This window comes from Puma concolor, chromosome A2 (genome assembly GCF_028749965.1).
Source record: "Puma concolor isolate L17-30 chromosome A2, mPumCon1.1.hap2, whole genome shotgun sequence".
In the NCBI taxonomy this organism is placed as follows: Eukaryota; Metazoa; Chordata; class Mammalia; order Carnivora; family Felidae; genus Puma; species Puma concolor.
In genome coordinates, this window is record NC_141668.1 from 161,379,682 (window position 1) to 161,451,770 (window position 72,089).

Here is a 72,089-nt window from a genome sequence, read left to right on the forward strand (position 1 = left end):
CTAATCGTTGTTGCTTTTTGGTCTTTTTTTCTTTTTTTTTTTTTTTTTTTTTCTTTTTCTTTTTGTCCTTTCTCCCTTCAGAGAGTCCCCCTTAAAATTTTTTGCAGGGATGGTTAAGTGGGCATGAACTCTTTCAATTTTTGTGTGTCTGGGAAATCTTTTATCTCTCCTTCTATTTTGAATGACAGCCTTGCTGGATAAAGAATACTTGGCTGCATATTTTTCCTATTCAGCACATTCAATATATCCTGCCACTCCTTTCTGGCCTGCCAACTTTCTGTGGATAGGTCTGCTGTGAACCCAATCTGTCTTCCCTTGTAGGTTAAGGACTTTTTTCCCTTGCTGCTTTCATGATTCTTTCCTTGCCTGAGTATTTTGTGAATTTGACTATGATATGCCTTGTTGATTCTCGGTTTTTGTTGAATCTAATGGGAGGTGTTTCCTGAATTTTTATGTCTGTGTCTTTCTCCAGGTTAGGAAAGTTTTCTACTATGATTTGCTTACATAAACCTTCCATCCCTTTTTATCTCTCTTCATCTTCTAAGACCCCCTATGATTGGGATGTAATTCCTTTTTAATGAGTCACTGAATTCTCTAATTCTTATATTGTGCTCTTTTGCCTTAGTTTCCCTCTTTTTTTTCTGCTTTCATTATGCTCATTAAGTTTGTCCTCTATATCATTGATTCACTGCTCTGTTTCATCCATCCTTGTACCGTGGCATCCATTCAAGAATGTAGCTCAGTTATATCATTGTTTTTCATCCTGACTGGCTTTTACTTCTTTCATCTCTGCAGAAAGCGATTCTAATCATTTTAAACACCAGCTATTCTTATTATCGTGATTCTAAATTATATTTCAGACATCTTACTTGTATCTGTGTTGATTAAGTCCCTGACTGTCATTTATTCCTTTTCTTTCTTTTGGGGTCAACTCCTTCATTTCATCATTTTGAAGGAAGAAAAGGAATTAACAAAGTAAAAAAATAAAAATTGAAAACAACACACAAAAATGAAATAAAGGAGGCTAGATCCTAGGTGTGTTTTGGTCTGGTTGTTAAAGGGAGCTTGATAGATTAGAGAAAAAAGGGAAGGATAAGAGAAGACAAAAAAGGAAAAAGAAAAAAGAAAAGGTTTGAAAAATTGAAAAAAATGAATATAATAACATACAATAAATTAAATAATGGGAGTAAAATAGAATTTGAAAATTTTACAAAAAATTAAAAAATATAATTGAAAAAATTGAGGAAAAATCTTTTTAATAAAAATAGAAAATAAAAATAAATTTTTTCCCTATCTGTATGCAAGAATAAGAAAAGAGAAGAAAAGGGAAAAAATTGAATAGATGGACCAGCAAACAGAATGAAATACATTTGAAATTATATCCGTTTTTTTTTTTCCTAGAAGTCAAACTATGAAGCAATTTACAGACTGTAAACTAAGCAGGCAGAGAGACTTCTGGTGTTCCTCAACAGCACAGTTGGCCCAGTTTGGCCAGGCTTAGTGTAACGACTTCATTGTCCACTAGATAGAACAGCTTAGCTTACTGAGGTAGATTGTTGTGATACATGTAGGCGTGTAAGCGCATGTGCGGGAGGGGTAAAAATGGCATCACCCCTCTACCCAGTGTCTAGTATCAAAACTCTGTGCTCTCCCTGACAGGCAATCAAGCACCTCTCCTTTGTCTCTGGCTTTCCTCCACTCCTTGCTTCTATACTGTCCATGACCAACCTGTCAGCTTGCCAGGCGGCACCTCCCTCCTGGGATTTATCTCAGATGGGGTTGTTTCCCAACACAGCACTTCTGAGGGACTGCAGGTTTGACCCGCTCAGACCCTCTGGAGAGAGTCTCATGGAGCAATGGCTGGGTGCCGGCCTGCACCTAGAAACATTCATGAGACCATGCTGATGCACATATCCAGAGACTGCGTCTGGCTGCAAGCCTGCACCAGAAAAAGTTTGTGTGATCACGTAGCAGCAGCGTTTCAGGGATTATGGAAAATCGCAACACACATCTGGTGCCAAGCTTCACCTTTAACGTCCTTGTTTCAACACCAATGAAAGAGGTCGTTCTGCAGGGTCTGCTGGGATCTTCACCTGTGGGGAGGCTGCACAGCCTCTACTGAATATCCTACCAGCAAGGGAACCACCACTCCCCTTGTGACCCAAGAACCCCTCAGACCTTGCTCTCTACTCCTGGGGATTCGCCCTTCCCACCAGAACACCACCAGGTATTGAGCTGTGGAGTTTCAGAACTCCGCACTCCCTGTTTATAGAGTCTTAATGGAATTTAAACCCCCTCCTTTCTCCCTTTTTTGTCCATTCCCTTGGGGCTATTTCCACTCTTCCTTTCTATCTCCAGCTGCTTTGGAGGGGGTGTTGTGCTTTTCCCATGTCTCCCATGTGCTCTCCCTTGTCTCCATCCTCTCTTCACAAGCAAAAACAGCTCCCTGCCCTCCGCGGCTTCTCTCTCCCCCAGTTCACCACTCCGCACCACATAACTGCCCAGTTCTGTGTTCAAGTGGTGGAGATTGTTGTGTTAATCCTCAAATCAGTTTTCTAGGTGTGCAAGATGGTTTCATGTTGATCTGGCTGCATTTCAGGGACGAGAGATGACAAAAAAAAAAAACAAAAAAAAAAACTACCATGCTGTTCCCCCATCTTGGCCCCTCCCCCAAGCTGATCTGTTTTTCAACAACAACAACAACAAAAACAGAAATATAACCCAATGGAATACAAGGGAGTGCAGAAGTAAATTCAAATATATACAACTGAATGGTTTTTACACGTGTGTCAGGAAATTTCAATGACATATGCACAGCCTGTCCAAGAAATGGTAGTGGGAAACATGGATATCCACGTGCAAAAAGATGAAGTCGACCCTTCCAGCCACCATCTACCAGCATGACTCCAAGTGGGTCACAGACTGAAGCATAAGAAATATAACTGCAAGCACTTACAAGAAAATACAGAAGTACATTGATATGACCCTGGATTTGACTATAATTTCCCAGATGTAACACCAAAAACACAGGCGATTAGAGAAAAAAGCATTTTGGCGAAATTAAAAATATTTGTACATTAGAGGGCACTATTTCCCAAGTGAAAAGACAACCAACAAAATGCAGAAAAGACTGGCAAATCGTATAGCTGGTAATGGATTAATATCCAAAATATATAAAGAATTTCAAAAATTCCACCAACCAAAAAAACACAAACAACTCAATTTTAAAAAGGCAATTTTAAAATTTAAATTCCAGTTACTTAACATACAGTATAATATTCATTTCAGGTGTACAATCGACTGACTCAATGCCTCCATAATAAAAACTTTTTAAAAAGATTAAAAAGAAAAAACAGTAAGTGTGGGCAATGATTTGGAGAAAAGAGAACCCTCTGATATTGTTGGTGGAAATAGAAACTGGAGTTGCCACTGCGGAAAAGAGTATAGAGGCTCCTTCAAGGCATAAATAAAGCCTCTCTGCAATCCAGTAATTGCACTACGGGGTCATTACCCCAAAAATATTTTTAAGAAATTCAAAGGGATACTTGCGCCTCTATGCTTACAGCAGCATCATTTACAATACCCAAATTGTGGAAGCAGCTCATGTGTCCACCAACAGATGAATGAATAAAGAAGATGTGGTACGTACACACACACACACACACACACACACACACACAATGGAATATTTTTCAGCCAATAAAAAAAAAACTGAAATCTTGCTTTTCAACCTTAGCATAAGCTAGAGGGTCTTATGCTAAATGGAATTAGTCATTCGGAGAAAAACAAATACCATATGCTTTCGTTCATATGTGCAATTTAAGAAACAGTACAAATGAGCAAGGGGAAGAAAGGACAGAGAAAACGAGAAACAGACTCTTAACTATAGAGAACAAACTGATGGTTACCAGAGGGTGTTGTGGGGGGGGGGGGGATGGGTGAAATAGGTGATGGGGATTAAGGACTGTCCTTGTCATGATGAGCACCAGGTGTTGTACAGAAGTGCCGAATCACTACATTGTACACCTGAAACTAATATTACACTGTATGTTAACTGTACTGGAATTAAAATCTTTAAGTAAATTTTAAAAAAAATTGTGAAAAGAAAAAGAAAGCAATAGACTCAAATAGACACTTCTCCAAAGAAGATATAGGTATGGATATTTAGAGGCAAACATGACTAATCATTAGGGAAATGCAAATCAAACCCATAATGTGATACCACAACACACATACTAGAATGGCTATTTTTTTAAAACTAAACAGAAACTAATTGTTGGTGAGGATAAGGGGAAATTGGAGCCCTGTGGTGCTTGCCGATGAGAATGAAAAGTGGCACAGCTAGTGTAGAAAAGATCATGCCAGTTCCTTAAAATGTAAACATAGAATGATCATTTGGAGTGTCACTCCTGCTTATGTACCTACTTATATGTCCCAAAAGAATTTATTTTTATTTATTTTTAATTTTTTAATGTTTTTTTTTAGAGAGACAGACATGAGCAGGGGAGAGAGAGCAAGACCCAGAATCTGAAACAGGCTCCAGGCTCTGAGCTGTCAGCACAGAACCCGACCCAAGGCTCAAACCCACAAACCAGGAGATCATGGCCTGAGCTGAAGGCTCAACCAACTGAGACACCCAGGGTCCTCTGTCCCAATAGAATTTAGAGCAGTGACTAGAACAGATTTTTGTACACCAATTTTCAAAACACCTTTATTCACAGTATCCAAAATGTGGAGACAACCCAAATGTCCATCAAAAAACTCATGGATGAACAAAGTGTGGTGAACACATACAGTAGAACATCATTCAGCCTTTAACATGAATGGGATTCTGACACAAGCTATAACTTGGGTGAACCTCACAAATATTATGCTACCTGAAAGAAGCCGGCACAAACAGACCAATATTATACAATTACATGTATATGAGATACCTAGGGTAATCTCTTTAGGTAAACCTAAAGAGAAGGTAGGATGGTAGGACACAGGGGCAATATGAATTTAGTATTTCAAGGAGACAGAAGTTCAGTTTGAGACAATGAGGACGTTCTGGAGATTGATAGAGGTGGTGGTTGCTAAACTGTGAGAAAGAACTTAATGACACAGAAGTATATTTCAAAATGTTTAACGTTTAATGTTTAATATTTATATGTATTTTCCCCCTGAAAAAACAAGGATGAAAAAAAGAGTGACATATTTGACAAGAACTTCATGGGGGTCTGGGTGGCTCAGTCAGTTAAGCATCCAACTCTAGATTTTGGCTCAGGTCATAATGTAACAATTTGTGACTTCGAGACCCACACTGGGCTCTGTGCTGGCAGAGTGGAGCCTGCTTGGGATTTTCTGTCTATCCCTCTCTCTGCACCTCCCAAGCTTCCTCTCTCTCTCTCTCTCTCAAAGTAAATAAATGAACTTTAAAAAAAAAAAAAGAATTTCAGTTCCATAAAGGCTTAATGTGATATAGAGAAAGGAATCCAAAGTACAAGGAGACAAGTGCATGGTGATGGGTTTATCTTGTGTGATTCAATACCTCAACCACAAAGTACACTCAAACTAAGGAATCAGAGGACATAAAATTCATAAGGTCATTGAGAAATAGCTTGGGGAGGGCTATAATGTCTTCCTTGACAAGCTCTACAGAGCTTCTCCCTCATGTGATAGACTTACCATGGACATGCTGAAACTGAAATGCCTTTGTCCTGAGTTCAGCCCCTCCTGAATTGCCAGAAGCCATGTCAGCAGTCCAAAATGATTCTAGGTTTGTTATTCATAGTGTGTAAGAATTAACCACTCTCATCAACATTGGGGGAACCACATGGATTTTTGCAAAAGGAAAATTCATCATGGTGTCTCCAAGAAACAAAAATGATGAGCAGTTTACTAAGGGCCCATCGATTTGTGTAAGTAGAAAAATAAAGAAAACAAAAAGAAAACAAAAAAATAAAAAAACCACCTCCAATGATCATGAGGAAAAGATTGACCAGAGTCACCACAATAAAGGGTCATAATCTCTACCTGACTATCGGTCCTGAGACTGTCCACCGGCCCAGATCCTCAATTGGTGTAACCATTTACACCTGGTGGAAGGCTGTAAAATGGCAACAATTGCTTTACATTTTCCTCCAAACCCAACCCAAAGGCTCTGAGGTGATAGCACAGGCTAGCTTATAATCGTTCATGAGGACTGTGGTCTAAACTAAAATTGGCGCCTTGCTATTGGGCAAAATGAGAGTAATGATACCGTGGAAACTGGCAAATGCTACAAGTAAGCTCTCTTCTTAATCTTTTGTTCTTATTTTCCACCTTTCTTCTTGCTTTCCGTTTCTTTTTGTCTTTGCTTCTGAGAGATAGGTCCATGAACATTTATCTGCATACTAGTGTTTGAAGGGACCTGTGGACATTTAGCTGGAAAACTGTGAATCAGGTAATAGGAGATTACCATTATGGCTGTCAATCCCAGTGGGGGCTTCTGGGGTCAGGTGATAAGGAGACATTCGTCTTAGTCTGTCTCACACAACACAGGTTAGGTCCTTGAGTGTATCCTGCTCACACTGCCTAATTTCTGGGATGCAGCATTAGAAAAGATGGCGGTGGCAATAGGCAGAGTAGCCATATTGTGTGTGAGATCTGTGAAGAGCCTATTAAGGTAGGAGGTGCTGAGGGAAATCACAGGACAGCATTGCTGCTTACCAAAACATTAAAGGAAAAATGATAATGCATCCCTGGGAAAATCACCAAGAATGACACCATCAAGGCTGGAAACATCAGGAGTTACAATTTCTATTACCTTCACACTTCATTTATGTTTTGGACTGTGTGAGGGGAAACTGGAGACTGCATAGTGAAGGTGGATTATTGTAAACTAATCACAGAAGGTTCCAGGGGCCTCTGCTCTTGCAGATGTGATCTCCTTCCAAGGTGGATTGACATGAAGCCCTGGAAACTCATCTATCAATTCTGATATGTTCAATGGTTTTCCTCCAAAAGGAGATAATCTAATATATCTGTATATATATAAATATATACTATAAAGATATTGCTTTAAACCCATAGCAAAAGCATTTCACATTAACTTCAGTAGCTCCTCCTATCACATTAAAAGTACTCAATTTGCTATATTAGGTATATGTTCTTAAATATCGCAATCTTAAATATCGCAAACTAGGATGGCTCAGTTGGTTGACCACCCAACTTTGCCTCAGGTCATGATCTTGTAATTCATGGGTTTGAGTCTGCATTGTGCTCTGTGCTGACAGCTCAGAGCCTGGAGACTGCTTCTGATTCTGTGCCTTACTCTCTCTCTCTGCCCCTACTCCCCCATCCATCAAAAAATGAATAAACATTTAAAAAATTAAGAATCCATGGGATGAAGTTTAATGAGAGGCCTAAACAGTTTTAGAGAAATACAGAAGAGGGGTGTCTGGGTGACTGAACCAATAGGCGCCCCACTCTTGATTTTGGTCCAAGTCATGATCTCAAAATTTCTGACATTGAGCCCCACTTCAGGCTCTGTGCTGATAGTATGGACATAGCTTGTGATATTCCCTCAATCTCTCTGACCCTCACCACTTGCTCTTACTCTCTCTCAAATAAATACCTTACAAACTACGGAAGAAATATTTGTGCATAAAGTACGAAAAATTTCTAGCAACCGAATACTGTAGAAAGATAAACTGCAGACTGTCAGCCTCTGAACTGATACAAATATCATGATCTAGGTCTTCTAGGGTTTTAAGCCCTGTTACTCAAGTCTTTATCTTGAAACAAAGAATCCTACATACAGACAGTGTCTCTCGGCTAAAGAGTTTTCCCAGGGCTTGCTTGATGTCTCTGTTCCTCAGACCATAGATGAAGGGGTTCAACATGGGTGTCACCACTGTGTACATGACTGAGGCTATGGCACTTGCCCTGGAGTTTTGTGCAGCAGCAGAACTCAGATACACCCCAAGGCATGTGCCATAGAACAAAGAGACCACTAAGAGGTGAGACCCACACGTGGAAAATGCTTTATACTTGCCCCTCACTGATGAAATTCTCAAAATGGAAGTGACAATTCTAGAGTAAGAGAACAGGATACCAGTGAGTGGAACAACACCCAGAAGTCCACTTACCAAATACACTGCCAGGTCATTGAGGAACGTATCAGAGTAAGCAAGTTGGATCACCTGCTTAAGTTCACAGAAAAAGTGAAGGATTTCCAGATTTGTGCAAAAAGAGAGTCGTAAAATCAGTAAGTCAAGTAATAGAGAGTAAAAAACACCCAATAACCAGCATACCAGGAGCAGGATGCCACAGAACTTGGGGTTCATGATGACCATGTAGTGCAGTGGCTGACAGATGGCCACAAACCGGTCATAGGCCATCACTGTCAAGAGTATGTTATCTAATACTCCAAAAAGCATGAAAAAGTACATCTGGCTGAGACAGCCTTCATAGGTGATCACTTTGCTCTGCGTCTGGATGTTCAGCAGCATCTTTGGGACGGTGGTGGAGGTGAAACAGATGTCTGAAAAGGACAGGTTGGAGAGGAAGAAGTACATGGGCGTGTGGAGGCGGGAGTCTGTGATAATGGCCAGGATCATGAGCAGGTTCCCAGTGACGGTGACCAGGTACATGGACAGGAACACCCAAAAGAGAAGTGACTGCAGCCCCCCCTCATCTGAGAGTCCCAGGAGAATAAATTGTGTGACACAGGTTTGATTTCTTTCTTCCATGTAACTGATGAAAACAGCTGGAACAGAGACAAGAACATTGTAAAGACACCAGCAGTGATCACAGTATTGAAAGAAATGCTTCGTTTCAACACACTTCACTCATTAATTCTTACACATTCCCTACCAATCTAGAATATGTACCAGAAAATTTCAGGGACTCTCAAATGCTCCATGTTTTCCGTGAGTCTGAAACTGTTCACAATTCTTGTTCTGAATCAAAATAATTTCAAAGCAATGTTCTCCATAAATTTCCTGAGATATTTTTTTTCGCCCAACAAAATTTAACAAAAATATCTTGTAACAAGTAATGTTGAAAGCATTACAAAAAGTAGTGATGGGTGTTTGCCCTTAACAACACTGAGTCTTAGACGTTTACGTGTGTGAAGAGGGAGGAATAGAATATTAATAAATGAATAAATGATGTTTTAAGTGGTGGTTACAACTAATAAGTAAAATAATTCAGGAAAAATTAGTCTAAGTAGAAGGGAAACTTGCCAATGTGTCAAGTCAAACAGGGGCTTCTGACCTAGAAAACTAAGGGATATATGAACCTTCCCAATTACTTTGAGAAAACCAGTTAAGCCAGAGAAACCGCATATGCAAAGGCCTTCAGTCAAGAGCTCACCGGAAACCATCAGGCAACATCAAAGAAAAAGTTGTGAGCAGAGCAGGTAACACAATGGGAGAGAGAAGAGACAAACAAACGAGAGAAGAGCTCAAAGCCTCCCGCATCTTTAGAAACATTCTAAGGCAGTGGACACAACAGTTCAGTGTCGTTTTTATATTTATATGTTATATATAATGTCTGTCTACAACACGATACATTTTATGTAATGTATACTAATGGAACATAATTCATTCCTCCATAATTCTCTGTCTTTCTCTCTACCTTTACTCTAGGTCTCCAGTTGGTGTAATTTCTATAGTTTTTACCTCATCAGACAGCTTCAGCTTGCTACAAATGCTTAATATGTGTGTACTTCACTAATAAATTCTCTTTGTTCTACACACACACACACACACACACACACACACACACACGTGGGTAGGGAAAGCAACAGAGAGAGAGTTCTCCATTATTGTGGTACCGTGTACTCTTACAGCTGAAGCACAACTTTTTAGAAATCAGGGGATGGGCTATGCCATTAGTCAAAGAGTTTCTTTCTCTGATGAGAATTGCATTTTGTTGTAGGCATTCCAGTAGAGTAGTCACGGCTACGAATCACGAGAACCACCCAGAATTAGAAGAATTACCATTAATCTTTCTCAACTGCTTCCAAAAAATTCAAATGGGAAACACTTCCTACTTTAATCGTTCAGGCCACCATTGCACTGTACCAAAGCCAAGAAGAGGCACTGCAAGAAAAGAAAAGTACAAAATGATATTCCCAAAGAATATTTATGTGAAAATCTTCGACTAAATAGTACTAATTCAAGCATAGCAGCCTTTGATCATGATGTAGAAAAAGATTATGCATCCTGACCAAGTGGGATTTATTCCTGGAAGGCAAGGATGGTTTAACTAATAAATCTCCCTTGGTGTAATACGACAGGTTGACAAAAAGAAGAATAAAAGCATATGATTATCTCAACATATGGTAAATAAAACGTGACAAAATGGTGCATACCTTGATAGTAACAACTGTCCAGAAACTATGAACAGAAGGATAGTTCCACAACACGAAATAGGTTATATATGAAAACCCACCTCTAAAATCCTTCTCAACAGTGAAACACTGAGAGCAACCGCTAAGATAAGGCAAGATAAGCATGTCTGTTTCATACCTTTTATGCAACATGGCATTGCATGTTCCAGACAGAGCAACTAAGCAAAAAAAAGAAAGAAAAGTAAAAGGAAACAAAAGGCATCAAAATTAGAATGGAAGATGTAATATGATTTCTCTTCCCAAAGAAGGTGATCTTATTTTTTATTTTTTTTTAATTTTTTTTCAACGTTATTTATTTATTTTTGGGACAGAGAGAGACAGAGCATGAACGGGGGAGGGGCAGAGAGAGAGGGAGACACAGAATCGGAAACAGGCTCCAGGCTCCGAGCCATCAGCCCAGAGCCTGACGCGGGGCTCGAACTCATGGACCGCGAGATCGTGACCTGGCTGAAGTCGGATGCTTAACCGACTGTGCCACCCAGGCGCCCCTTATTTTTTAAAAAAATATAGCATTAAAAACAAGAAAAACCGTTGGAGTAATAAACGAATTCAGCACTTTTGCAGAGTGTAAATCAAAGCAAACATAAAACTCAGGTGGCTGATGGAATCCTAGAATGGAGTGGATCATGTGGAAGATAAACAATCTAACTCTATTACAATTGTATGAGACAATCTCAGTGAAACAGGAGGGCAAAAAGAAGTGCAGAAAAACAAGATCTGGGGAAAAAGAAAAGACCGTAAAACCAGACATAAAAGAAATTGCACAGAAGCACTGCTCTACACTTGATAAAATGCATCCCGTGGGGTATTGTTAACGACGCTGATATTTCTGCACATGTTAACTGAAGTTGAGCATGTAAGAAAATGGAGAGTAAATGGTGGGAATGAGGTATCACATGTGATGTGGTATTTTACATGTAAGCAAGGTGGCATAGCTCTTATAATCCTTTGGTGATTAGAGTTGGTGCCATCAGTATGAACTTGCTTTAGCTTGTATAAAAATACAGAGGGTTACATATAGACTCATGTATGGATGCCTACATATACACAGAGTAGTAAGCACTCCTGTGTCCTTGCCAGGTCAACCGAGGAGATATAGAGACCCTGGTAGCAATAAGCCACCAGGCACCAAGATCTTGAATCTCATCCCATGATCCAATAAAATAAAACAGGGCTCCTCGCAGAAATGACTGCTTGTAGGGCTCAGAGGAAAATACAGTAAGCTCAAGTTGAAGCATCTTTTCCTGTAAGACTGCTACCCCCAATAGTCAAGAATGATAGGGACATGTCAGCTAACTGAAGAAGCTCCCCAATGCAAAGTAAGACCAATTAGAGCACCAAAATAAAGTAGTATTGGGTTATAACCCAGGGCATATAATGTAAATACTTGAAAAATAAATATGGAAAACACAACATCAAGTGCAGAAGAAAACCAATGATTTACAGAAATATTCCACTCTTAAGGAGGTGTGAGATAACTCACCCTACTTTAAGATGGGGCTGCATAGAAAGTCGCTACAGGAGGACAGGATGGAAAGAAAGGAGAAAGAGAAATCTTACAAAGCCTGTCACAGCCGGCATCAATAGCAACCCCAATGAGAAATAGTCATGTTGACAGTGCGCACCCTTGATGTCACGAGATGAACATGGCAGTTTCCCTCTCTGGTCTTCCGGTCCAACTTCCACAGTCCCAGTATAGTCAGGAAAAAGAGAATAATAAGGTGTGTCCAAAAGGAGATTATTTTACAGAACACCTGACCAGTAGTCCTCAGAACTATCAATCGCTTCAATCATAAAGCAAGCCTGAGATGCAGTCACTATGTGTGGAGGCTCAGGAGATATGAGAATTAAAACTAACATGTGGAAGAGATAGGCTGTGATCAAAACAGCAGACACTGGGGAGGGAGCTTATGATAACTCCCTGATCTATCACAGCAAATTGTTTCTGTAAATGTACAACTGTTCAAATATTGAAGGGGATGAAAAATGAGAGATATTAATGAAATGCAAAGCTTTGGAAGCACTGAGCTCTGAGTGTGAAGAGCTCCAGGCTCCATTATTTGCTGTGTATAAGCAGTATCACTGCTGTCGCTTTCCATCAATAAAATAAAATAATGATACCACAGAAATAGTTTGGGAAACATTTCAATAACTTGATGACTGTAGATATCTGGCATTGTTTCTAGTAAACATTTAAGAATGAATAAAAAAAAATCCATCTGAGGTTTTGTATCCACGATTGCCACCCCCTCAGAGACCCGTCTTGCCTCCCCTCTCACACTCGTGGTGCCATTTGTATCCCTAAATATGCTTCTCACACCCTGAATGCAGCAATAATTTTTTCCTCACAATACTGGGTCATTTTTACATGGAGAGTACCTGTTCATAGCTAATCCCCTGACATAAGGCCTGTACATACTCTTTACTAATTTCAGAGTTAAATTTCAACCCTCCAGCCAAAACATACATTTCTTTGGTCATCTGACTGATGCCTACCCAGCCAGGCTTCTATGGGTTCATTTTGCAGATTGTAGACCCTGCTCCTGATTGTTGGTGAGACAGTAAGGAGTATTTCTAATAACAGCAGCACAACTTCCGCTTTACTTCATCTCTAATTTTCCCCCTCTGCTGTTTCTCCCTGGACTTCTCACCTCCCTTATCCCTTGGAAGGACCCCAACACTAACGTCAAGGCTAAGTACCTATAAGCTTGTCTGTGAAGTGTTCACTGACTCCCATGAAAGAGTCCTCTTTTTGAAAACAATTAAGAATAAAATAAACAGTCAACTTTGGGGGATCTGCTTCCCCAGATTTCAATGCAATTTCACATTATAACATTAATTTATTTTTACATCTCTCATTCTGTTTCTACAGTGAGTATCTTGAGAAAAGAAATACTGTCGTAGTCATTTATTTAGTCCCAGAATACATGGTACTGTCTACCATACATAAGTTTCTGAAAAAATGTTTTTTGAATGACTGCTATTAACCACTGTTTCAATAACAATAAACAGTCACTCCCAACAATGGAAGAAGCAGCAATGAAAACAGGGGAAAGACTGTTGAGAGATGAAGGCCCATTGATAAAGCACTAACCTTGGAGGAGACGGATCAGGGAGAAATGGTTTAGTGTATCCAGAGTTGCCCTCCAGAATCAAAGCCTCATGGGCATGGCTTGGCATTACTAAACTCTCCTTAATTTATTGTCCCTGTTGAGGCCCCCAAAATAACTACTGATACAAGGGGACCCTCCCATCATAACTCATTTCCCCAGGACTTCTGAAGAGGCCGTGGCTCACCCAGATGTTACCACAGAACAGCGGGAGATCAATGACCCAGTCTCTCCCATGGATGAGTGATGTGGTTGGAAGTTATATCCTTAGGAAGGGAAAAGATATGGCCCCACTCATGAAGGTTCTGGAGGACACAGCTATGTGTTCATATCACCTGAGGTTACAAGAGTCGACTTCATGGGTGCAGCAAAGGCATTTTAATTTCTGTAGCTGTAGGGAATGAATTCCCATGAGTCTCATTAATGAGATATTCTTTTGTCTCTCTTCCCTTTACAAGACTTGGGTCTCTAGCGCTAGGAGAGAAAAGAAGAATGCAAACTTATCCCGTTGTTGGTATGGGGACACAGACTTGGCATTCCCAGATTGTCTCTTATCCCATTTTAACTCTCTTATCCCAGAAGGAGGTGCCCTGTCTTTAGAGGCTCTCATTAATAAGCCATAGCCACTGTAGTAACTATCCAATTTTGGTTTTGAACAATTCTGTGTATCCTAAATCTCTTCTTTCTCCCATCTGTACCCCTTCTGTTAGCTCACAATCATGGAACCCCCAGGCCCCGCAGTGCTTCTCTTTTCTTCCTGTTTCTCATTCTCCTTCAATGTGGGCAATATCTTTTTAACATCACTTGACCATTTGCTTTTGGGCATCCTCTAAACCGCTCATTAGCAGCTGTGGGGCAGTAGGCACTAAGCAAAGTGGTAGGAGGAAGACAAGTGTAAGAAGGGTCCCTTCCATTGATGAGCTCACAGTCTCAACAGGACAAGAAACATAAAAATAAATGCAAATTTGCCATTTGCAGTGACGTGGATGGAGGTCGAATGTATTATGCGAACAGAGATAAGAATCCGAGAAAGACAACTACCACATGATTTCGCTCATATTGGAATTGAATTAACAAAACAAATGAACGTGTGTGAAGGGGGAAAGAGGAGAAAGGGAAAGAGACCACAAGAGACAACAATAGTCAGATGGAGGAAGGTGGGAGGGAGATGGGCTAGCTGAGTGTTGAGTTAAGGAGAGCACTTTTGATGAGCACCTGGTGCTGTATGGAAGTGATGAATTACTGAATTCTCCTCCTGAAACCAGTATTGCACTCTATGTTAACCACCTAAAATATAAATTTGAAAATAAAATAAAACATACATGAATGAACTACCCTGAAGGGGCACTGACACATGAGAAAAAGAATACAACCCTAGTCAACTATTCCAGAAGAGTTGAGTAAAGGCCTCACAAACAAGCTTCTCTTTGTCCCAACTCTTGATGAGGGAGAAGGGGATAAGGCACTCCAAGAGGAAGTATCTGGGCAGCCAATGTGGGAAATACTTCATACTTGCTGGCCAATAATCAGGGGGCAAGTATGACAATTCAAACATGACCCTGAGCAGTTAGCCTGCAGAGAGCAGAGATGCTTGTATTTTTGCTACAGGTTTGACACATACTTATGAAAATAGTGGAGTTTCAGTACAGACTTCATGATGAGATGCCGAGGATCAAGTTCTCCCTGTGGAAAACTCACCATGCAATCATGTTAGACACAGACTCTTGATATAACAATAGTCAAAGAAAACTGTAGATGGAAAAATAGGGAAGGAATGGACACTTTTAAAAGGCGAAAAGACATAATAAAATATTATGTAAGAATGCAATTGGATGGACCTAGAGGGCAGAGTGCCGAGTGAAATGAGCCAGCCAGAGAAAGACAAATACCATTTGATGTCACTCATATGTGGACTATAAGAATTAAAAGAAAGGACCAAACGAGAAAAGACAGACATAAACACAGACTCTTTAACACAGAAAACAAACAGGTGGTTGCAAGAGGGAATGTGGGTGGGGATGGGTGAGATAGATAAAGGGTGTTAAGAATACACTGATGTCGGGGCGCCTGGGTGGCGCAGTCGGTTGAGCGTCCGACTTCAGCCAGGTCACGATCTCGCGGTCCGTGAGTTTGAGCCCCACGTCGGGCTCTGGGCTGATGGCTCGGAGCCTGGAGCCTGTTTCCGATTCTGTGTCTCCCTCTCTCTCTGCCCCTCCCCCGTTCATGCTCTGTCTCTCTCTGTCCCAAAAAATAAATAAATAAATAAATAAATAAATAAATAAATAAACGTTAAGAATACACTGATGTCCATGAGCACTGAACAGTGTATAGAATTGTTAAGCATTACATTGTACATGTCAAATTAATACAACACTTGTAAATTATACCTCAATATAAATAATGCCCAGGGAAGGGAGAAAATATGATTTTCAGATTTACCACATAATAATTTCAAACTGATCTGTTTTCAACAACAGCGACAAAAACAGAAATATAACTCAATGGAAAACGAGGGGCCCCTGAAATAAACTCAAATATGATGATTGAATGATTTTTGCCAAGAGTGCCAGGACAGTTCAGTAGTAAATAGACAGCCTTTTCAAGTCATGGTGATGGAAAACCTGGGTATCCCCATGCAAAAAGATGAAGCTAACCCTTCTGTCCACCATCTACCAACATGACTCAAAATGGATCACAGGCTGAAGCATAAGAAATATACCTATAGGCACTTAAAAGAAAATACAGAGGTACATCTTTATGACACTAGATTGGACAAAGATTTCCTGCTTAGAACACCAAACACACAGGCAATTAGAGAAGCAATTATTTGGGCAGAATTAAAATTTTTGTGCATGAAAGGGCACACAGTAAAAAGGCAACCAACAAAACGGAAAAAAGATTGACAAAGCACATACCTGGTAACAGATTAATATCCAAAATATGTAAAAATTTTCAAAAATTCCACAGCAAAAAAACCCAAACAATTCAATTTTAAAAAGCCAATCCTTTTGGGGTGCCTGAGGGGCTCAGTCAGTTAAGTGTCTGACTTCGGCTCAGGTCATGATCTCATGGTTTGTGAGTTCGAGCCCCGCGTCAGGCTCTGTGCTGTCATCTTGGAGCCTGGAGCCCACTTCAGATTCTGGGTCTTCCTCTCTGTCCCTTCCCCGCTCATTCTCTCTCTCTCTCTCTCTCTCTCTCTCTCTCTCTCTCTCTCTTCCTCTCAAAAAGAAATAAACATTAAAAAAAATTTAACGAAATCCTTTTATTTAAATCCCAGTTACTCAATATGCATTATAATATTAGTTTCTGGTGTACTATACAGGGATTCAATGCTTCCATAATAAAAAAAAGCGTTAAAAATTTTTTAAAAATAGAAACAACCAGTGTGAGTAATGGTTTGGGGAAAAAAGGGAACCCTCTGGTATTGTTGGTGGGAATCAAAACTGGAGCCGCTACTCTGGAAAAGAGTATAGAGGTTCCTTCAAGGCATCAATAAAGCCTCCCCACAATCCAGTAATTGCACTACTGGGTCATTACCCAAAACATGCCAAAAAAAAATTCAAAGGGACACTTGCACCTCTATATTTATAGTAGTATCATTTGCGATAACCAAAGGGTGGCAGCAGCCCAAGTGTCAACCAATATGTGAATGAATAAAGAAGATACGGTACATGTAGACACACGATGGAATATTTTTCAGCCAGTGAAAACAAAAATGACATCTTGCCTTTGGCATCAGATCCACGGAGCTAGAGAGTATTACTAAACGAAATCAGCAATTCAGAGAAAGACAAATACCATAGGAGTTCATGCACATGTGGAATTCAAGAAACAATACAAATGAGCAAAGGGAAAAAAGGCAAACCAAGAAACAGACTCTTAACTATATAGAGAACCAACTGTTAGTTACCAGAGGGTGATGCGTGGGGGGTGGGTGAAATAGGTGATGGGGATTAAGGAGTGTCCTTGTCATGATGAGCACCAGGTGTTGTACAGAAATGCTGAATCACTATATTGTACACCTGAAACTAGTATTACACTGTATGTTAACTGTACTGGAATTAAAATTTTTAAATAAATTTAAAAACAAAAGTAATGGTGAAAGAAAAAGAACATGGACTATGGACTCAAATAGACACTTCTCCAAAGAAGATCGAGGCATGGCTACTTAGACGCACAACATGACTAATCATTAGGGAATGCAAATCAAACCTACAATGTGATTATAGTATAGTATAATGGGTACTAGAATGTCTATTGTTAAAACCCAAAACAAAAAATAACTGTTGGTGAGGATAAGGAGAAACTGCAACCTGGTGGCACTCGCTGATGCCAATGAAACGTGGCACAGCTACCGTAGAAAAGATTGTGCCAGTTCCTCAAAGTGTAAACATAGAATGATCACCTTTGTTCACAGTCACCAAAATGTGGAGACAGCCTGAATGTCCATCAACAAACTCACGGATGAACAAAGTGTGGTGAACACATAGAGTGGAACACCATTCAGCCTTTACAATGGGTGGAATTCTGGCACAGGCTACAACTTGGATGAACCTCACAAACATTAGGCTAACTGAAAGAAAGCCGGCACAAAAGGACCAATATTATACAATTACACATATATGAGATACCTAGAGTGAACAGTTTTAGAGACAGAGGGTAGGGTGGTGGGAGACAGGGGCTGGGCAGAGGGGCAATACAAACTTAGTATTTCAAGTAGACAGAGGTTCATTTTGAGAATATGAGAGAGTTCTGGAGGTGGATAGAGGTTGCTCAACTGTGGGAAGGTACTTAAGGCCCCATAAGTATATTTCAAAGTGTTTAAAATAAAATTTTTATGTATATTTCACCCTGACCAAAAAAAAAAAAAAAAAAAAAGATGAAAAAAAGAGAGACATACTTTAAAAGAATTTCAGGGGTGCCTTGGTGGCTCAGTCTGTTAGGCATTCAACTCTTGATTTTGGCTCAGGTCATGATCTAACAATTTGTGAGTTTGAACCCCCTATCAGGATCTGCACTAGCAGAGTTCAGCATTTCCACGCAAAAATATAATGGGCAGCTTACTAAGGGCACATCCGATCTGTGTAACTAAAAATATAAGCTAACCAAAACCAAGAAATAAAAATAAAAAACACCATCTCCAATGATCATGAAGAAAAGATTGACCTGAGTCACCACAATGAAGGGTCATGATCTCTACCGGACTATCAGTCCTGAGTATGTTCACTGCCCAGATCTTCGATTGTGGAACCATTTACACCTGGTGGAAGGCTGTAAAATGGCAACAAATGCTTTACATTTCCTCCAAACCCAACCTAAAGGCTCTGAGATGATGGCACTGGCTAGCTTATAATGGTTCATGAGGACTGTGGTCTGAACTAAAATTGACACCTTGATATTGGGCAAGATGAGAGCAATTATCCCATAGAAACTGGCAAATGTTAAGAAGAGTAAGCTCTCTTCTTAATCCTTTCTTCTCATTTTCTTCCTTTCTTCCTGCTTTTCCTGTTTCTTTTCGTCTTTGCTTCTGAGAGACAGTTCTATGAACATTAATCTGCATACTAGTGTTTGGAGGGACCTGTGGACGTTTAGCTGGAAAACTGTGAATCAGGTAAGAGGAAATTACCGTTATGGCTGACAATCCCAGTGGTGGCTTCCGGGGTCAGGTGGTAAGGAGACATTCGTCTTAGTCTGTCTCACACAACACAGGTTAGGTCATTGAGTGTACCCTGCTCACACTGCCTAATTTCTGGGATGCAGCATTAGAAAAGATGGCGGTGGCAATAGGCAGAGTAGCCATATTGTGTGTGAGATCTGTGAAGAGCCTATTACAGTAGGAGGTGTTGAGGGAAATCACAGGACAGCGTTGCTGCCTACCAAAACATTAAAGGAAAAATAATAATGCATCCCTGGGAAACCACCAAGAATGACACCTTCAAGGCCGGAAACATCAGGAGTTGCAATTCTATTACCTTCACACTTCATTTATGTTTTGGACTGTGTGAGGGAAAACTAATGATTGCGTCCTGAAGGTGGATTAGTGTAAACTAATCACAGAGGGTTCCAGGTGCCTCTGCTCTTGTAGATGTGATTGCCTTCCAAGGTAGATTGACATAAAACCCTGGAAACTTGTATACAACCTCTGATATGTTCAAAGATTTTCTTCCAAAAGCAGAGACTCTAACAAATACCTGCTTTCAACCCAAAGAAGAAGCATTTCACATTTGCTCCACTGCTTTTCCTATCACATCATAAGTATTCAATTTGCTGTATTATGTCTATGTTCTTAAATATCCATGCAATGGGGGCACGTGGTAGCGCAGTTGGTTGAGCGTCTGACTTTGGCTCAGCTCATGATCTCACAATTCATGGTTTAAAACCCTGCGTCTTGCTCTGTGCTGACGGCTCAGAGCCTGGAGCCTGCTTCTGATTCTGTGCTTCCTCTCTCTCTGCCCCTCCCCCACAACGCTGTCTCTGTCTCTGTCTCTCTCTCTCTCTCTCTCTCTCACTCTCACACAAACACACACACACATCCACACACAGACTATGAATAAACAATAAAAAATATTTTTAAACCCATGCAATGGAATTTAATGGGAGGTGTAAAAACTTTTTAAAATGCAGAAGACAGGTGCCTGGGTGGCTCAGGCAGTTGAGCGTCCAACACTTGATTTCGCTTTACCTCAAGATCTCATGCTTTCTGAGATTGAGCCCCACTTCAGGTTCTGCGCTGACAATATGGACACAGTATAGGATATATCTTCAATCTGTATCTGCTCCTCCCACACGCTCTTGCTCCCTCTCTCTCAAAATAAATAAATAAACTTTTAAAAATTTCAGAAGAAATGTTGCTTATAGTGTATGAAAAACTTTTAGCAACTGAATACTGTAGAAAGATAAACTGCAGATTGTCAGTCTCTGAATTGAGTTAAATAACATGATCTAGGTCTTCTAGGGTTTTAAGCCCTGTTATTCATAACTTTATCTTAAAACAAAGAATCCTATATGCAGAGAACGCCCCTCTGCTAAAGAGTTTTCCCAGGGCTTGCTTGATGTCTCTGTTCCTCAGACCATAGATGAAGGGGTTCAGCATGGGCGTCACCACCGTGTACATGACTGAGGCTATGGCACTTGCCCTGGAGTTTTGTGCAGCAGCAGAACTCAGATACACCCCAAGGCCTGTAGCATAGAACAAAGAGACCACTGAGAGGTGAGACCCACACGTGGAAAATGCTTTATACTTGCCCCTCACTGATGAAATTCTCAAAATGGAAGTGACAATTCTAGAGTAAGAGAACAGGATACCAGTGAGTGGAACAACACCCAGAAGTCCACTTACCAAATACACTGCCAGGTCATTGAGGAACCTATCAGAGCAAGCAAGTTGGATCACCTGCTTAAGTTCACAGAAAAAGTGAAGGATTTCAAGCTTTGTGCAAAAAGAGAGTCGCAAAATCAGTAAGTCATGTAATAGAGAGTCAAGAACACTCAGTATCCAGCATACCAGGAGCAGGATGCCACAGAACTTGGGGTTCATGATGACCATGTAGTGCAATGGGTGACAGATGGCCACGAACCGGTCATAGGCCATCACTGTCAAGAGGAAGTGGTCTAATCCTCCAAAAAGCATGAAAAAGTACATCTGACTGAGGCACCCTTCGTAGGAGATCGCTCTGCTCTGCGTCTGGATGTTCAGCAGCATCTTTGGGACGGTGGTGGAGGTGAAACAGATGTCTGAAAAGGACAGGTTGGAGAGGAAGAAGTACATGGGCGTGTGGAGGCGGGAGTCCGTGATAATGGCCAGAACCATGAGCAGGTTCCCAGTGAAGGTGACCAGGTACATGGACAGGAACGGCCAAAAGAGCAGAGACTGCTGTTCCCCCTGGTCTGAGAGTCCCAGGAGGATAAATTCTGTAACATGAGTTTGATTTCTTCCTTCCATGTAACTGATGAAAACAGCTGGAACAGAGATAAGAGCATTGTAAAGGCACCAGCTGTGATCATAGAATTAAGAGCAATGCTGTGTTTTCAACATGATGCACTCATTGATTCTTACACATTCTCTACCAACCTAGAATACGTACCAGAAAATTTCAGGGACTCTCAAATGCTCCATGTTTTCTGTGAGGCTGAAACTGTTAGCAGTTCTTGATCCAAATAAAAAAACATAATTCAAAACAATGTTCTCCTCCATAAATTTCCTGAGACTTTTTTATTCACCCAACAAAATTTAACAAAATACCTTGTGACAAGTTTGGTTGAAAGCATTGCAAAAAGTAGTGATGTGTGTTTGAACTTAACAAGACTTAGTATTAGGTGTGTGTGTGTGTGTGTGTGTGTGTGTGTGTGTGTGTGTCAGAGGGAGGAATATAATATAAATAAATGAATCAATGATGTTTCAAATGGTGGTTACAACTAATAAGGAAAATAATTCAGGACAAAGGAGTTCTAAGTAGAAGGGAAACCTGTCATTGTATCATGTCTAATAAGGGGCTTATGAGCTGGAAAACTAAGGGATATGTGACCCATGTGTATAACTTTGAGAAAACCAGTTAAGGCAGACAAATCGCATATGCAAAGACCTTGAGTCAAGAGCTCACCCCAAATCATCAGGCAACATCAAAGAGAACATTGTGAGCAGAGCAGGTAACACAAGAGGAGTAGGAGTTGTATGTAAATAAGTGAAGAACTCAAAAACTCCTGTATCTGTGGAAACATTCTAAGGCACTGGACACTACAGTTATATATGTTATATATGATGTCTGTCTACAACAGGATACATTTTATGTAATGTAAACAAATGGAACATAATTCATTTCTCCATAATTCTCTGTCTTTCTCTCTTCCCTTACTCTAGGTCTCCAGTTGGTCTAAATTCTGCATTTTCTATTGCATAAGACAGCTTCAGGTTGCTGTAAATACTTAATGGGTGTGTACTTCGTTGATAAGTTCTCTTTGATCTATACACACACATACACACACATGTGGGTAGGGAAAGAGACAGAGAGGGTTCTCCATTATTGTACTACTGTGTATTCTTGTAGCTGAAGCACACTTTTTAGAAAGCAGAGGACAGGCTACACCATAAGTCAAAGAGATTCTTTCTCCTAGCAGAATTACAGTTTGTGATTGTAGGCTTTCCACTGTGAAAGTAGGCTTTCCAGTGGAGTAGTCATGGTTAAGGTACACAAGAACCACACAGAATTAGAAGAATTAACATCAATCTTTGTCAGTGTCTTCCAAAAAAAAAATCAAATGGGAAACACTTCTTACTTTATTCCATCAGGCCAGCAGTGCACTGATACCAAAGCCATGAAAAGACATTGCAAGAAAAGAAAAGTACACAACAATATTCCCAAGGAATACACATGTGAACATATTCCAGCAATGCAGCCTTTTGATCATGGTGTAGAAAAGGATTATGCATCATGAGCAAATGGCATTTATTCCAGTAAGGCAATAAAACTCCCTCAGTGTAATATTAACCATATTAACAGAATATTAACCATATTAACAGAATAAAGGGTAACATAAGTATGTCCACAGATGGTAAATAAAATGTGGCAAAATGGAGCATTCCTTAGACTGACAACATTCAAGTAACTAAGAATAGAAGGAAACTTCCACAACACAAAATAGGTCATGTATGTAAACCCACCTCTAAAATGATTCTGAAAAGTGAAACACTGAGAGTGACCCCTAAGATAAGGCAGGATAAGCATGTTTGTTTTCATACCTTTATATACAACATGGTATAATGCAGGTTCCAGACAGAGCAACTCGCCAAAAAAAGGAAAGAAAAAGAAAGAAAGAAAAGGATCAAAATTAGAATGGAAGGAGTAATATGATTTCTCTTTAAAAGAAATTGATCTTATTTTTTAAAAAAATTGGGGGACTCAGAGGGGAAGATGGCAGCATAGGAGGGCGCTGGACTCACCTCATCCTGCCGATCACTTAGATTCCACCCACACCTGCCTAAATAACCCGGAAAACTGCCAGAAGACTAGCAGAACAGACTCTCCAGAGCCAAGTGTAGACAAGAGGGTAGGAAGGGCAGAGAGGCGGTGCATGCTACATGGACTGGCGGGAGGGAGCCAGGGTGGTGGAGGGGCAGCCCACGGGGCAAGGCAGAGCCCCTGAGTCTGACCTGCAGAAGCAGAGGGGCCAGACTCCATGAGTTCTGGCAGCCAGCGGGACTTAACATCTGGAATGTTAAAGTCAACAGCTCTGCTCTCTGAGAGCAGGGAGGGCGAGAGGACACTGGGAGGGAGAGTTGTGGAGCCCCAGAAGACAGAGCTCAGCTCAGCAGGGAACAAAGGCACTGGCCAGTGCCATCTCCCTCTCCCATTCCCCAGCCGAAATTCCAAAGAGAACCTGTTCCCATCACCGAACTTGCTTCCCCAACAAATGCCCAACACTGTGCTTCTGTGGATCCATCCCTCCAATGGGTCGGCCTCCCTCCTGGTGCTGCAGGACGCCTCCCACAGGGGACTACTGACAGCAAAGCGAGCTAAGTCTGCCCCTCCCGTCTCTGTGCACCTTGCAGATCCACCCAGGCTAATACATCAGATCCCATAGAAGCAGCACCACAAGCCTGGCAGTGTGCAAGTAGCCCAGACAGGGGCCACACCATTCCACAGTGAGTCCTGCCCCTGGGAGGGGGGAAGATAAGGTACACACCAGTCTGACCGTGACCCCAGTGGTGGGCTGGGGGAAGACATCGGGTCTGACTGTAGCCCCACCCACCAACACAAGTTACTCCGGACAGCACAGAGGAAGAGCCCTGCAGTTCCATGCCACCCCAGGGACTACCCAAAATGACGAAATGGGAAAATTCTCCTCAAAAGAAACTCCAGGAAGTAGCGACAGCTAACGAATTGATCAAAAACAATTAACCAATATAATGGAACAAGAATTTAGAATAATAGTCGTAAAATCAATCGTTGGGCTTGAAAAAAGTACAGAGGACAGCAGAGAATCTATTGCTACAGAGATCAAGGGACTAAGAAATAGTCATGAAGAGCTAAAAAATGCTATAAATGAGGTGCAAAATAACATGGAGGTGGCCATAGCACGGATTGAAGAGGCAAAGGAAAGAATAGGTGAATTAGGAGATAAAATTATGGAAAAAGAGGAAGCTGAGAAAAAGAGAGAAAAAAAATCCAGGAATATGAGGGGAGAATTAGAGAACTAAGTGATGTAATCAAACCAACAATATCTGTATCATAGGAATTCCAGAAGAGGAAGAGAGAGAGAGAAACGGGCTAAAGGTGTACTTGAACAAATCATAGCTGAGAACTTCCCTGCTCTGGAGAAGGAAAAAGGCATTGAAATCCAAGAGGCACAGAGAACTCCCTTCAGACGTAACTTGAATTGATCTTCCACAAGACATATCATAGTGAAACTGGCAAAATACAAGGATAAAGAGAAAATTCTGAAAGCAGCTAGGGATAAACAGGCTCTAACTTACGAAGGCATAAGAGTAGTTGCAGACCTATCTACTAAAACTTGACAGGCCAGAAAGGAATGGCAGGAAATCTTCAATGTGATGAACAGAAAAAATATGCAGCCAAGAATCCTTTATCCAGCAAGTCTGTCATTCAGAATAGAAGGAGAGATAAAGGTTTTCCCAAACAAACAAAAACTGAAGGAATTCATCACCACTAAACCAGCCCTACAAGAGATCCTAAGGGGGATTCTGTGAGTGAAATGTTGCAAGGACGACAAAGTACCAGAGACATCACTGCAAGCATGAAACCTACAGACATTACAAGGACTCTAAACCCATATCTTTCAATAATAACACTAAATTTAAATGGGCTCAATGCTCCAACCAAAAGACATAAGGTATCAGAATGGATAAAAAAACAAGACCCATCTATTTGCTGTCTACAAGAGACTCGTTTTAGGCCTGAGGACACCTTCAGATTGAAAGTGAGGGGATGGAGAACTATCTATCATGCTACTGGAAGTCAAAAGAAAGCTGGAGTAGCCATACTTATATCAGACAAACTAGACTTTAAATTAAAGGCTGTAACAAGAGATGAAGAAGGACATTATATAATAGTGACAGGGTCTATCCATCAGGAAGAGCTAACAATTATAAATGTCTATGTGCTGAATTCAGAAGCCTCCTAATATATAAAACAATTAATCACAAACATAAGCAACCTTATTGATAAGAATGTGGTGATTGCAAGGGACTTTAATACCCCACTTACAACAATGGATAGATCATCTAGACACACGGTCAATAAAGAAACAAGTGCCCTGAATGACACATTGGATCAGATGGACTTGACAGATATATTTAGAACTCTGCATCCCAAAGCAACAGAATATACTTTCTTCTCGAGTGCACATGGAACATTCTCCAAGATAGATCACATACTGGGTCACAAAACAGCCCTTCATAAGTATACAAGAATTGAAATTATACCATGCACACTTTAGGACCACAATGCTATGAAACTTGAAGGAGGTTAAAGAACACCCTACTAAAGAATAAATGGGTCAACCAGGCAATTAGAGAAGAAATTTAAAAATATATGGAAACAAATGAAAATGAAAATACAATTATCCAGGGGCGCCTGGGTGGCTCAGTCGGTTAAGTGTCTGACTTCGGCTCAGGTCATGATCTCGCGGTTTGTGAGTTCAAGCCCTGCGTCAGGCTCTGTGCTGATGGCTCAGAGCCTGGAGCCTGTTTCAGATTTTGTGTCTCCCTCTCTCTCTGACCCTCCCCCGTTCATGCTCTGTCTCTCTCTGTCTCAAAAATAAATAAACGTTAAAAAAATTTTTTTAATAAAAAAAAAAGAAAATATAGTAATCCAAATGCTTTGGAATGCAGCAAAGGCAGTTCTGAGAGGAAAATACATTGCAATCCAGGCCTATCTCAAGACACAAAAAAAATCCCAAATACAAAATGTAACAGCACACCTACAGGACATAGAAGCAGAACAGCAAAGACACCCCAAACCCAGCAGAAGAAGAGAAATAATAAAGATCAGAGCAGAAATAAATGATACATAATCAAAAAAAAACCATACAGCAGATCAATGAAACCAAGAGTTGGTTTTTGAAAAAATAAACAAAATTGATAAACCTCTAGCCAGGCTTCTCAAAAAAAAAAAAAAGGTGGGGAGATGAACCAAATAGATAAAATCATGAATGAAAATGGAATTATTACAACCAATCCCTCAGAAATACAAGCAATTATCAAGGATTACTATGAAAAATTATATGCCAACAAACTGGACAACCTGGAAGAAATGGACAAATTCCTAAGCACCCACACACTTCCAAAACTCAAACAGGAAGAAATAGAAAACTTGAACAGACCCATAACCAGAGAAGAAATTTAATCAGTTATCAAAAATCTCCCAACAAATAAGAGTCCAGGACCAGATGGTTCCCCTGGGGAATTCTACCAGACATTTAAAGGAGAGATAATATCTGTCCTTCTCAAGCTGTTCCAAAAAATAGAAAGGAAAGGAAACTTCCAGACTCATTCTATGAAGCCAGCATTACTTTGATTCCTAAACCAGAGAGAGACCCAGCAAAAAAAGAGAACTACAGGCCAATATCCCTGATGGATATGGATGCAAAAATTCTCAATAAGATACTAACAAATCAAATTCAACAGCATATAAAAAAAAATGATTCACCATGATCAAGTGGGATTCATTCCTGGGATGCAGGGCTGGTTCAACATTCGCAAATCAACCAACGTGATACATCACATTAATAAAAGAAAAGAACCATATGATCCTGTCGATCAATGCAGAAAAGGCATTTGACAAAATTCAGCATCCTTTCTTAATAAAAACCCTAGATAAAGTCAGGATATGAGGAACATACTTAAACATCATAAAAGCCACTTATGAAAAATCCACAGCTAATATCATCCTCAATGGGAAAAAGCTGAGAGCTTTCCCCCTGAGATCAGGAACACGACAAGGATGTCCAACTCACCGCTGTTGTTTAACATAGTGCTGGAAGTGCTAGCATCAGCAATCAGACAACAAAGGAAATCAAAGGCATCAAAATTGGCAAAGATGAAGTCAAGCTTTCACTTTTTGCAAATGATATGATATTATACATGGAAAACCCAATAGACTCCACCAAAAGCCTGCTAGAACTGATACATGAATTTGGCAAAGTCGCAGGATACAAAATCAATGTATAGAAATCAGTTGCATTCTTATACACTAATAATGAAGCAACATAAAGACAAATAAAGAAACTGATACCATTCACAATTGCACCGAGAAGCATAAAATACCTAGGAATAAACCTAACCAAAGATGTAAAACATCTGTAAGCTGAAAACTATAGAAATCTTATGAAGGAAATTGAAGAAGATATAAAGAAATGGAAAAACATTCCATGCTCATGGATTGGAAGAATAAATATTGTTAAAATGTCAATACTACCCAAAGCTATCTACATATTCAATAAAATCCCAATCAAAATTGCACTAACATTCTTCTCAAAGCTAGAACAAGCAATCCTAAAATTTGTATGGAACCACAAAAGACCCCGTATAGCCTAAGTAATATTGAAGAAGAAGACCAAAGTGGGAGGCATCACAATCCCAGACTTTAGCCTCTACTACACAGCTTTAAGCATCAGACAATATGGTATTGGCACAAAAACAGACACATAGACCAGTGGAATAGAATAGAGACTCCAGAATTGGACCCACAGAAGTATGGCCAACTAATCTTTGATAACACAGGAAAGAATATCCAATGGACAAAAGGCAGTCTCTTTAACAAATGGTGCTGGGAGAACTAGACAGCAACATGCAGAAGAAACTAGACCACTTTGTTACACTATTCACAAAAATAAACTCAAAATGGATGAAGAACCTGAATGTGAGACAGGAAACCATCAAAACCCTAGAGGAGAAAGCAGGAAAACACCTCTCTGACCTCAGCCACAGCAATTTATTACTTGACACATCTCCAAAGTCAAGGGAATTAAAAGCAAAATTTAACTATTGGAACCTCAAGAAGATAAAAATCTTCTGCACTGCAAAGGAAACAATCAACAAAACTAAAAGGCAACCAATGGAATTGGAAAAGATATTTGCAAATGACATTTCAGACAAAGGGCTAGTATCCAAAATCTATAAAGAACTCACCAAACTCCACACCCAAAAAACAAATAAGCCAGTGAATAAAGGGGAAGAAAACATGAATAGACACTTCTCTAAAGAAGACATCCAGATGGCCAACAGGCACATGAAAAGATGCTCAACGTCACTCCTCATCAGGGAAATGCAAATCAAAACCACACTCAGATACCACCTCACGCCAGTCAGGGTGGCTAAAATGAACAAATCAGGAGACTATAGATGCTGGCAAGGATGTGGAAAAATGGGAATCCTCTTGCACTGTTGGTGGGAATGCAAACTGGTGCAGCCGCTCTGGAAAACAGTGTGGAGGTTCCTCAAAATTTAAAAATAGATCTACCTTATGACCCAGCAATAGCACTGCTAGGAATTCACCCAAGAGATACAGGAGTGCTGATGCATAGGGGCACTTGTACCCCAATGTTTATAGCAGCACTCTCAACAATAGCCAAATTGTGTAAAGACCCTAAATGTCCATCAGCTGATGAATGGATAAAGAAATTGTGGTTTATATACACAACGGAATACTACTTGGCAATGAGAAAGAATGAAATCTGGCCCTTTGTAGCAACGTGGATGGAACTGGAGAGTGTGATGGTAAGTGAAATAAGTCACACAGAGAAAGACAGATACCTTATGCTTTCACTCTTATGTGGATCCTGAGAAAGTTAACAGAAGACCATGGGGGAGGAGAAGCAAAAAGTTAGGGAGGGAGGCAAACCTTAAGAGACTTAAAAACTGAGAACAAAGTGGGGGTTGGTGGGGGGTTGGAGGGAGGGGAAAGTGGGTGATGGGCATTGAGGAGGGCACCTGTTGGGATGAGCCCTGGGTGTTGTATGGAAACCAATTTGACAATAAATTTCATATTTAAAAAAACCATTAAGGGGCGCCTGAGTGACTTCATCAGTTGGGGGTCCAACTTCAGCTCAGGTCATGATCTCATGGTTCATGGGTTCGAGCCTCACATCAGTCTCTGTGCTAAAACTCAGAGCCTAGAGTCTGCTTCAGATTCTGTGTCTCCATCTCTCTCTACCCCTCCCCACTCACGCTCTGTCCCTCTCTCTCAAACATAAATAAATATTTTTAAAATTTTTCAATAAATAAAAATGAAAGTAAGAAAGCATTAAAAACAGGAAAAACCTTAGAGTAATAAAGTCAGAATATAAATTAATGCAAACATTATGTGAATATAATTCAGAATATAAATCAATATAATAATATAGTAAATCAATATAATATTATATTATAAATATAATAAATGTATTATAATATTATTATATTATATATATTATATATGTAAATATAATAAAATATAATAAATCAATATAAACCTGCATAATGCAGAATAGAAATCAATGCAAACATCAAACCCAGGTGACAGATGGAATCTTACACTGGTATGTACATGTGAAAAAAACAATCTAACTATATTACAACTGTAGGACACAATCTCAGTGAAACAGGTGGGCAAAAAAAGTGCAGAAAAACAAGACCTGGGGAAAGAGAAGAGTCTGTAAAACTGGACATGAAAGAAACTGCACAGAAGCACTGCACCATTCTTGATAAAATGTGTCCCAGAGGATATTGTTAACAATGCTGATACTCCTGCACGTGTGAACTGAAATTGAACACATAAGGAAACGAATAGTAAATGGTGGGAAAGAGGTGATCACATTTGGCGTGGGACTTCACGTGTAAGCAAGGTGGAGTAGCTCTTATGATCCTTTGGTAATAAATTAGTTTTAGAGCCATCAGTATGAACTTGCTTCAGCTTATATAAAAATACGGAGGGTTACATACAGATACATGTATGGATGTCTGCATATACACAGAGTAGTAAACACTTATATGTGTCTTTGCCAGGTCAGTTGATGGGATATAGAGAATCTGGTAGCAAAAAGCACAGCAGGTACCAAGATCTTGAATCTTATCCCATGATCCAATAAAATAAAACAGGGCTCCTTGCAGAAATGACTCATTATAGAACTCCAGAGGAACATAATAAGCTGAAGGTGAAGCTGAAGCATCTTCTCCTGTAAGACAGTAATGAAATGATACCTCCAAAGAGCCAAGAATGTTGGGACATGCCATAGTGACATATCAGTAACTGAAGGAGCTCTCCTTTGACAAAGCTGAAACAATTTGAGCAACAAAATAAAGTAGTATCGGGTTATAACACAGAGTATATAATGTAAATAATTGAAAAAATATGGAAGACACAATCTCCAGTGTAGAAGAAAACTAATCATTTACAGAAATATTCTACACTTAAGGAGGTGTGAGATAACTACCACTACTTAAAGATGGGATTGTGCATAGAAACTTCCTACAGGAGGACAAGATGGAAAGAAAGGGGAAAGACAAATCTGACAAATATCATGTCAGCCAGGACATCGATATCAACACCAATGAGAAATAGTCATGTTGATAATGTGTACCCTTGATGTCAGGAAATGAACATGCCTCTTTTCCCTCTCCAGTCTCCTTGTCCAACATCCATGTCCCAGTCTTCTCATTAAGAAGAAGAACAAGAAGAAGAAGAAGAAGAAGAAGAAGAAGAAGAACAAGAAGAACAAGAAGAAGAACAAGAACAAGAAGAAGAACAAGAACAAGAGCAAGAACAAGAACAAGAACAAGAACAAGAACAAGAACAAGAACAAGAACAAGAACAAGAACAAGAAGGCAAGCCCAAAAGATTTCACAGCACTCCTGACCAGTACTCTTAGCACTATCAATTGCTTCAAGAACAAAGGAAGACTGAGGAAAAAGTCACTGCATGTGGAAGGTCAACAGATAGGACGATTAAAAGTAACATGTGTAAGAGAGAGGATGTGTTCATAACAGGAGAAACTGGAAAGGAACTTATGAGAACCGTCTGAAAAATCACAGCAAGTTTGTTTTGTAAATGTACCACTGTTCAAATACAAAAGCCGATTAAAGTTAAAATTATTATTGAATTTAAAAAATCTTTGGAAACGCCATGTTCTGAGATTGTCCCAAAGAGTCTGGTATGTGCCCTGTATGACCAGTGTCACTGCTGTCAGTAACTCTTCCCATCAGTAACATTAAATAATCAGGGGCGCCTGGGTGGCGCAGTCGGTTAAGCGTCTGACTTCAGCCAGGTCACGATCTCGCGCTCCGTGAGTTCGAGCCCCGCGTCGGGCTCTGGGCTGATGGCTCAGAGCCTGGAGCCTGTTTCCGATTCTGTGTCTCCCTCTCTCTCTGCCCCTCCCCCGTTCATGCTCCGTCTCTCTCTGTCCCAAAAATAAATAAACGAAAAAAAAAATCATACCATGTACAGTTTTTGAAATTTTTCAACGAAATGATGACTATACGGTATCTGCATTGTTTCTAGTAAACATTTAAGAATGAATGAAAAAATTCATCTGAATTTCTGGATTCACGATTTCCACCCCTCCAAGACCCATTCTGTGCCTGGTGCTATTTCTATCCCTCGACAACCCTCTCCCACTCTGAATGCAGCAATAGTTTCTTCCTCACAATAACCTGGGTCATTTTTCCATAGACAAAACCTTGTCGTAGCTGTCCCCTGACATAAAAACAGCACTTACACTTCACAATTTCAGATTTCAATTTCGACTTTCTAGCCAAAATGTAAGATTGTTTCTTAAACTGACTATTGCCTACCCAGCCAGGTTCATTTGGGTTCATTTTTCAGACCCTGCTCCTGACTGTTGGTCAGACAGTAAGGGTATTTCTAATTCCAGCAGCACAACTCCCACTCTACTTAATCTCTAAATTTCAACCTCTGCTGTTTCTGGACTGCTCACACCCTTCGTCTCCATGGAAAGACCCCAACACCCCTCTCAAGGCTCAGCACCTATAGGCTTCTCTGTGAAGCCTCACTGACTCCTGCAAAAGAGTCCTCTTTTTTGAAAACAATTACAAATAAAACAAAGAGACAACGTTAGGGGATCTACTTCCCCAGATTTCAATGCAACCTCTCATTATCACGTTTATTCATTTTTACATCTCTCACTCTGTTTACACAGTGAGTATCTTGACAGAAGAAACACTGTCTTAGTCATTTACTTATTCACAGAAATAGTAGTGTCTACCACACATTAATTGCTGGGGGAAAGAATGTTTGTTGAATGACTACAATTAACAAATGGTTCAATAACAGTAAATAGTCACTCCCAACAATGGGAGAAGCAGCAATGAAAACAGAGGAAAGACTGTTGGGAGATGAAGGCCCACTGATGAAGCACTAACTCCGGCGGAGACAGATCAGGGAGAGATGGTTTAGTGCATCCAGAGTTTCCCTACACAATCAAAGCCTTATGGGCAGGGCTTGACATCACTAAACTCTCCTCAACTTATTGTCCCTGTTGAGGCCCCAAAATAACTACCGATACAAGGGGACCCTCCCAACATAACTCATTTCCCCAGCACTTCTGAAGAGGCCATGGCTCACCCAGATGTTAGCACAGAACAGCGTGAGATCAATGACCCAGTCTCTCCCATGGATGAGTGATGTGGTTGGAAATTATATCCTTAGGAAGGGAAGAGACTCATGGCCCCACTTGGGAAGTCTCTAGAAAACAGTTATGTGCTCATATCACCTGAGATTATAGGAGTTGACTTCCTGGGTGCAGCAAAGGCATTTTCAATTTCTGTAATTGTAGGGAATTAATCCCCATGAGTCTCATTAATGAAATATTCTTTTGTCTCTCTTCCATGTAAGAGACTTGGGTCTCTGGAGCTAGGAGACAAAAATAGAATGCAAACTTATCCAAGTGTTGGGACATAGCCTTGGCATTCCCTGATTGTCTCTTATCCTTTTAAACTCTCTTATCCCAGAAGGAGGCTCCCTGTCATTACAGCTTCTCACTGATAAGTCAGAGCACTCCATCGTAAATATCGAATTGTGGATTTGCAGGATTCTGTGTCCCCTAACTCTCTTATTGCTCCCATCTGTACTCACCTGTTAGCTCACAATCATGGAACTCCCAGCCTCCACAGTGTTTCTTCTTTTCTCCTGCTTCTCCTTTCTCCTTCAATGTAGGCAATGTCTGTTTGATATCACTCAACCATTTGCTTCTTTAAGCATCTTACTAACAACTTCATTAGCAGTTGTTTAACAGTAGACACTAAACCACATCACAGAAGGAAGAAAGGTATAAAAAATGGTCCCTTCTCAACAGAGCAAGAGAAAAAAAAAGTAAATGAATGTGCTAACCTGAAGAGGCAGTGGCACCTGATGAAGAGAATACAAACATAGACAACTTTTCCAAAAGAGATGAGTGAAGTCTACACAAACAAGCGAATACTTGTCCCAAGTCTTGATGCGGGTGAAGGGGTAAGAGCACTCCAACAGGAAGTATCTGGGCAGCCAATGTAGGAAATACTTCATACTTGCTACCAATGATTGGGAGGCAAGTATGACAACTCAAACATGACCCTGAGCAGTTAGACAGCACGCAGAGAGCAGATATGCTGATATTTTGACTATTGGCTTGACACAAATTGATGAAAATATCTGAATGTCAGTGCAGATCTCATGACAGGATGTCCAGGATCAAGCTCTCCCTGTGGAAAATTCATCCTTGGACAATGGTAGACACAGACTGTTGCTACTACAATAGTCTAAGAAAACTGTAGATGGAAAAATAGGGAATCAATGGACCCCTTTGAAGAGCAAAAAAAATAATAAAAGTTATGTAAGTTGGCAATTTGGAAGGACCTAGAGGGTACAGTGCTCAGGTAAATGAGTCCATCAGAGAAAGACAAACACTGATTTCACTCCCATGTGGAATTTAAGAAACAAAACAAATGAACAAACATGGGAAAAAAACAAACAAACAAAACCAGATTTTTAATGCAGAGAACAAACTGGTGGTTGCCAGAGACAAAGGTGGCTGTGGCTGGATGAGATAGATGAAGTGAATTAAGAGTACCCTTACCTCCATGAGCACTTAATAGTGCGTAGAATTGTTGACGCATTACATTTTACACCTGAAATTAATACAACTCTGTCTGTAAAGTATACTTCATAAAAATAATGACTGGAGAAAGAGGAAAATACAATACTCAGAGTTACCACAATTTAATTTTTAAATGACCAGCTCTCACAACAACAATAAAAACAAAGATACAAGTCAATGCAACAGGAGGGAGCTTAGAAATTCATACCTACAAGTGAATGATTTTTGACAAGACTGCCAGGACATTTCAATGGTAAGTAGGCAGTCTTTCCAAGAAATGGTAATGGAAACCTGGATATACACATGCACAAACATGAAAATGACCCTTCTGTCCACCATCAACAAACGTGACTCCGAATGTATCACAGATCTAAACGTAGGAAATAGAACTGTAAATAAACACGTGAAGAACACATAAAGGTACATCTTTATGACTCTGAATTTGACAAAGATTCCTTGGATATAACACCAAAGACACAGGCAACTAGAGAAAAAAATTACATCACCAAAATCAGAAGTATTTGTGCACTGAAGGGCACTATTTCCAAATGAAAAGGCAACCCACAAAATGGAGAAGCTATTGATGAATCACACACCTGATAATAGATTAATATTCAAACTATGTACAGAATTTCAAGAATTCTTGGAAAACAACAAACAATTCAATTTTAAAAATAGTGCTGGGGCAACTTGGTGTCTCAGTCAGTTAAGTGTCTGACACTTGATTTCGGCTTGGGTCATGATCCCAGAGTTGTTGGATCGAGCCCCATGTCGGGCTCTCTACTGAGCACGGAACCTACTTCATACTCTCTCTCTCTCCCTCACCCCCTCTCTCACTTGCACGCTCTCTCTCTCTCTCTCTAATATTAAAGAGAAAAAGGCAAAACTTTTATTTAAATTCCAGCTGGTTAACATATAGTGTCATATTAGTTTCAGGTGTGCCATACAATGAATCCACACTTCCATAATAAAACTTTTTAAAATATATTTTAAAAAATGTTGGTGAGGATGTGGAGAGGGGGGAACCCTCTTTCATTATTGGAAGGAATAAAAACTGGTATAGCCACTGTAGAAAACAGTATGAAAATTCCTCAAAACATTAAAAATAGAATGACTCTTGTTGCTTTGCCATTTGAAAAGATGTAGATGGAACTGGAGTGTACTATGCTAACCAAGTAAAATAAGTCAGAGAAAGACAAATATCATATGATGTCATTTATATGTGGAATTTAAGAAACAGAACAGACAAACATAGGGGAAGGGAACGAAAATTAACATCAGATAAGAACAGGGACGGAGCCAAACCATAAGAGACTCTTAACCATAGTTAACAAAGTGAGAGTTGCTGGAGGGGAGTTGAATGAGGAATGGACTAGATGGGTGATGGGCATTAAGGGAGGCACTTGTGATGAGCACTGCGTATTCTATGCAGGCAACAAATCACTAAATTCTACTCCTGAAACCAATAGTACATATATGGTAACTAACTTGAACTGAAATAAAATCTTGGAAGAAAGAAAACAGTGTTACAATCCAGTAATCACACTGCTGAGCCATTACCCCCAAAATACAAAAACACTCATTCAAAGGGATAAATGCACCTTTATGTTTTTAGCACTATCACTTACAGTAGCCAAATAATGGAAACAGCCTAAGTGTCCATTGATAGATGAATGGATAAGGATCTGGTACAGACATACAATGGAATACTACTCACCCATAAAACTGAATGAAATCCTCCCATTTGAAAAGACTTGGATGGAGCTAGTCAGCATAAGGTTGAGCAAAATAAGTCAGTTAGAGAAAGAAAAATACCACATGATCTCATGTGCGGAATTTAAGAAAGAAAACAAACAGCACAAGAAAAAAAGAGAGAAGCTAATGGTTACCAGAGGGGAAGGAAGAAGATGGGAGAAATGGGTGATGGGGATTAAGGAGGGCACTTGCTGTGATGAGCACTGGGTGCTTTATGGAAATGCTGAAGCACCATATTATACACCTGAAACTGACAGTACACTGTATGTGAACTATACAGGAATTAAAACTTCTAGATAAATTTAAAAAAGTAAAACTAATGGGGATCCCGGTTGCTTCAGTTGGTTGAGTGTCTGGCTCTTGGTTTCAGCTCAGGCTATGATTTCACAGTTTGTGAGTTCGAGCCCCACGTCTGGCTCTGCACTGACTACATGGAGCCTGCTTGGGATTCTCTCTCTCCCTCTCTCTCTCTGACACTCCCCTCCTCATGCTCGTGATCTCTCCCTCTCTCTCTCTCTCTCTCTCTCTCTCTCTCTCAGAATCAATAAATGTAAAACAATAAAAAATAAATTCATAAAAAAATAAAAAATGCATGAAACTGGTTTTGAAAAAAAAAGAAAAGACAATGGACTCAAAAATATAGAGCAATGGGTATTTAGCACATGAAAGATGCACAACATGACTAATCACTACAGAAATGCAAATAAAAACCATAGCGTGATACCACTCCACACACACTAGGACGGCTATTTGAAAACTAAAACAGAAGATGAGTGTTGGAGAGGATGTGGACAAATTGGAACCCTGTGGTGCTTTGCTGATGAGAATAAAAGGGGACAGAGCTGCTGAAGCAAACAGTGTGCCAGTGACTCAATAATGTAAACCCAGAATTATTGTTTGATGAAATAGTTTCATGGCTGTTTATTTACCCACTTATATGCCCAAAAAGATTGTAAAGCGGTGAGCAAAACACATATTTCTACACCAATTTTCATAACAGATTTATTCACACTAATGAAAGTGTAGAGACAACGTGAATGTCCGTCAATAATCTGAACAAAGTGTGGTGAACACATACAGTGGAACATCATTCAGCTTTTTCAATGGATGGAATTCTGACACAGGCTATAATTCAGATGAACCTCACGAACATTATGCTAACTGAAAGAAGCCAGCACTGAAGAACCAATATTATACAATTACACATATATAAGATAACCAGGGTTATCAGTTTGAGAGAGAGAAGGTAGGATGGTGGGAGACAGGGGTGGGGCAGAGGGATTCTGCCATATGAATTTACTATTACAAGGAAACGGAAGTTAAATTTGAGATGATGAGAAAGTTCTGGGGACAGATAGAGGTGGTGGTTGCTAAACAGTGAGAAAGTACTTAATGATGCATAAGCATATTTCAAAATGTTTAAAATAATAAATTACATATATCTTTTACCCTGAAAAATGATGAAAAAAGAGTGACATTCTCCACAAGAATTTCATCTGTCCTGGGTGGCTCAGTCAGTTAGGCGTCCTACTCTAGATTTTGTCTCAGGTCATGAACTAAAAATATGTGAGTTCAAGACCCATATTGAGCTCTGGGCTGGCAGTGTGGAGCCTGCTTGGGATTTTCTCTTTATCCCTCTCATTGCTCCTCCCCAGCTTGTTCTCTTCTCTCTCAAAGGAAATAAATGAACTTTAAGGAAAAAAATAATTTCAATGCCATAAATAGCTTAATATGATGTAGAGAAAGGAATCCAAAGTACAAGGAGACTAGGGCATTGTGATGGGTTTATCTTGTGTGATTCAATACATCAACCCCAAATATACCCAAACTAAAGTTTCAGACGACATAAAATTCATAAGATCATTGAGAAATAGCTTGGGGAGGGCTATAATGTTTTCCTTGACAGACTCTACAGAGCTTCTCCCCCATAGGACAGACTTACCATGGACCTGCTAAAATTGAAATGCCTTTGTCGAAAGTTCAGCCCCTCCTGAACTGCCAGAGGCCATGACAGCAGTCCCAACCCATTTGAGGCATGTTATTCATAGTGCATAAGAATTAATCATTCTCATCAACACTGGTTGATCCACATGGATTTTTGACACATCCTGGTGTCTCCCAGAAACAAAAATAGATGGGCAGCTTAGTAATAGCCTATCTAATTTGTGTAAATAAAAAAAAAATAAGCAAAACAAAACAAAAACACAACCAACTCTAATAATCATGAAGAAAAGATAGACCTGACTCACTACAATGAAGGGTCATAATCTCTACCTATCAGTCCTGAGATTGTTCACTGCCCCAAATACTCAACTGATGTGACTATTTACACGTGACAGAAGGCTGTAAAATGGCAACAATTACTTTACATTTTCCTCCAAACCCAACCCAAAGGCTCTGAGGTGATGGCGCTGGCTAGCTTATAATGGTTCATGAGGACTGTGGTCTGAACTAAAATTGGTACCTTGATATTGGAAAAGATGAGAGTAATTATACCATGGAAACTGGCAAATGTTACAAATAAGCTCTCTTCTTTATTCTTTTGTTCTTAATTACTTCCTTTCTTCTTGCTTTCCCTGTTTCTTTTTCAGAGACAGTTCCATGAACATTTATCTGCATACTAGTGTTTGAAAGGACCTGTGGATATTTATCTGGAAAACTGTGAATAAGGGAATAGAAAATTACCATTATGGCTTACAATCTAGATGAGGGCCTCTGGGGTAGGTGAGAAAGAGACATTCATCTTATTCTGTCCCACAAGCCACAGGTCAAGTCCATAATTGCATCCTGTTCTCACTGCCTAATTTCTGGGATGCAGCATTAGAAAAGATGGAGGTGGCAATAGACAGAGTAGCCATATTTTGTGTGAGATCTGTGAAGAGTCTATTATCGTAGGAGGTGCTGAGGGAAATCACAGGACAGTGCTGCTGCCTACCAAATATTAAAAGAAAGTAATAATGCATCCCTGGGAAAATCACCAAGAATGCCACTATCAAGGCCTGAAAAATCAGGAGTTGCAATTTCTATTACCTTCACACTTCATTTATGTTTTGGACTGTGTGAGGGGAAACTGGAGACTGCATAGTGAAGGTGGATTATTGTAAACTAATCACAGAAGGTTCCAGGTGCCTAGGCTCTTGCAGATGTGATCTCCTTCCAAGGTGGATTGACTTAAAACTCTTGAAACTTGTATATAACCTGTGATAGGTACAATGATTTTCCTCGAAAAGCAGATACTCTGACACGTGCTTTCAACCCAGAGAAAAAGCATTTCACATTTACTCCATTGGCTCCTCCTATCACATTATAAGTACTCAATTTGCTATATTATGTATATGTTCTTAAATATCCATGCAATGGGGACACCTGGGTAGTTGAATTTTTTGAGCGTCTGACTTTGGTTCATGTCATGATCTCACAATTCATGGTTTCAAGCCCTGCATCACCCTCTGTGCTGATAGCTCAGAGTCTGGAGCCTACTTCTAATTTATTCTCTCTCTCTCTATCTCTTTCTCAAAAAATGAATACACATTAAAATTTTCTTCTAAAAATCCATGCAATGGAATTTAATACGATGACTAAACAGTTTTAAAGAAATTCAGTAGAGGGGTTCCTGGGTAGCTCAGCCAGATAAGAGTCCAACTCTTGATTATGGTTCAGATCAAAACTTCACAGTTTGTGATATTGAGTCCCACTTCATGCTCTGCGCTGACAGCATGGACATATCTTGGGATATTCCATCAATCTCCTTCTGGCTCTCCCTACTCATTCTTGCTATCCCACTCAAAATAAATAAATGAATTTTAAAAAGCTACAGACAAAATAGTTGCTTGTGATGTATGAAAACTTACAGCTAACTAATAAGGAGAAAAAATGCGCATTGCCAGCCTATGAACTGATACAAATACCATGATCTAGGTCTTCTAGGGTTTTAAGCCCTGTTACTCAAGTCTTTATCCTGAAACAAAGAAACCTACATGCAGACGTCTCTCGACTAAAGAGCTTTCTCAGGGCTTGCTTGATGTCTCTGTTCCTGAGACCATAGATGAAGGGGTTCAGCATGGGCATCACCACTGTGTACATGACTGAGGCTATGGCACCTGTGCTGGAGTTTTGTGAAGCTGCAGAATTAAAATACACACCAAGGCTTGTACCATAGAACAAGAACACAACTGAGAGATGAGACCCACACGTGGAAAATGCTTTATACTTGCCCTTCACTGATGAAATTCTCAAGATGGAGGCTACAATTCTAGAGTAAGAGGAGAGGATGCCAGTGAGTGGAACAACACCCAGAAGTGCACTTGCCAAATACATTACCAGGTCATTGAGGAAGGTATCAGAGCAAGCAAGTTGGATCACCTGCTTAAGTTCACAGAAAAAGTGAAGGATTTCCAGATCTGTGCAAAAAGAGAGTCGCAAAATCAGTAAGTCATGTAACAGAGAGACAAGAACACTCAATAACAGGGATCCCAGAAGCAGGATGCCACAGAACTTGGGGTTCATGATGACCATGTAGTGCAGTGGGTGACAGATGGCCACGAACCGGTCATAGGCCATCACTGTCAAGAGGAGGTTGTCGATTCCTGCAAAAAGCATGAAAAAGTACATCTGGCTGAGGCAACCTTTGTAGGAGATCGCTCTGCTCTGTGTCTGGATGTTCAGCAGCATCTTTGGGATGGTGGTGGAGGTGAAACAGATGTCTGAAAAGGACAGGTTGGAGAGGAAGAAGTACATGGGCGTGTGGAGGCAGGAGTCTGTGATAATGGCCAGGATCATGAGCAGGTTCCCAGTGAAGGTGACCAAGTACAAGGACAGGAACAGCCAAAAGAGCAGTGACTGCAGCGCCCCCTGGTCTGAGAGTCCCAAGAGGATAAATTCCGTAACATGAGTTTGATTTCTTCCTTCCATGTAATTGATGAAAATGGCTGGAACAGAGACAAGAACATTGGAAAGGCAGCAGCATGATCACAGAATTACAAGAAATGCTGTCTTTTCAAAATGCTTCATTCATTAATTCTTACACACTCCCTACCAATCTAGAATACACACCAGAAAATTTCAGGGACTTTCAAATGTCCATGTTTTCCATGAGTCTTAAATTGTTCACAATTCTTGTTCTGAATCAAAACAATTATCCAAAGCAATGTTCTCCTCCATAAATTTCCTGTGACCTTTTTTTTTCCACCCGAGAAAAGTTAACACATTATCTTGTGACAAGTATTTTTAACAGCATTGCACAAATGCAGTAGGAATGTGTGTTTCACCTTAACAAGACAGTCTAAGATGTGTGTGTGTCAGAGGGACGAACAGAATATTAATAAAGGAATAAATGGTGTTTCAGGTGGTGGTTACAACTAATAAGGAAAAAAGTTCGGGACACAGTAGTCCTAAGTGGAAGGAAAACCTGCCTTTGTGTCATGACTGATCAGGGGCTTCTGAGCTGGAAAACTCAAGGATGCATGAACCATGTGGATAACTTTGAGAAAACCAGTTAAGGCAGAGAAATCGCACGTGCAAAGACCTTGAGTCAAGAGCTCACCCAAAACCATCAGGCAATATAAAAGACAAAGTTGTGAGCAGAGCAGGTAACACAACGGGTGTAGGAGTGAGATGTAAATAAGAGAGAGAGGAGCTCAAAGCCTCCTGTATCAGTGGATACATTCTAAGGCAATGTTGGGGACAGTCAAAGATGGCAGAGGAACATGGAAGGTTTTTTGCCTCTCTCCTCACTGAAATGCAACTAAATCAACACCAAACTGTCTTGCATATCTAGATACCTGATCTGAGGAATAACACAACAATCTGCACAACTTGAACCACGGAATTTGGCAGGTACACAGCGTGGAGAGGCGAACTGGGGAAGAGAGAAGCTATGGAGGGCAGGGAGCTGTTTTTGCTTGTAGAGAGAGGATGGAGATGGGGGAGAGTATAGGAGAAGCACTGCCCAACAAAAAAGCAGCTGGAGAGAAAGAGAAGGAGTGGACTGAACAAAAACAGGGAGAAGAGAGAAAGGAGAGGGTTTCAATTTCATGAAGAGGCTATAAACAGGGAGCATAGAGTCTGAAACTCCACAGCTCGATACCTGGGAGAGCTCTGGTGGGAGGGCGTATCCCCAGAAACAGACAGCAAGGTCCGAGGGGTCCTCAGGCCACACGGGGAGAGGCAATTTCTCTGCTGGGAGGATATTTGCTAGAAGCCGTGCAGCCTCGCCACAGGCAAAGGTCCCAGCAGACCCTGGAGAACAGCCACATTGCTGCTGTTGGAACTAGGATGGTAAGGGTGAAGCCTGGTGCCAGATGGGTGCTGTGATTTACCATAATCCCTGAAATGCTGCTACTACACAATCACACCAACATTTTCTGGGGCACCTGGCCACAATCTCTGGGCATCTGCAGCAGCATGGTCACACAAACGTACCAGGGGTGGGCGGGCACCAAGACATTGCTTGGTGGACCCTCCCCTGAGGGTCTGAGAGGGTCAAAGCTGCTTGGCCCTCAGAAATGAGCAGTTTGTAAACATTGCCCTATCTGAGATAAAATTTGGGAGGGAGGTGACCTCTGGCAAGCTGACAGCTTGGTCACAGGCAGTGGAGAAATGGGGAGTGGACAGAAGCCAGAGACAAAGGAAGGGTGCTTGATTGCCAATCAATGAGAGTATAGACTTCTGATACTAGAGACTGGGGGACTGTAGGACTCCATTTTCACCCCTCCCACATATGCACATAAGCACTTTCATGCACCACAGCAATCGATCAACCGCATTAAACTAAGCAGCGTCATCTAGTGCAGAACAGAGTCACTACACCAAGCACCGCCCAACCGGGCCAACCACAATATAGAGGAACATCACCAGTCTCTCTGCCTACGTAGTTTACAGACTATAAAGTGCTTCATAGTTTGACTTTAGTGGAAACTGGATGCATTTTCAATCATATTTCATTCTGTTTGCTGGTCCATCTATTCAATATTTTTCTTTTCCTTTTCTTTTATTACTTCTGAATACAGAAAAGGAAAAAATTTGATTTTTTTCGTTTTTATAAAAAATATTTTCTTTAAATTTTCCTATTATATTTTTTACATTTTTGTAATTTTTAAAATTCTATTTGACTTTCATCATTTCATTTTATTCTTTTATTGTATTCATTTTTTTAATTCCAAACGTTTTTCTTTTTTTCCATTTTTTTTTCTTTTCTTTTCTTTCCCTTCTATCTCTATTCTATCAAGCTTCTTACAACAACCTGACCAAAACAAACCTAGGAGTTAGCATCCTTTATTTTATTTTTTATGTTATTTTAATTTTTTTAATTTTTACTTTTATTTACTTTATTAATCCCTTTTCTTACTCCACAATGATGAAATGAAGGAATTCACCACAAAATAAACAGGAAAAAAATGACAGCAAGGGACGTAATCAGCACAGATACAACAGGAAGTCTGAACAGAATTTAGAATCATGATAATAAGAACACTAGCTGGGGTTGAAAAAGCGTAGAATCTCTTTCTGTGAAGACAAAAGAAGTACAAGCTATCCAGGATGAAATAAAAAGTGCTGTACCAGAGATGGAATCCCAAATGGAAGCCATGGTGGTGAGGTTGGATGAAGCAGAGCAGCGAATCAGTTACAGAGAAGACAAATTTATGGAGAATAAGGAAGCAGAAAAAAAGAAGGAAACTGAGACAAAAGAGTAGGATATAATATTAGAGAACTCAATGACTCATTAAAAATATCCAAATCATAGGGGTCTCAGAAGATGAAGAGAGAGGAAAAGGGGTAGAAGGTTGATGTGAGCAAATCATAGTGGAAATTTTTCTTATCTTGGAAAAGACACAGACATCAAAATCCAGGAATCACAGAGAACTCCCATTAGATTCAACAAAAACTGGCCATCAAGACTATCATAGTCAAGTTCACAAAATTCTCAGACAAGGAAAGAATCATGAAAGCACCAAGGGGGAAGAAAGGCCTTAACCTACAAGGGAAGACAGTTTGGTTAAAAGCAGACCTATCCACAGAAACTTGGCAGCCAAGAAAAGAGCAGAAGGGTATATTCAATGTGCTGAATCCAAAAATATGCAACCAAGAATTATCCAGCAAGACTGTCATTCAAAATAAGAGGTGAGAATTTTAAAAAAATGTTCCCCAGAGAAACAAAAGCTAAAGGAGTTAATGACCACTAAACCAGCTCAGCAAGGAATGTTTGGGAGATTCTCTGAGGAGAGAAAAGCAAAAAAAGAAAAAAAAAAGGCAATAAAGACTAGAAATGACCAGACAACACCACCAGAAACTCCAACTCTGCAGGCAACATGTTGAAACAAATTCATACCTTTCAGTACTCACTCTAAATGTCAATGGACTAGGGGCGCCTGGGTGGCGTAGTCGGTTAAGCGTCCGACTTCAGCCAGGTCACGATCTCGCGGTCCGTGAGTTCGAGCCCCGCGTCAGGCTCTGGACTGATGGCTCAGAGCCTGGAGCCTGTTTCCGATTCTGTGTCTCCCTCTCTCTCTGCCCCTCCCCCGTTCATGCTCTGTCTCTCTCTGTCCCAAAAATAAATAAATGTTGAAAAAAAAAATTAAAAAAAATAAATAAATAAATGTCAATGGACTAAACACTCCAATCAAAGGACATAGGATAACAGAATGGATAAGAAAATAAGATCCATCTATACGCTGTTTACAAGAGACCCATTGTAGACCTAAAGAAACCTTCAGATTGAAAGTAAGTGGATGAAGAGCCATCTATCATGCTAATGATCTCCAAACGAACACTAGAGTAGCCATACTTATATCAGACAACCTAGATTTTAAAAGAAAGACTGTAGCAAGAGATGAAGAAGGGCATTATATCGTAATTAAGGGGTTATCCATGAAGCAGATCTAACAACTATAAACATGTATGCCTCAACCGTGGAAACACCCAAATATATAAATCAATTAATCACAAATATAAAGAAACTCGTTGATAATAATACCATAATAGTAGAGGGCTTCAACCCCCCACTTACAACAGTGGACAGATCATCTAAACACAAAATCAGCAAGGAAACAGTGGCTTTGATTGACACACTGGACTGCACGAACTGAACAGATATATGCAGAACATTTCATCCTAAAGCACCAGAATACACATTCTTCTCAAGAGAACATTCTCCAGAATAGATCATATACTGGGACACAAATCAGCTCTCAACAATTACAAGATCGAGATCATAACATGCATATTTTCACATCACAACGTTATGAAACTCGAAATCAACCACAAGAAAAAATTTGGAAAGGCAACAAATACTTGGAGACTAAAGAGTAACCTACTAAAGAATGAATGGGCTAACAAAGAGGTGAAAGAGGAAATTAAAAAGGACATGGAAGCCAATGAAAATGATAACATCACAGCCCAAAACTTCTGGGACACAGGAAAGACCGTCATAAAAGGGAAGTATATAGCAATCCAGGCCATCTATAGAAGGAAGAAAGGTCTCAGATACACAACCTAACCTTACATCATAAAGGGATGGAAAAAAAACAGCAAATGAGAGATGGGTAATTAATAAGATTAAGGGAGAAATCAATGCTACTGAAACAAAAACAAACAAACGAAAATAGTAGAACAGACCAAAGGAACCAGGAACTGGTTCTTTGAAAGATTAACAACATTGATAAGCCCCTAGCCACTTTGATCAAAAACAAAAAGGAAAGGACCCAAATAAATAAAATCAAGAATGAAAGAGCAGAGATTAAAACCAGCACTGCAGAAATACAAACAAAAATAAGAGAATATTATAAGCAAGTATAGGTCCACATATTGGGCAATGTGGAAGAAATGGACAAATTCCTAGAAACATATAAACGACCAAAACTGAAACCAGAAGAAATGGAAAATTTAAACAGACCCATAACCATTGAAGAAATTGAATTAGTAATCAAAATTCTCCCAAACAACAAGAGCCAGGGCCAGATGGCTTTCCAGGGGAATTCTAAAAAACATTTAAAGAAGAGGTAAGAGCTATTCTTTCAAAGCTGTTCCAAAAAACAGAAATGGAAGGAAAACTTCCAAACTCATTCTATGAAGCTAGCATTACTTTGATTCCAACACCAGACAAAAACCCCACTAAACAGAACTATAGACCAATTTCCCTGATGAACAGGGACACATAAATCCTCAACAAGCATTTGACAAAATACAGCACCCTTTCTTGATAAAAACCCTCAAGAAAGTAGGGATAGAAGGATCATACCTCAAGATCAAAAGCCATATGAAAGACCCATTGCTAATATGATCAATGGGTAAAAGCTGAGAGATTTCCCCCTAATGTCAGGAACGTAACAGGGAAGTCCACGCTTGCCACTGCTATTTAACGTAGTGTTGGAAGTCCTAGCCCCAGTAATCAGACAACATAAAGGAATAAAAGCATCCAAATTGGCAAGGTGGAGTTCAAAGTTTTACTCTTCACAGATGACGTGATAGTCTATATGGAAAACCCAAAAGATTCCACCAAAATGCCACTAGAACTGATCCGTGAATTCAGCAAAGTCGCAGGATATAAAATCAATGCACAGAAATCGGTTATACACCAATAATGAAGCAACAAGACAGAGAAAACAATGAATCGATCCCATTTACAGTTGCACCAAAAAAGATGAAATACCTATGAATAAGCCTAACCAACGAGGTGAAAAATCTATACACTGAAACCTACAGAAAGCTTATGAATAAAATTGAAGAAGACACAAAGAAATGGAAAAATATTCCATGCTCCTGCATAGGAAGAACAAATATTGTTAAAATGTCAATACTACCCAAGGCAATCTCCATATTCACTGAAGTCCCTATAAAAATAACACCAGCATTCTTCAGACCTAGAAACAACAATCCTAAAATTTGTATGGACCCAAAAAAGACTCTGAATAGCCAAAGCAATCCTGAAAAAGAAAACCAAAGCTGTAGGCATCATAATCCCGGACTTCAAGATGTATTACAAAGCTGTAATCATCAAGACAGTATGGTACTGGCACAAAACTGACACTCATATCAATGGAACAGAATAGAGAACCTACAAATGGACCCACAAATGTATGGTCAACTAATCTTTGACAAAACAGGAAAGAATATCCAAAGGAATAAACACAGTCTCTTCAGCAAATGGTGCTAGGAAAACTGGACAGCCACGGGCAGAAAAAATGAACCTCGACCACTTTCTTACACCAGACACACAAAAAACTCAAAATTGATGAAAGACCTAAATGTAAAACAGGAAGCCATCAAAATCCTCGAGGAGAAAGCAGGCAAAAACCTCTTTGACCTCAGCCGCAGCAACTTCTTATTCAACACGTCTCCGGAGGCAGAGCAAACAAAAGCACACATGAACTATTAGGACCTCATCAAAATCAAAAGCTTCTGCACAGCAAAGGAAACAATCAGCAAAACTAAAAGTCAAACAATGGAATGGGAGAAAATATTTGCAAAGGACATATCAGATAAAGGTTAGTATCCAAAATCTATAAAGAACTTACCAAACTCAACACCTGAAAAACAAATCCAGTGAAGAAATGGGCAAAAGACACAAATAGACACTTCTCCAAAGAAGACGTCCAGATGGCCAACAGACACATAAAAATTGCTCCACATCACTCATCATCAGAGAAATACACATCAAAACTGCACTGAGATACCACCTCACACCAGGCAGCATGGCTACATTTACAACTCAGGCAACAACACATGGTGGTGAGAATGCAATGAAAGAAAGTTTCTTTTGCATTGCTAGTGGGAATGTGAACTGGTGCAGCCACTCTGGAAAACAATATGGGAATTCCTCAAAATATTAAAAATAGAACTACCTTAAGCCAGCAATTGCACTACTAGGTGTTGATCCAAGGGATACAGCTGAGCTGTTTCAAAGGGGCACATGCACCCCAATTTTTATAGCAGCACTATCGACAATAACCAAGTATGGAAAGAGACCAAATGTCCGTCAATGGACGAATGGATAAAGAAGGTGTGGTATATATATACAATGGAGTACTACTTGACAACAGAAAAACTGAAATCTTGCCATTTGCAACTACGTGGATAGAACGAGAGGGTATTATGGTAAGTGAAATTAGCCAGTCAGAGAAAGACAAATATCATACAACTACACTCATATGAGGAATTTAAGACACAAACAAGATTAACATAAGGGAAGGGAAGCAAAAATAATATAAAAGCATGGAGGGGACAAAACATAAGAGACTCTTCAAAATTTTTTTTAATGTTTTTACTTATTTTTGAAGGAGAGAGAGACAGAGCATGAGTAGGGGACGGGCAAAGAGAGAGGGAGACATAGAATCTGAAGCAGGCTCCAGGCTCTGAGCTGTCAGCACAGAGTCCAATGTGGGGCTTGAACTCACAAACTGTGAGATCATGACCTGAGCCGAAGTTGGACGCTTAACTGACTGAGCCACCCAGGTGCCCCATAAGAGACTCTTAAATACAAAGAATAAACTGAGAGGGGATGGAGGGGTTGTGGGTGGGGGGATAGGCTAAATGGGTAGGGGGCATTAGGGAAGACACTTGTTGGGATGAGCACTGGGTGTTATACATAGGGGATGAATCACTAGAATCTACTAAAATCATTATAGCATTATATGCTAACTAACTTGCATGTAAATTAAAAAATAAAATAAAATAAAATTCAGCCAACGGACACTACAGTTCAGTGTCTTTTTTACATGTATATGTTATATATGGTGTCTGTCCACAACAGGATACATCTTATGTAATATATAAAAATGGAACATAAATCATTCCCACATAATTCTTTGTCTTTCTCTCTATCTTTATGTCTACAGTTGGTCTAAATGCTGCATTTTCTATTGCATAAGACAGGTTCAGCTTGCTATTTAAGGTTTATGGGTGTGTACTTCACTGATAAATTCTCTCTGTCCTGTACACGTGCGCACACACACACACACACACACACACACGGAGACAGAGAGAGAGTTCTCCATTACTGTGGTACTGTGTACTCTTGTAGCTGAAGAAACATCTTTTAGAAAGCAGGGGACAGGCTACACCATAAGTCAAACAGAGTCTTTCTCCTAGCAGAATTGCAGTTTATGATATTAGGCTTTCCAGCGGAGTAGTCATGGCTAAGGATCACAAGAACCAGACAGAATTAGAAGAATTAACATCAGTCTTTCTCAGTCTCTTCCCAAAAATTTCAAAGGGGAAACACTTCTTACTTTATTCCACCAGGCCAGCTTTGCACTGATTCCAAAACCATGAAAAGGCATTGCAAGAAAAGAAAAGTACAGAACAATATTCCCAAGGAATGTTGACGCGAAAATTTTTGACTAAGTGTTACCAATGCCAGCATTGCGGCCTTTTGATCATGGTGTAGAAAAGGGTTGTGCATCATGATCAAATGGCATTTATTCCAGGAAGGCAAGAATGGTTTAACTAATAAAACCCCCTCAGTATAATTCACCACATTAACAGAATGAATAAAAGCACATGAATATCTCAACAGATGGCACATAAAACATGACAAAATGGAGCATTCCCTGATAGTAACAACACTCAAAAAACTAAGAACAGAAGGAAACTTCCACAACACGAAAGAGGTCATATATGAGAACCCACCTCTAAAATCATTCTCCAGAGAGAAACACTGAGAACACCCCCTAAGATGATGCAAGACAAGCATGTCTGCTTTCATACCTCTCATGCAACATAGCTTTGCAACTTCCAGAGCAACTAGCCAAAAAAAAAGAAAAAAGAAAAAAGAAAAGAAAAAAAGAAGAAGGAAATAAAAGGCATTAAACTTAGAATGGAAGAAGTAATATGAGTCCTCCAGACCAGAGACCTAGCCCCTCTCACTCCCACGGTACTAGTTCTATCCCTTACTTCGCTCACACTCTGAACTCAGCAATCGTTTTTCCTCACAATAACCTGGGTCACTTTTCCACGGGCCGGTCCTGTTCCTACCACCCCTGACATAGAACCTGAACTTACTCTTCACTAACTACAGAAGGAAACTTCAACCCTCAGGCCAAAGTGTCACTTTCTTTAGTAATCTGACTGTTGCCTACCCAGCCAGGCCACTGTGGCTTCGTTTTGCAGAACCCGCAGCCCCTGCTTCTGATGGCTGGTGAGACAGTAAGAAGTATTTCCAGTCCCAGCAGCACAACTTCTGCTCCACTAATCTCTAAATTTTCCTCCTCTGCTGGCTCTTCCTGGACTGCACACCCCTTGTCCTCATGGGAAGACCCCTACACCTCCTCCATGTCTCAGCACCGAGAAGCTGCTCTGGGAAGCCTTCACTAACTCCCATCAAAGAGTCCTCTTTTCAAGAACAAATAAAATAAAGGGCCAATTTTGGAGGATCCACTTCAGATTTCAATGCCACCTCACATTAATACGTTTATTTATGTATTTTTACCTCTTTCATTCTCTTGATACAGTGAGTACCTTGACAGAAGAAACACTGTCTTGGTCATTTATTTATTCATAAAATGCTGAAAACAATGTTTGTTGAATGACTGCAATTAACAAATGGTTAAAAAATGATAGATGGTCATTCCCAACAATGGAAGGACTGGCAAAGAAAATGGAGGAAAGGCTGTTGAGATATGAAGGTCCATTGATGAAGCACTAACCTTGGAGAAGACAGATCAGGGAGAAATGGTTTAGTGTATCCAGAGTTTCCCTCCACAATCAAAGCCTTAAGGTCTTGACATCACTAAACTCTCCTTAACTTACTGTCCCTGTTGATGCTCCCAAAATAACTACTGACACAAGGGTTCTTCCTACCATAACACATTTCCCCAGCACTTCTGAAGATGCCACGGCTCATCCAGATGTTAGCACAGAACAGCGTGAAATCAATAACCCAGTCTCTCCCATGGATGACTGATGCAGCTGGAAGTTATGTCACCAGGAAGGGAAGAGACATGGCCCCACCCAGGAAGGCTCTAAAACACAGCTATGTGCTCATATCACCTGAGGTTACAAGAGTCGACTCCATTGGTGCAGAAAGGCATTTTAATTTCTGTAGCGGTAGGGAATGAATTCCCATGAGTCTCATTAATGAAATATTCTGTTGTCTCTCTTCCCTTTAGGAGACTTGGGTCTCTAGAGCTAGGAGAGAAAAATAGAAAGCAAACTTGTCCCACTGTTGGTATTGGGACACAGACTTGGCATTCCCGGATTGTCTCTTATCACATTTACTCTCTTATCCCAGAAGAAGTTGCCCTGTCTTTACAGGTTCTCACTAATAAGTCAGAGTTCCCCATAGTAACTATTCAATTCTGGTTTTGGAGAATTCTGTGTCCCTTAATCTTCTTTCTCCCATCCATACCTGTTCTTTTGGCTCACCATCCTGTAGCCCCCAGCCCCCAGAGTGATTCTCCTTTTTTCCTGATTCTCATCCTCCTTCAATGTGGGCAATATCTATTTAACATCACTCAACCATTTGCTTCTTTGGGCATCCTGTAAACCCCTCATTAGCATTTGTGATATAATAGGCACTAAGCAATGTGGTGGGAAGGAAGAAAAGTGTAAGAAATGGTACCTTTTCTTACAGTCTCAACAGGGCAAGAGGTATAAAATAAATGAAATCTTGCCATTTGCAATGACATGGATGGAGCTAGAATGTATCATGCTAACTGAGATTAAGTCAATCAGAGAAGGACAAATACCATATGATTTCGCTCATATTGGAAGTGAATTAACAAAACAAATGAACATATATGAAGGGTGAAAGAGGAGAGAGGGAAAGAAACCACAAGAGACTCTTAACAATAGACAGATGGAGAAAGGTGGGAGGGAGATGGGCTAGATGAGTGTTGGGTGTTAAGGAGGGCACTTGTGATGAGCACTGGGTGTTGTATGTAAGAGATGAATTACGGAATTCTCCTCCCAAAATCAATATTTTGCTGTATGCTAACTACCTCAAATACAAATTTAAATATAAAATGATGTTGATACTACCCAAAGCAATCTACATATTCAATGCAATCCCTATCAAAGTAACACCAGCATTCTTCACAGACCTAGAACAAACAATCCTAAAGTTTGTATGAAACCAGAAAAGACCCTGAATAGCCAAAGCGATCTTGAAAAGGGAACCAAAGCAGGAGGCATCACAATCCCATGTATGGGATTGGCATATGGTACTGGCATAAGAACAGACATTCAAATCAATGAAACAGCATAGAGAACCCAGAAACGGACCCACAAACGTATGGTCAACTAATCTTTGACAAAGCAGGAAAGAATATCCAATGGAAAAAAGACAGTCTCTTCAGCAAGTGGTGCTGGGAAAACTGGACAGCCACAGGGAGAAAAATGAACCTGGATCACTTTCTTACACGATACACAAAAATAAACTCACAATGGATGAAAGACCTAAATGGAAGACAGGAAGCCAAATCCTCAAGGAGAAAGCAGGCAAAAACCTCTTTGATCTTGGCCGCAGCAAGTTCTTACTGAACACGTCTCTGGAGGCAAGGGAAACAAAAGCAAAAAGGAACTACTGGGACCTCATCAAAATAAAAAGCTTCTGCACAGCGAAGGAAACAATCAGCAAAACTAAAAAGCAACCAACAGAATGGGAGAAGATATTTGCAAACGACATATCAGATAAAAGGTTAGTATCCAAAGTATATAAAGAACTTACCAAATTCAACACAAACAAAAAACAAAAAATCCAGTGAAGAAATGGGCAAAGTACATGTATACACACTTCTCCAAAGAAGACGTCCAGATGGCTAACAGACAGATGAAAAAATGCTCCACATCACTCATCACCAGGGAAATACAAATCAAAACAACAATGAGATACCACCTCTCACCTGTCAGAATGGCTAACATTAACAACTCAAGCAACAACAGACGTTGGTGAGGATGCAGAGAAAGAGGATATCTTTTGCATTGTTGGTGGGAATGCAAACTGGTGCAGCCACTCTGGAAAACAGTATGGAGGTTCCTCAAAAAAAATAAAAATAGAACTACCCTACGACCCAGAAATTGCACTACTAGGTATTGATCCAACGGATACATGTGTGCTATTTCATAGTGGCACATGCACCCCAATGTGTATAGCAACATTATCGACAATAGCTAAAGTATGGAAAGAGCCCACGTGTATGATGGAGTATTACTCAGAAATCAAAAAGAATGAAATCCTGTCATTTGCAACTAAGTGGATGGAACTAGATGGTATTACACCAAGTGAAATTAGTCAGAAAAACACAAATATCATATAATTTCACCATTATGAGAAATTTAAGATACAAAACAGATGGAAATAATGAGAGAGAAGCAAAAATAATATAAAAACAAGGGTAGGGGGATGAGCTAAATGGGTAAGGGGCATTACAAAAGAAACATGTTGGGATGAGAACATATGTTACACTATATGCTAACTAGCTTCAGTGTAGATAGATAGACAAATGAATGTGTGAATGAATGAATGAATGAATGAATTAATTAATTAATTAATTAAATAGTGTATTCACCCCTGGAGAAAAAAGAATTGCAAAACATTACATTGTACACCTGAAATAACACTGTATGTAAATTACACTTCAATAAAAATAATGCCTAGGGAATGGGGAAAATATGATTTTCAGAGTTACTACCTTATAATTTCAAAGTGATCTGTTTTCAACAACAACAAATATAGAAATATAACTCAATGGAATGGGGGGGGAACCCAGAAATAAACTCATATGTTATGATTGAGTGATTTTTGACGAAAGTGCCGGAATGGACAGCCTTTGCAAGACACGGTGATGGAAAACCTGGATATCCACATGCTTCATGATGAAGCCGACCCTCCATCCACCATCTAGACGCATGACTCCAAATGGATCACAGACTAAAGCTAAAAAATAAAACTTAAGCACTTAGGAGAATAGAGAGGTACATCATCTTTATGACACTGGATTTAACAAAGATTTCCTGGAGAGAACACCAAAAACACAGGCAACTGGGGAAAAAATTACTTCAGCAAAATGGACAAGATTTGAGCATCAAAGAGCACTGTTTCCCATGTCAAAAAAGAAAGCTCACAAAACAGAGAATAGATTGGCAAATCAGATACCTGGGAATAGATTAATATCCACAATATAAAAAGATTTTCAAAAATTCCACAGCAAAACTCCAACATCTCAATTTTTAAAAGGCTGTGCTTTTATTTAAATTCCACTTACTTAGGGGCGCCTGGGTGGCGCAGTCGGTTAAGCATCCGACTTCAGCCAGGTCACGATCTCGCGGTCCGGGAGTTCGAGCCCCGCGTCAGGCTCTGGGCTGATGGCTCAGAGCCTGGAGCCTGTTTCCGATTCTGTGTCTCCCTCTCTCTCTGACCCTCCCCCATTCATGCTCTGTCTCTCTCTGTCCCAAAAATAAATAAACGTGAAAAAAAAAATTTTTTTTTTAAATAAATTCCATTTACTTATCAGCAGTGTAATATTAGGTTCAGGTATACAATAGAGTGATTCAATGCTTCCATAATTAAAGCTTAAAACAAACAATATTTTTAAAATGAAAGAAACAATAACTGTTGGTAACGATCTGGAAAAAACAGGAACCCTCAGGCATTAATGGGAATTGAAACTGCAGTCACCACTGTGGAAAGAGTATCGTATCCCCTCAAAAGTATAAATGGAGCTTCCCTACAATCCAGTAATTGCACTACTGGGTCATTATCCCCAAAATACAAAAACACTAATTCAAAGGGATACACGCACCCCTATGTATTAGCAGCATCATTTAGAATACCCAAATTATGGAGGCAGCCCACGTGTCTACCAATAGATAACTGATTAAAGAAGACGTTGTGCACATACACAAACAATGGAATATTATTTAGCCAATAAAAAAGAATGAAATGTTCCCATTTGCAATGACATGCATGGAGCTAGAGAGTTTTATTCTAAGCAAAATAAGTCAATCAGACAAAGACAAATACAACACGGTTTCACTCATGGGGGGAATTTAAGAAACAACACAAATGAGCAAAGGGAAAAAATGAGAGGCAAACCAAAATACAGACTTTAAATGATAGAGAACAAACTGATGGTTACAATGGCAAGATGGGTGGGGGATGGGTGAAATAGGTGATGGGGATTAAAGAGTGTCCTTGTCGTGATGAGCACGAGGTGTTGTGTGCCAGTGTTGAATCACTACATTGTATAACTGAGACCAATATTACACGTATGTTAACCATACTGGAATTAGATTTTTTTCTAATTATAAAACAAATTAATGGTGGGGGGAATAAAGAACAGGCAGTAGGCTCAAATAGACATTTCTCCAATACCAGTTCCTCAAAAACGTAAACATAGAATTATCACTTCATCCAGTAGTTTCACTTCTGCTTGTATACCCACTTGTATGCCCCAAAAGAATCGAAAGCAATGACCAAAATAGATATTTGTACACCAATTCATAACGGCTTTATTTACAGTAGCCAAAATGTGGAGACACCAGAATGTCCATCAACAAACTCATAGATGAACAAAATGTGGTGACCACATACACTGGGACATCATTCGGCTTTTAAAACGAATGGAATTCTGAAACAGGCTACAACTTGGGTGAACCTTACAAAGATTATGCTAAGTGTAAGAAGCCAGAAACACACACACACACACACACACACACACACACACACACACACACACACACACAGTATTATACAATGCCATCTATATGAAATACCTAGAGTACTCAGATTTAGTGAGAGAAGGTAGGATGATGGGAGACAGGGGCTGGGCTAAGGGACAATGGGGAGATAGTATTTCAAGGAGGCAAAGGTTCAGTTTGAGACCATAAGAAATGCTGGAGATGGACGGAGGTGGTGGTTGTACAACAGTGAGAAAGTACTTAGTGCCACATAAGTATATTTAAAATGTTTAAAATAATAAATTTTATATGTATTTTACCATGACACAAAGAATCTAAAACAGTGACATATTCTGAAAGAATTTCAGTGCCATAAATAGGTTAAAAAGATGTAGAGGAAAGAATCCAAAGTACAAGGAGACAAGGGTGTTGTGATGACTTTATCTTCTGTGATTCAATACCTCAACCACTAAGTGTACTCAATATAAGGATTCAGAGAACATAAAATTCATAAGGATATCGAAACTACCTTGGGGAAGGTGACAATGTCGTCCTTCACGAGTTCTACAGAGTTCTCCCCCATAAGACAGACTTACCATGGACATGCTGAAATTGAAATGCCTTGTCCTGACTCCAGCCCATCTTGAACTGCCAGAGGCCTCAGCAGTCAAAACCATCCAAGGTATGGTATTCATAGTGCATGTAAAAGTTAATCATTCTCATCCAAATTGGTTGAGCCACAGAGATTTCTCGAAAGGGAAAATTCATCACGGTGTCTCCATGAAAAAAAATGATGAGAATCTTACAAAGGGTTCATCCAATTTGAGTAACCAAAAGAAACTTAAACAATTAAAACCCTCTCATTCTTCTGGGGGAAAAAAGCCTGACCTGAATCACTACAATGTAACGTCATAATCTCTTCTTGACTTTCAGACCTAAGACACTTCACTGTCTCAGATCCTCAATGGATGGAACCAGTTACCCCTGAGAGGAATGAAAATGAAAAGAAATATTTACTTTTCCTCCAAACCCAACCCAAAGGCTCTGAGATGATGGCGCTGGCTAGCTTATAATGGTTTGTGAGGACTGTGGTCTGAACTAAAACTGGTAGCTTGAAACTGGGCAAGATGAGAGTAATTACACAGAGGAACTTGGTAAAGCTGCAATGATCTCTTTTTTATTTGATTTTATTTTCTTCTCTCTGCTTTACCTCTTTCTTTTAGTCTTTACGTTTGAGTGAGAGCTCCTTAAACATTTATCTGAATACTAGTGTGCAGAGAGAGCTGTGGACTTTTACAAACCAAAGTGGTGGCTTCTAGGATCAGGTGATGATGAGACATTTGCTTTACTCTGTCTCATAAAGCACAGGTTAGGTCCGTAATTATATCCTGCTATTACTGCCTGATTTCTGAGATGCTACATACAAAAATTTGACTGACAATACATAAAATATCCATATTGCTTCTATCATCTGTGAAAGGCAGTGCTCCTGCCTACCAAAATATTAAAAGAAAACTCATAATGCATCCCTGGGATAATCACCAAGAATGACACCATCAATGTCTGAAAATCAGGAGTCATCATTTCTATTACCTACACACTTAATTGATGTTTTGGATGGTGCAAGGTAAAATTAGATATTGCATAGTGAATGTGGAGTATTGTAAACGTCATCACAGGGTTTCCTGTGCCTCTACTGTTGCAGATGTGATCTCTTTCCAAGATGAAATGACAGAAACCATGGAAACTCTTATGTACACTCTGATATGTTCGATGCTTTTCTCCCAAAGCAGAATACTCTAATGAAGCTGCTTTCATCTCAGAGAAGGATTCTACATTTATTCCTTTGTCTCTTCTTATCACATTTTAAGTATTCAATTTCCTAAATTATTGATTTATCACTGAAAATCCATACAATGGAATTTAATGAGACGTCTACAATTTTATAAAGAAATGCAGAAGGAATAGTTGCTGATTACGAATGAAAAATTAAAGAGCCTTAACACTGTAGAATGTTAGACTGCAGATTGTCAGTCTATGAACTAATACAAATATCATGATCTAAGTCTTCTAAGGTTTTGAGCCTTCTTACTCAAGTCTTTATCTTGAAACAAAGAATTCTGTATGCACAGAATGTCTCTTGGCTAAAGAGCTTTCTCAGGCCTTGCTTGATGTCTCTGCTCCTCAGACCACAGATGAAGGGGTTAGGCATGGGTGTCATGATCGTGTACATGCCTGAGGTTATGGCAGTTGCGCTGGAGTTTTGTGAAGCATCAATACCAAGATATCCCAAGTCCTATATTACAGAACAAGGAGACCACTGAGAGATGAGACCCACACATGGAAAAATGCTGTATATTGCCGCTGGCTGATGAAACTGTCAAATGGAGGTTACAATCTTGGAGAAAGAGAGCAGGATACCCGTGAGTGGAACAACACACAAAGGTCCATCTGCGAGATAGATCATCGGGTCACTGAGGAATGTATCAGAGCAAGCAAGTTGGATCACCTGATTAAATTCACAGAAAAAGTGAAGGATTTCCAGCTCTGTGCAAAAGGAGAGTCGCAAAATCAGTAAGTCATGTAATAGAGAGTCAAGAACACTCAGTATCCAGGATCCCAGGAGCAGGATGCCACAGAACTTGGGGTTCATGATGACCATGTGGTGCAGTGGGTGACAGATGGCCACAACCCGGTCATAGGCCATCACTGTCAAGAGGAAGTGGTCTAATACTCCAAAAAGCATGAAAAAGTACATCTGGCTGAGGCAGCCTTCGTAGGTGATCACTTTGCTCTGCGTCTGGATGTTCAGCAGCATCTTTGGGATGGTGGTGGAGGTGAAACAGATGTCTGAAAAGGACAGGTTGGAGAGGAAGAAGTATATGGGCGTGTGGAGGCGGGAGTCTGTGATAATGGCCAGGATCATGAGCAGGTTCCCAGTGAAGGTGACCAGGTACATGGACAGGAATGGCCAAAAGAGAAGTGACTGCAGCCCCCCTCATCTGAGAGTCCGAGGAGGATAAATTATGTAACATGCATTTCATTTCTACCTTCCATGTAACTGATGAAAATGACTGTAACAGAGACAAGAACGTTGTAAAGGCAGTGATCACAGAATTGAAAGAAAATCTTTGAGATGCACCTGGGTGGCTCAGTTGGTTAAGCATCTGACTTCGGCCCAGGTAATGATCTTGTTTTTCATGGCTGTGAACCCCACATTGGGCTCTGTGCCGACAGCTCAGAGCTTGGAGCCCGCTTCCAATTCTGTGTCTCCTTCTCTCTCTGCCCCTGCTTTAACACTTGTCTCTGTCTCTCCCAAAAATGAATAAACATTTAAAATTAAAAAAAAAAAAAAAGACAGAAAGAAGTGATGTAATCTGTTTTCAACATATTTTGTTCATCATACTTACGCATTACCTACCAATCTAGAATATTTAGCAGAAAATTACAGGGAATCTATCTCAAACACTCCATGTTCTCCATGATGCTGAAACTGATTTGCATTCCTTGTCCTGATCAAAACATTTATCCAAAGCAATGCTCTCCTCCATGAATTTACTGAGACATTTTTTGCTCACTCAGCAAATATTTGAACAATTATTTTGTGACACATACGGTTGAAACATTGCAAGAAGTAGTGATGTTTGTTTGCCCTAAATAAGATTGAGTCTATGATGTGAGTGTGTCAGAGAAAGCAATAGAATATTAATAAATAAATGAATGATGTTTAAAGTGGTGGGTATAACTAATAAGTAAAATAGTTCAGGACAAGCTAGTTAAGTGAAGGAACAACTTGCCGCTGTATCATCTCTGATTGGGGCTTCTCAGCTGGAAAACTGAGGACAGTGCATGTATGAACCATGCAGCTGACTTTGAGAAAACCTGCTAAGGTGGAGAAATAGCCTGAGCAAAGACCTTAAGAGAAGAGCTCACCGGATACCATCAGGAAACATCACAGAGAAAGCTGAGCAGGGAACACAACAGGAGTAGATATTGGATGTCAGATGAGAGACAGAGGAGGTTTAAGACTCCTGCTTCTGTGGAAACATTCTAAGACAATGGGCACCTCAGTTCATTGTCGTTTTTATACATATGTGTTATATATGATGTCTGTCTACAACTGGAGAAATTTTATGTAATGTATACAAATGGAAGATAATTCATTCCTTTGTAATTCTCTCTCTTTCTCTCTCTTTATTCTCAGTCTCCAGTTGGTCTCCATTCTCAATTTTTTATTGCAAAAGATACCTTCAGCTTCCTATAAATGCTTTGCATGTGGGTACTTTATTGATAGCTTCTCTATTCCCTACACACACACACACACACACACACACACACAGAGGGCAGGTAGGGAGAGAGACATAGAGAGTGTTCTCCATTATTTCGGTGTTGTGTGCCATTGTAACTGAAGCAACAACCCTTTAGAAAACAGGCGACAGACTACACCATGAGTCAAGCTTCTTTCTCCTATCAGAATTGCATTTTGTTATGTAGGCATCCAATGGACTACTCTTGGATTAGAATCTCCAAAACCACACTGGATTAGAATTAACACCAATCTTTCTCAATATCTTCCAAAAAAATAAAGGGAAACACTTCCTACTTCATTCCATGAGGCCAGCATTGCACAGATACTGAAACCAAATAAAGACATTGCAAGAAAAGTACAGAACAATATTGCCAAGGAATATTGATGTGGAAATATTTGACTAAACACTACCAAACCAGACATAGCAGACTTTTGTTCATGATGTAGAAAAGGACTATGCATCATGACCAAGTGGGATTTATTCCTGGAAAGCAAGGATGGTTTAATTTATGAAAATCCCTCAGGTAATACACCACAAACAGAATAAAGGATAAAAGCACATGATTATCTCCACTGCAGAAAAACGTTGACAAAATTGAGCATTCTTTCATAATAACAACATTTAATAAACTAAGATAGAAGGAAACTTTTTCAACTTGATATAGTCGTATCCACGAATTCCACCCCCTCAGAGACCTGTCTTGCCTCCCATCTCATGCTCATAGTGTTGTTTCTATCCATCAATATCCCTCTCACACTCTGAATGCAGCAATAGTTTCTTCCTCCCAATCATTTAGGTCACTTTTCCAGAAAGCAGACCTGTTCATACCTGTCCTTAATATAAAACCTGCACTTACTCATCAGTAATTTCAGAATTAAATTTCAACCTTCTAGCCAAAACGTAAATTTCTTTGGTCTCACTGTTGCCTACCCAGCCAGGCTACCGTGGGTTATTTTGCATACTCAGTTCCTGATTGATAGTGAAACAGTAAGAAGTATTTCTAAATCAAGCAACACAACTTCTGCTTTACTTAATCTTTAAATTTCCTCTGCTGCTGTTTCTCCCTGGACTGCTCACTCTCCTCGTCCCCCTGAATGGACACCAACAACACTTGCAAGCCTCAGTACTTATAGGCTTATCTGCAAACACTTCACTAACACCCATGAAAAAGTATTCCTTCCAAAAAACAATTAAAAATAAAATAAAGAGTTAACACTTGGGGATCTACTTCCCCAGATTTCAGTGCAACCTCACATTATCACGTTTATTTATTTTTACATCTCTCACTCTGTTTCCACAGTTTGTACTTTGACAGAAGAAGCACTGCCTTAGTCATGTATTTGTTCACAGAATAAATGCTACTGTCTACCATACATTAATTACAGAAAAAGATGTTTGTTGAATGACTGCAATGAACAAATGGTTCAATAACGATAAACAGTCACTCCCAACGATGCAAGAATCAGAAATGAAAACAGAGGAAAGACTGTTGAGAGATGAAGGCCCATTGATGAAGCACTAACTCTGGAGGAGACAGATGGGAGAGATGGTTTAATGTATCCAGAGTTGTCCTCCAGAATCAAAGCCTAATGGGCGAAGCTGGCATCACTAAACTCTCCTTAACTAATTGTCCCTTTGATTCCCCCAAAATAATCACCAGTAAAGGGGTTCCTCCCACCATAACATATTTTCCCAGCACTTCTGGAGATGCCATGGCTCACCTAGATGTTAGGTGACTGACCCACTTTCTCCCGTGGATGATTGGTGTGTTTGGTAGGTATATCCCCAGGAAGAGAAGAGACATGGCCCCACTTGTGAAGGTTCTGGAAGATACAGAATCACCAGAGATTACAAGAGTCCACTTCAGTAGGTGCAGCAGAGACATTTTCATTTCCTGTAGCTGAAGGCATTGAAGTCCCATGCGTCTCATTAATGAAATAGTCTCTTTTCTCTCTTCTCCACAGAGACGTGGTGTTTTAATATGATTCTCTCATATGTGGAATTTAGAAACAAAACAGATAAATATGTCAGAAGGGGGGTGGAGAAAGGGAAACAAATCATAAGAAATTCTTAGAGATAGAGAAAAAACTGAGGGTTGATTGAGGGAGGTGACTGGGAGACAGGTTAGATGAGTGTTCGGTACTAAGGAGGGCATGTGTGATGAGCACTGGCTGTTGCATGTAAGTGATGAATTACTGAATTCTACTCCTGAAACCAGTATTGCATTGTATGTTAACTATCTAAAATTTAAATTAAAATAAAAAATAAATGAATTTTCTGATGAAGAGAATACAACCTTAGTTAACTTTTCCAGAAGAGATGAATGAAGGCTGCACAAACAAGCTTCTGCCTGTCCTGACTCTTGATGTGGGAGAAGGGGGTAAGAGCACTCTAAGAGGAAGTATCAGGCAGCCATTGTGGGAAATACTTCATACTTGCTGACCAATAATCAGGGGACAAGTATGACAATTGAAACATGACACTGAGCAGTTAGCCTCCAGGGAGCAGAGGCTTATATTTGGCTACAGGTTTCACACATACTTATAAAAATAGTGGAGCATCAAGGAAGATTTTTGATGGGATGTCCAGGATCAAGCTTTCCTCATGGAAAATTCATCCTGGGACAATGTTAGACACAGACTCTTGTTACAACAATAGTCAAAGAAAACTGTGGTGTTTGTCAACAGTGCAGTTGGCCCAGTTTAGCCAGGCTTAGTGTAAAGTCTCCATTCTCCACTAGATGGCACAGCTTAGCTTAGTGGGGTGGATTGTTGTGACCTGTGTAGGCATGTATGTGCACGCACATGAGTGGTAAAAATGGTGTCACCCAGCTACCCAGCCTCTACTATCGGAACTCTGTGCTCTTCCTGACAGGCAATCACACACCCCTCCTTTGTCTCTGGCTCCCATCTGCTCCTGGCTTCTACACTGTCTGTGACCAAGCTGTCAGGTGGCCAGGTGGCACCTCTCTCCTGAGTTTTATCTCACTTGGGGCTGTGTTTCCCAACCCCTCACTTCTGAGGGACTGCGGCTTTGACCCATTCTGCCCCTCCGGGGGAGGGTTTCTCTGAGCAATGGCTGGGTGCCAGCCCACCCCCAGAGAATGTTCGCACGGTCATGTAGCAGCAGCGTTTCAGGGATTATGGTAAATCACAACACACATCTGGTGCCAGTCTTCACTCTTTACCTCTGTTCTAACACCAATGAAAGAGGTTGTTCTCCAGGGTCCGCTGGGACCTTTCCCTTGGGGAGGCCGCACAGCATCTACCAAATGTCATCCCAGCAGGGGAACCACCACTCCCTGTGTGGCCCGAGGACCTCTTGGACCTTGCTCTCTTCTCCTGGGGATCCAACCCTCCTACCAGAGCACCACCAGGTATCAAGCTATGGAGTTTCAGACTCTGCGCTCCCCCTGTTTATAGAGTCTTAATGGAATTTAAGCCCTCTCCTTTCTCCATTCTCCCTTTCTTGTTCAGTACTTTGTGGCTATTTCCACTCTTCCATTTTCTCTACAGCTGCTTTCAGGGTGGGGGGTGCTTTTCCCATACTCTACCCCTGTGTCTGTCCCGTCTCCGCATGCAAAGACAGCTCCCTACACTCCGCGCTTCTCTCTCCCCCAGTTCACCTCTCTGTGCCACATACCTGCCCAGTCCTGTGGTTCAGGTTGTGCAGATTGTTGTGTTAACCCTCAAATCAGTGCTCTAGGTGTGCAGGATGGTTTAGTGTTCAGCTGGCTGCATTTCAGGGACAAGAGATAAAAAAAAAAAAAACTACCATGCTGTTCCACCATCCTGGTCCCTCCCCCAAACTGATCTGCTTTCAACAACAAAAACAAAAACAAAAATATAACTCAATGGAATACGAGCGACCCCTGCAATAAGTCAAATACATACAATTGAATGATTTTTACAAGTGTGTCAGGACAGTTCAATGGTAAACGCACAGCCTGTCCAAGAAATGGTGGTGGAAAACATGGATATCCACGTGCAAAAAGATGAAGCAGGCCCTTCCAGCCACCATCTACAAGCATGACTCCAAGTGGGTCACAGACTGAAGCATAAAGAAATTAACTGCAAGCACTTAGAAGAAAATACAGAGGTACATCTACATGACACTGGATTTGACTATGGTTTCCTGTATATAACACCAAAGACACAGGCAACGAGCGAAAAAAGTGTTTGGGCACAATTAAAAATATTTGTGCATCAAAGGGCACTCTCCCAAGTGAAAAGACAACCAACGAAAGGCAGAAAAGATCGGCAAATCACACATCTGGTAATAGATTAATATACAAAATATATAAGGAATGTCAAAAATTGCACAGCAAAGCCCCAAACAACTCAATTTAAAAAGGCAACCCTTTTATTTACATTCCAGTTACCTGACATACAGTGTAATATTCATTGCAGGTGTCCAATAGAGTGACTCAATGCTGCCATAATAAAAACTTAAAAAAAAAAAAAGATTAAAAAAAAGAAACAATAAGTGTGGGCAATGATTTGGGAAAAAAATGAAACCCTCTGGTATCGTTGGTGGAAATAGAAACTGGAGCCGCCACCGTGGAAAAGAGTATAGAGGTTCCTTCAAGGCATAAATAAAGCCTCCTTACAATCCAGTAATTGCACTACTGGGTCATTACCAAAAAAAGTACAAAAAAAAAAATCAAAGGAATACATGCACCCCTATGTTTATAGTAGCATCATTTACAATAACCAAAATATGAAAGCAGCCCAAGTGTCCGCCAATAGATGAATGAATAAAGATGTGGGACATGTAGACACACAATGGAATATTGTTCAGCCAATAAAAAATGAAATCTTGTTTTTGGAATGATGTGCATAGAGCTAGAGGGTCTTATGCTAAACGAAATTAGTCATTCAGAGAGAGACAAATACCATATGATTTCATCCCTATGTGGAATTTAAGAAACGGTCCAAATGAGCAAAGGGGGAAAAAGAGAGGCAAACCAAGAAACAGACTCTTAACTATAGAGAACAAACTGATGGTTACTGGAGCGGATGTGGGGGGGTGGGGGGGGGTGAAATACATGTTGGGGATTAGGGAGCAAACTTGTCCTGATGAGCACCGGGTGATGGACGGAAGTGCTGAATCACCACATTGTACACCTGAAACTAGTATTACACTGTATGTTAACCATACTGCTAATGACATTTTAAAATAAATTAGAAAACAAAATTAATGGTGAAAAGAAAAAGAAGGCAATAGACTCAAATAGACACTTCTCCAAAGAAGATATAGGTATGGATACTTAGAGGCCAACTTGACTAATCATTAGGGAAATGCAAATCAAACCCATAATGTGATACCACAACACACATACTAGAATGGCTATTTTTTAAAACTAAACAGAAAATAATTGTTGGTGAGGATAAGGGGAAATTGCAGCCCTGTGGTGCTTGCCGATGAGAATGAAAAGTGGCACAGCTAGTGTAGAAAACATTGTGCTGGCTCCTCAAAACGTGAACACAGAATGATCATTTGATCCAGTAGTTTCACTCCTGCTTATGTACCTACTTATATGTCCCAAAAAAATTTATTTTTATTTATTTTTAATTTTCAATGTTTATTATTTTTTTATACAGAGACAGAGAGACAGATGTGAGTGGGGGAGAGAGAGCAAGACCCAGAAGCTGAAGCAGGCTCCAGGCTCTGAGCTGTCAGCACAGAACCCAACCCGGGGCTCAAACCCACAAACCGTGAGATCGTGACCTGAGCTGAAGTTGGACGCTCAACTGACTGAGCCACCCAGGCACCCCTGTCCAGGTAGAATTTAAAGCAGTGACCGGAACAGATTTTTGTACACCAATTTTCAAAACACCTTTATTCACAGTAACCAAAATATGGAGACAACCCAAATGTCCATCGACAAACTCACGGATGAACAAAGTGTGGTGAACTCAGAAAGTAGAACATCATTCAGTCTTTTACATAAATGGAATTCTGACACAGGCTATAACTCAGATGAACCTCACAAACATTATGCTAACTGAAAAATGCCAGCACAAAAGGACCAATAATATACAATTACACATATATGAGATACCTAGGGTAATCAGTTTTAGGAAGAGAAGGTAGGATGGTGGGCGACAGGGTTGAGCAGGGGGGCAATACAAATTTAGTATTTCAAGGAGACAGAAGTTCAGTTTGAGACGATGAGAAAGTTCTGGAGACGAACAGAGGTGGTGGTTGCTAAATAGTGAGAAAGTACTTAATGACACATAAGTATATTTCAAAGTGTTTAAATAATAAATTTCATATATATTTTCCCCTGAAAAACAAGGATGAAAAAAGAGTGACGTATTTTCTAAGAACTTCATGGGTGCCTGGGTGGCTCAGTCAATTAGGCTTCTGACTCTAGATTTTGACTCAGGTCATGATCTGACAATTTGTGACATCAAGACCCACATTGGGCTCTGCACTGGTAGAGTGGAGCCTGCTTGGGATTCTCTCTCTATCCCTCTCTCGGCTCCTCCCCAGCTTGCTCTCTCTCGCTCTCTCAAAGTAAATAAATGAACTTTAAAAAAAAAAAGAATTTCAATGCCATAATAGCCTAATAAAATGTAGAGGAAGAAATCCAAAGAACAAGGAGACAAGGGCATGGTGATGGGTTTATCTTGTGTGATTCAATACCTCAACTACTAAGTATACCCAAACTAAAGGTTCAGATGACATAAAATTCATAAGGGCATTGAGAAATAGCTTGGGCAGAGCTCTAATGTCTTCCTTGACAAACTCTAAAGAGCTTCTCCCCCATATGATACACTTACCATGGACATGCTGAAATTGAAATGTCTTTGTTCTGCGTTCAGCCCCTGCTGAACTGCCCGAGGCCATGTCCGCAGTCCAAACCCCTTCAAGGTTTGATATGCATCGTGTGTAAGAATTAACCATTCTCATCAACATAGGTTGAGCCACAGGGATTTTTGGAAATGACAAGTTAATCATGATGTCTCCAAGAAACAAAAATGATGGGCAGCTTACTAAGGAGCCATCTACTTCATGTAACTAAAACAAATAAGCAAAAACAAAAAAAACAAAACAAAAAAAACCACCTATAATGATCATGAAGAAAAGATTGACCTGAGTCACCACAATGAAGCGTCATAATCTTTACCTTACTATCAGTCCTGAGTGTGTTCACGAACCCAGATCCTCGATTGATGGAACCATTTACACCTGATGGAAGGCTGTAAAATGGCAACAAATGCTTTACATTTTCCTCCAAACACAACCCAAAGGCTCTGAGGTGATAGCACAGGCTAGCTTATAATGGTTCATGGGGACCGTGGTCTGAACCAAAATTGGTAGCTTGATATTGGGCAAGATGAGAGTAATTATACCATGGAAATTGGCAAATGCTACAAGTAAGCTCTCTTCTTTATTCCTTTGTTTTTATTTTCTTCCTTTTTTCTTGCTTTCCCTGTTTCTTTTTGTCTGTGCATTTGAGATATCGTTCCATGAACGTTTATCTACCTACTAGTGTTCGAAAAGACCTGTGAACTTTTAGCTGGAAAACTGTGAGGTAATAGGGAATTACCATTATCGCCTACAATCCAAGGGGGGGACTCTGGGGTCAGGTGATAAGGAGACATTGGTCTCACTCTGTCTCACACAGCACAGGTTACACCCATAACTGTATCCTGCTCTCACTGCTAACTTCTGGGATGCAGCATTAGAAAAGATGGAGGTGGCAATAGGCAGAGTAGCCTTATTGTGCGTGAGATCTGTGAAGAGCCTATGACGGTAGGAGGTGCTGAGGGAAATCACAAGACAGTGCTGCCGCCTACCAAATATTAACAGAAAAGTAATAATGCATCCCTGGGAAAAATCACCAAGGTTGACACCATCAAGGCCTGAAACATCAGGAGCTGCAATTTCTGTTACCTTCACACTTAATTTATGATTAGGACTGTGTGAGGGGAAACTACAGATTGCATACTGAATGTGGATTATTGTAAACTAATCACACAGGGTTCCCGGTGGCTCTGCTCTTATAGATATGATCACCTGCCAAGGTGAATTGGCATAAAACCCTGGAAACTCATCTATAAATTCTGGTATGTTCAATGATTTTCCTCCAAAAGCAGATACTTTAATATACCTGTATATATATAAGTATATAGTATAAAGATACTGCTTTCAAATCAGAGAAAAAAGCATTTCACGTTTACTCTACTATATCCTCCTATCACATGATATAACATACTATGTTATATATACGTTCTTAAAAATCCATACAATGCGGGCACTGGGATGGCTCAGTTGGTTCAACATCCGACTTTGGCTCAGGTCATAGTCTTGCAATTCATGGGTTCAGGCCCTGCATTGTGCTCTGGACTGACAGCTCAGAGCCTGGAGCCTGCTTCGGATTCTGTGTCTCCTTCTCTCTCTCTGCCCCTATTCTCCCCACCCCCCACTCTCTCTCTGTCTCAAAAAATAACTAATTATTTAAAAATTTTAAAATCCATGTGATAAAATTTAATGAGAGGCCTAAACAGCTTTAAAGATTTCTGGAGGAGGGGTGCCTGGGTGGCTCTGTCAGCTAAGCATCCAACTCTTGGTTTGGGTTCAGGTCATGAGCCCAATCTCTGACATTGAGCCCCATTTCAGGCTCTGTGCTAAAAGCCTGTACATAGCTTGGGATATTCTCTCCATCTTTCTCTCTCCCTCCCCCACTCACTCTTGCTCTCTCTCTCAAAATCAATAAGTAAACTTTAAAAATCTACAGAAGAAATAGTTGCTCACAATGTATGAAAAACTTCTAGCAACCGAATACTGTAGAAAGATAAACTGCAGATTGTCAGCCTATGCACTGAAACGAATATCATGATCGAGCTCTTCTAGGGTTTTAAGCCCTGTTACTCAAGTCTTCATCCTGAAACAAAGAATCCCATATGCAGAGAATGTCTCTCGGCTAAAGAGCTTTCTCAGACCTTGCTTGATGTCTCTGTTCCTCAGACCATAGATGAAGGGGTTCAACATGGGCGTCACCACTGTGTACATGACTGAGGCTATGGTACTTTCTCTGGAGTTTTGTGCAGCAGCAGAACTCAGATACACCCCAAGGCTTGTACCATAGAACAAAGAGACCACTGAGAGATGAGACCCACACGTGGAAAATGCTTTATACTTGCCCCTCACTGATGAAATTCTCAAAATGGAAGTGACAATTCTAGAGTAGGAGGAGAGGATGACAGTGAGTGGAAAACCACCCAGAAATCCACTTGCCAGGTATGTTCCTAGGTCATTGAGGAAGGTATCAGAGCAAGCAAGTTGGATCACCTGCTTAACTTCACAGAAAAAGTGATAGATTTCCAGATCTGTGCAAAAAGAGAGTCGCAAAATCAGCAAGTCATGTAATAGAGAGTTAAAAATACTCAATAACCAGCATACCAGGAGCAGGATGCCACAGAACTTGGGGTTCATGATGACCATGTAGTGCAGTGGCTGACAGATGGCCACAAACCGGTCATAGGCCATCACTGTCAAGAGTATGTTATCTAATACTCCAAAAAGCATGAAAAAGTACATCTGGCTGAGACAGCCTTCATAGGTGATCACTTTGCTCTGCGTCTGGATGTTCAGCAGCATCTTTGGGACGGTGGTGGAGGTGAAACAGATGTCTGAAAAGGACAGGTTGGAGAGGAAGAAGTACATGGACGTGTGGAGGCGGGAGTCCGTGATAATGGTCAGGATCATGAGCAGGTTCCCAATGAAGGTGACCAGGTACATGGACAGGAACACCCAAAAGAGCAGAGACTGCTGTTCCCCCTGGTCTGAGAGTCCCAGGAGGATAAATTCTGAAACATGAGTTTGATTTCTTCCTTCCATGTAACTGATGAAAACAGCTGGAACAGACAAGATCCTTGTAAAGGCATCAGCAGTGATCAAAGAATGAAAAGAAATGCTGTGTTTTCAACATGACGCACTCACTAATTCTTACACATTCCCTACCAATCTCGAATATGTACCAGAAAATTTCAGGGACTCTCACATGCTCCCTGTTTTCTGTGAGGCTGAAACTGTTCACAATTCTTGTTCCTAATCAAAACAATTATTCAAAACAACGTTCTCCTCCATAAACTTCCTGAGACCTTTTTTTCACCAACAAAATAGCAAATTATCTTGTGACAAGTATTATCAAAAGCATTGCAAAAAGTAGTGACGTGTGTTTGACCTGAACAAAACCAAGTCTTTGTGTGTGTGTGTGTGTGTGTGTGTGTGTGTGTCAGTCAGAGGGAGGAAAATAGATTATTTAAAAATGAATAAATGATATTTCAAGTGGTGGTTACAACTAATAAGTAAAATAATTCAGGACAAAGGAGTCCTAAGTTGAAGGGAAACCTGCCATTGTATCAAGTCTGATTAGGGGCTTCTGACCTGGAAAATTAAGGGATATATGAACCTTGCAGATAACTTTGAGAAAACCAGTTAAGGCAGATACATCACATGCACAAAGGCCTTCAGTCAAGAGCTCACCCGCAACCATCAGGCAACATCCAAGAAAAATTGTGAGCAGAACAGGTAACACAATGGGAGGACGTGTTGGATGCAAACAAGAGAGAAAAGCTCAAAGCCTCCTGCATCTTTAGAAACATTCTAAGGCAGTGGACACTACCGTTCAGTGTCGTGTTTATATTTATATGTTATATATGATGTCTGTCTAAAACAGGATACATTTTATGTAATGTATACTAATGGAACATAATTCATTCCTCCGTAATTCTCGGTCTTTCTCTCTACCTTTACTCTACGTCTCTAGCTGCTCTAATTTCTGCATTTTCTATTGCATAAGACAGCTTCGGGTTGCTGTAAATGCTTTATGGGTGTGTACTTCACTGAGCTATACACACATACACATACAAACAAACACACACACACAAAAGTGAGGGTAGGGAGAGAGAGAGTTCTCCATTATTGTGGTACTGTATACTCTTGTAGCTGAAGCACCACTTTTTTTTTTTAATGGCAAAGATAATAATGATTTGTTTATTTTTTTTATTTTTTTTATTTATATATGAAATTTATTGTCAAATTGGTTTCCATACAACACCCAGTGCTCATCCCAAAAGGTGCCCTCCTCAATACCCATCACCCACCCTCTCCTCCCTCCCACCCCCTATCAACCCTTAGTTTGTTCTCAGTTCTCAACAGTCTCTTATCCTTTGGCTCTCTCCCACTCTAACCTCTTTTTTTTTTTTCCTTCCCCTCCCCCATGGGTTCCTGTTAAGTTTCTCAGGATCCACATAAGAGTGAAACCATATGGTATCTGTCTTTCTCTGTATGGCTTATTTCACTTAGCATCACACTCTCCAGTTCCATCCACGTTCCTACAAAAGGCCATATTTCATTTTTTCTCATTGCCACGTAGTATTCCATTGTGTATATAAACCACAATTTCTTTATCCATTCATCAGTTGATGGACATTTAGGCTCTTTCCATAATTTGGCTATTGTTGAGAGTGAAGCACCACTTTTTAGAAAGCAGGGGACAGGCTACACCATAAGTCAAAGAGCATCTTTCTTCTAGGAAAATTGCATTTTGTGTAGGCTTTCCAATGGAGCAGGCATGGCTAAGCATCACAAGAACCACACAGAATTAGAAGAACTAACATCAATCTTTCTCAACGTCTTCCAAATAAATTCAAAGGGGAAACGCTTCTTACTTTATTCCATTGGGCCAGGATTGCACTGATACCAAAGCCATGAAAAGACATTGCAAGAAAAGAAAAGTAGAGAGCAATAATCCCAAGGTATATTCATGTGAACCGGTTCAAGCATAGCAGCCTTTTGATCATGGTGTAGAAAAGGGTTATG

The 72,089-nt window shown here is 40.2% G+C and overlaps 4 protein-coding genes and 1 pseudogene across 4 annotated transcripts; all 5 read right to left on the reverse strand.

Moving 5' to 3' along the window:
- Nucleotides 1–7,745: 7,745 nt before the first annotated feature.
- Nucleotides 7,746–8,723, reverse strand: LOC112852503 (olfactory receptor 7A10-like). Its single transcript, XM_086682784.1, has one exon. The coding sequence runs from the start codon at nucleotides 8,712–8,714 to the stop codon at nucleotides 7,746–7,748; it is 969 nt and encodes a 322-aa protein (XP_086538910.1). The 5' UTR covers nucleotides 8,715–8,723.
- Nucleotides 8,724–20,464: 11,741 nt separating this feature from the next.
- LOC112852873 (olfactory receptor 7A17-like) lies at nucleotides 20,465–21,439 on the reverse strand. Its single transcript, XM_086682797.1, has one exon. The coding sequence runs from the start codon at nucleotides 21,431–21,433 to the stop codon at nucleotides 20,465–20,467; it is 969 nt and encodes a 322-aa protein (XP_086538923.1). The 5' UTR covers nucleotides 21,434–21,439.
- Nucleotides 21,440–40,275: 18,836 nt separating this feature from the next.
- On the reverse strand, nucleotides 40,276–41,241 carry LOC112852325 (olfactory receptor 7A10-like). The gene has a single exon (XM_086682813.1). It carries the CDS (start codon nucleotides 41,239–41,241, stop codon nucleotides 40,276–40,278), a length of 966 nt encoding a protein of 321 aa, XP_086538939.1.
- A 16,792-nt stretch (nucleotides 41,242–58,033) lies between these two features.
- LOC112852324 (olfactory receptor 7A17-like) lies at nucleotides 58,034–58,965 on the reverse strand (annotated as a pseudogene).
- Nucleotides 58,966–69,134: 10,169 nt separating this feature from the next.
- LOC112852323 (olfactory receptor 7A17-like) lies at nucleotides 69,135–70,103 on the reverse strand. Its single transcript, XM_025915813.2, has one exon. The coding sequence runs from the start codon at nucleotides 70,101–70,103 to the stop codon at nucleotides 69,135–69,137; it is 969 nt and encodes a 322-aa protein (XP_025771598.1).
- Nucleotides 70,104–72,089: the final 1,986 nt, after the last annotated feature.

Excerpts from the sequence above, each read along its gene's own strand:
- LOC112852503 (XM_086682784.1), bottom strand. The coding sequence starts at position 8,714 with ATGGAAGAAAGAAATCAAACCTGTGTCACACAATTTATTCTCCTGGGA.
- LOC112852873 (XM_086682797.1), bottom strand. The coding sequence starts at position 21,433 with ATGGAAGGAAGAAATCAAACTCATGTTACAGAATTTATCCTCCTGGGA.
- LOC112852325 (XM_086682813.1), bottom strand. The coding sequence starts at position 41,241 with ATGGAAGGAAGAAATCAAACTCATGTTACGGAATTTATCCTCTTGGGA.
- LOC112852323 (XM_025915813.2), bottom strand. The coding sequence starts at position 70,103 with ATGGAAGGAAGAAATCAAACTCATGTTTCAGAATTTATCCTCCTGGGA.